The sequence below is a fragment of the Arachis hypogaea genome, chromosome 13, assembly GCF_003086295.3.
Source record: "Arachis hypogaea cultivar Tifrunner chromosome 13, arahy.Tifrunner.gnm2.J5K5, whole genome shotgun sequence".
Lineage (NCBI taxonomy): Eukaryota > Viridiplantae > Streptophyta > Magnoliopsida > Fabales > Fabaceae > Arachis > Arachis hypogaea.
In genome coordinates this window covers 120,366,267-120,438,355 of record NC_092048.1, presented here as the reverse complement: position 1 = coordinate 120,438,355, position 72,089 = coordinate 120,366,267, and the positions used below count along the sequence as shown (strand labels likewise).

At 37.1% G+C, this 72,089-nt stretch overlaps 2 protein-coding genes and 1 long non-coding RNA gene across 4 annotated transcripts; all 3 read right to left on the bottom strand.

Annotated features, from left to right (window-relative positions):
- Positions 1-21,938: 21,938 nt before the first annotated feature.
- LOC112732984 (uncharacterized) lies at positions 21,939-23,608 on the bottom strand. Its single transcript, XR_011869930.1, has 5 exons — positions 23,471-23,608; positions 23,320-23,397; positions 22,880-23,116; positions 22,687-22,787; positions 21,939-22,600 (listed from the first exon to the last, which is right to left on the bottom strand). It is a non-coding gene; the product is annotated as an uncharacterized lncRNA (long non-coding RNA).
- A 58-nt stretch (positions 23,609-23,666) lies between these two features.
- LOC140177994 (uncharacterized) lies at positions 23,667-33,384 on the bottom strand. 2 transcript variants are annotated; one of them, XM_072212398.1, is made up of 4 exons: positions 32,691-33,348; positions 32,517-32,606; positions 32,292-32,405; positions 23,667-23,792 (listed from the first exon to the last, which is right to left on the bottom strand). In XM_072212398.1, exon 1 carries the CDS (start codon positions 33,158-33,160, stop codon positions 32,738-32,740), a length of 423 nt encoding a protein of 140 aa, XP_072068499.1. In that variant the 5' UTR covers positions 33,161-33,348; the 3' UTR covers positions 23,667-23,792; positions 32,292-32,405; positions 32,517-32,606; positions 32,691-32,737. The 2 variants fall into 2 exon arrangements, with proteins under 2 accessions (XP_072068499.1, XP_072068498.1); XM_072212397.1 differs by lacking the exon at positions 23,667-23,792 and adding an exon at positions 29,519-29,710 and having other exon boundaries at positions 32,691-33,384.
- A 3,671-nt stretch (positions 33,385-37,055) lies between these two features.
- On the bottom strand, positions 37,056-40,846 carry LOC112732983 (uncharacterized). Its single transcript, XM_072212396.1, has 4 exons — positions 40,150-40,846; positions 39,976-40,065; positions 39,751-39,864; positions 37,056-37,257 (listed from the first exon to the last, which is right to left on the bottom strand). Exon 1 carries the CDS (start codon positions 40,617-40,619, stop codon positions 40,197-40,199), a length of 423 nt encoding a protein of 140 aa, XP_072068497.1. The 5' UTR covers positions 40,620-40,846; the 3' UTR covers positions 37,056-37,257; positions 39,751-39,864; positions 39,976-40,065; positions 40,150-40,196.
- Positions 40,847-72,089: the final 31,243 nt, after the last annotated feature.

Below are 72,089 nucleotides of genomic sequence, written 5' to 3'. Positions count from 1 at the left end.
TTCTCACTTATAACCATCTCTTTGAATCCTTACTTTAACAACCTAAATCTTTTGAGCATCACAATAGTAGAAGCAAATCGAGTACGAGTAACATTAAACAATTTCAATGTATTGAATTCATTGAAAATAGATAACCTCATATGATAATTAAACATGAAGTTTTTTATAAAAAAAGAATCTTCAGTAATTTGAGTAATCTACGAGCATTCTTGATAAACAAAATTATTCTTCTCTGTATTCTTAGTTGCACAAATATCCTTTAAAGTAAGGTTGGGAGTATGAACAGCACAAGGAGTCTAATAAACAGATGAAAATTCAGCTTCAATCAATAAACTAGCAGCTTTACAAACCAGCACATTATCAGTCACAATTTACACTAAATTTGAGAGACTGACTTCTCTTATCATATTTCTTATTTGCTTTGCAACATAATGCTTGTCCTTGATCTCATTTGAATAATCTATAGATTTCAAAAATATAGACCCACTTTCAGTCACAGCTATAAAATTAAGAAGAGGCATTCTTTGGTAACTACTCCATCTATTACTTATAATACTCACTCTCTTTCCATTCCATGAATTCTTGGTAGGCTCTAACATTTTTTTCACAAGTTGCTTTTTTTTCTCAAGTAAAGTTATCCTCAATTTATTATATCCAGGAGAAATATAACCATCAATATAATTATTAGCAGCATAAAAAAAGTTTCGACAAAATACGAATTTTTTGTTAGATGAAAAGATAATTCAGATGAAAAAAACATTCTTACAATATGTAAATCTAAAGATTTCCTTGCATTCACATTAAAAGGCTTTTTTAAAGGCCAGTAGCTCTTTTTTTTTTTCTTGAATCAAGTACACTTGCATTAGATAAGGGTGAAAGAAAAATTGACTTAGACTTTTTACTTTCATGCAACAATGGATTTTCACTATCTAAGTTTCTTAAGTTCTTCAAATTTTGTTGATATAACTTTTGCACAAAATTTAATTTCTTTTCTTAAAATCTTCAATAAATATATTCTTACTCTATTATAAGAACCACTAATAAAATCTTGCAAATTTTACATTAAAATTCAAGATTTTCACCATTTTTAATTTTATTTTTTTTTTGTTACAAATTTTCACAAAGGCTTATCAATACTTTCTTCAAAATTGTTTTGAACATTCTCTGAACTTATCTCTCACAATCCTACAATAATTTAAAAACTAAAATTATTTTTTTATAATTTAATTTTTTTGAGCAAAACAGAACAAAAAAAAAAGCATAAAGATAAAACAGGACCAAAGAAAATTATTATATAATACTAGTATACTACCAAATATAAACATGCCTCTGTTACCATATATGAACGAAAAATTCAGTGAAATAAATAGTTTCTTATTATATATGTTAAAAAACAAATTCAATCAATCTAGTTTTCTTTTCTCTTGTCTTTCTTCTATGCCTTTTTAATCTTATCATAGTAGTAAGAGATTTTGAAAGAAATATCTAACAATACCTAATTCCAGAAGTACAAAATAAAACAAAATCAAGGAGGTGCACAAAATAAAAAAAAAATCTAAAACCAAATAGAAGCACAAAAGTGACCAAACAAATTAGAACCAAAGAGAAGCACAGATGCTAGAGCAAAATAGAAATACAAAACCAGAAATTGATTGATGGAAAAATAAAGATTCTCCCTTACATAAAATGGATGACACAGAAGAGCCCGATGGAAAAGTACAGGAGCAGTGACGACGAGCACAACAAAAGTGGTGACCAGAGAGGCGGCGAACACGGCAGTGAGAACTAGAGGAACGACGATAAGAACGACGGAAATGGTGACTGGAGAAGCCATGAACACAGCAGCGAGCACAGGAGCAATGACGACGAGCACGGCAAAAGTAGCGAGCGACCAGAGAGGCAACAAATGGTAGTGAGCAGTGATGATGATGAGCACCATAGAAGTGGCGACAGTAAAAAGGAGATGCTGAGATTGATAGTGAGTGGGTGTGGAGAGGACGACGAATACCCACTGCAGTGACAATCGGAGGTGGCGGCAACGACTGGAGGTGGCGGCAGACCGATAGTGAAGAGAGGGTGAGCGGATGTGGAGCCCGAAAAAGGTCTGGGATGGAGGTGAAAAGTTAAGGGTTGATTGGTTAAACGTTTTTATTTTCATTTTCGATGAAAATGAAAATAAGACATGAAAATATGATTGATTAAACATTTTAAAAATATTTTTAACGAAAATATTTTCAAAAAAACAGAACAAAGTTAAAAATGCTAATTTCATGTTTTCAGTGTTTTCAGTTATAACTTTTGAAAACATTTTCAAACCAAAACACGGTATTTTTAGTTTTGGGACAAAAGTTTAAATCTCTCCTACTCATTTTTATATCTTTTTTTTTCATGCTACATTCTTCCATTGTACTTTGCTCGGTGTTTTTGTCTTCTCCTCCTTTTTCTATATGTTTGTTGTTAGGATATCCATTATTTACTTACAATTTATACATACATATTTTGAAAAGGTGAATTTTTTTTATTTTTTTTATTTCATTTGATCATTTTGATTTTTTATTTTAAGCTTAATTTTGTATTTTTGAATATATAGACAAGGTAATTAAAAAAAAAAATAGAGCTTTAATTAAAATTAAAATATGTATTTATTGAATTTTTTATTTAGTATTAAGTATGTACTCTCTCAATTAACATGTATTTGTTAAAGTTCTTCATTTTTTACCTTATTTTTTCGTTTAAAAAAATAATTTTGTTATGAAAATAATTTTTTAAATCGACAATCAATTATAAAAGTATTGATAACAAAAATTAAAAGAATACATAAAAACTTAAAAATATTGACAAGAAAAAGTTGGCTTTTACTTTTAAATTTTTTAATTTTAATATTTATTTATTATTTTATTAATAAATTATTTGTTAAAAAATTATTTACATCAATAAATTTTGATATTAATTAATTGATTCGTTTGTGTAAAATTAATTTTAGTTTCGATTTTTTGTTTCAATTGATTTTTTTATTGTTATATAGTGCCATAAAAAATATAAAACCAACTATATATAAAAGATACCAAATTGTTTTAAAATAGTATAATAAGATAGTAATTTATTTCATATTGATATCATATAAAAATTAATTGTTAATTTAATAAAAAATTAACTAATTAAAATAGTACATTTAATAAAAATATAATTTTGTGATTTTAAACTATTGAAAATACATTTTAAAAATAAACCAACCAAACATATTTTTATTATTTTTGATATTTAGAAATAAATCTTCTTTTCACAAATCAATCGCGTTTTTTAAGATGCGAAAAGTTGAAAATAAAAATCATTGTCAAAAAATAAAAACAAAAAACAAAAACAGAAAATATTTTCACAAACCAATCAACCCCTTAGGTTTCATCTTTTGTAAAAGTAAAACTGAAGTGAAAGTTTTAAATCAGAATCACTATTGGGCCGTGTCTGGACCATGTCCGGATGATTTTTTTAGTCTTTTGAACAGGACACGTTTGGACATAGGAGACACATGTGTCGAACGAGTATCTTTGTGCGTCGTGTCCGACACGCCGACATGGCAACTAAACAAAGTGTCCGTGCTTCATAGCCGGCGAATAAGTTCTTGGTCCAAGTTGAAGAGTCTGATATTGAGTGGCAACACATCTATGCTTTAACATAAACATAAAACGAAAAACAACACCAACTTCAAAGTCGGCTGCGCCATCAATGTGTCATATCGTGTTCAGTCGGTTGATGTATGCATTGTAATTATCGGCGCACACCATAATCTTGAAGTAAAATAAATTAACCAAGTTCAACTAAATTGTTATAACCGTTCTTCACATCACGTGCTTCTTCTTCTTCTCCTTCTTTTTCGCGTTCTTCCTTCTTTTTCACATTCCTCGTCCTTCTTCTTCGCGTTCCTCCTCCTATTTCCACTGATGTTGCTACTTCTCCTCCTCCTCCTTCTCATCTTTTTTCTCATATTTAATTTCTCTTTCGTTATTGTCGTCGTCACCACCACTACACTACCACCTCCATCTCCTCCTCATCTTTCTTTTCTCATTTGAATGTTCTTGATCTCCTTTTTCTTTATCCTCCTCCTCCTTCTCCATCATCATCATTATTGTCGTCTTCTTCTTATATGTATAACAATTTAAATTCAGAATGCATCGAAATTCCTTAATGGTGAAGATCACAAACAAACTCAATTCAAAATAAGTTCAGACCAGAATGCACCAAAATTAAATTCAGAATGTACCTTATTTAAATCCACAATGCATTGAAATTACTTAATGATAACTCAAAACAACTCCTCCTCTTCTTCCTCCTCCTCCTCCTTGTTTTACTTTCTCATAATTCTTCTTGTTTTACTCTCTTAACAAAAATATAAAAAAAAAAAACAAAGAAGAAAAGATACATAATACTACAAAATTAGTAGGAAGAGAAAGAACCAACATTCATTTAACTAAATAAGATTACAATTCAGTATATACATGTTCATTCAAGTCTAATATGCGAAACAATGCTCCTAAAAGAAGAAATAAGAGCAATAGAAGAAAAGAAAAAAAAGAATAAAAAATGTAACATTAAAGAATACATTTTTATGTTTTGTAGCAAAATTTCGGTGTCAAAACTAATAAATTTATGTGTTATTATTAAAAAATTTCGGTGTTATTTTTCTAATAAATTTTACATAATTTAAAACTCTTCCTCTTTATCTTCTGTTTTCTTCTTCTTCTTTTTCATCATTTTCTTCTTTATCTTCTTTTTCTTATTTCATTTTTTCATAATTCTTCTTATTTTACTCTCTTAAGAGAAATAAAATAAAAAAAAAGAAGAAAAATCAAACAAAGAAGTAATATCATATGAGAAAAAAAGAGAATAAGAAACAAAAATAAAATACAACAACAGCACGATAGAAGAAGAAGAAGGAGAGGCACGAAAAAACTAGAAACACGAAAAAAACACGAAGAAGAAGAACGACGTAATTTATACGCATATTGTGTGAGTGGAATTTACGTGCATATTGTGTGAATGAATTTTGTTAAATTTAAACCAACTTAATTAAATTTAGTTACAAAATAATTTAAATATGTAGCAAAACTAATATTTTTATACATAAATATATAATAATCAATTTTTGTATATACATAATATTTTTAAATTTGATGAACTCATTAATTTGAATCGGTTAATTTATTGTGAAAGATATGCTGGTATGCTACACAACAACAACAAAAAATAATTTAAAATAAATTTTATAATGTTTTCAGAAAAATATTTTGTTTATAAAAAGTAATATTGATCATTAATTTTTTAAGTTTTTAATAACCAAAAAAAGCTTCTAAGAGTTCGTGGCGAAGATTATAATTTCCATATATTTTTTTCTTGTCAAAAGAACAATATAGTCAAATGAAAAAGTTGTTATTATAATTACATAATTAAGTTAAATTATGCCCCGTTTAAAAAAAAAATGCTAAATTATGTTGGACTAAATTTTTTTCTAAGAAAAAAGTTGTATAGATAACAAAGTCTCTATTTAATTTTAGTGTTGTGTTTCTAATGGTATTTTTTAATAGAACAATGTTATATGATTAAAAATTATTAGTTTTTGTCAGTATTTAGTTAATAATAATTTGTATTTATGTTTTTATATATAATAAGTACATAATTTATACTCATATTTATGAGAATTTTGTTTATAAATCAATACAATTTACACTTAAATTTTTTATAATTTACATATAAATTAATAAAATTTATTTGTTAAAGATAATTTAGTATTTGTACTAATTAAATAATGTTAAAAAATACTAAAAACTGCTAATTTCTAAGAATTTCTCTTTTTAATAATGTAAAAATTTAATATATTTTTTTGTATTGATACCATAAATCTGAGAATAAAATTTGTGGGTTTCAATTTTGTTTAAAGATGCAAATTCGAGGATTGGATTTATTTTTTTATTTTAAAATTTTTTAATATACAAATTTAACTCTTAAATTAGTGTTTTAGTAGTTAAAGTTGTAAGATATTTAATATGATGAATGATTTAATTAATCTTACAACAATATATTTTTTTTTTGTGGCTACTAATACAAAAATATATATTCAAATACTCTAAAATTAAGATTTTAAACTCACTTCTTAGAAGGCACTTTTTCATTTAATGTGTTTTTTTTTTTTTTGGTTTTATAAAGTAAATTTTAGACTTGATTTGGTAAAATTTTTTGAAGAGGTGCTTGCACAAGCACCTCATTTTGCGTTTGGTAAATTAAAAAGCCAAAGTGTTTGTGTTTGCGACTTTTAAAAGTTATGGGTACTTTTAAAAACACCTAAAAAAAACTTTTTAAAATTGACTTGTGTTTATCAAAATTAAAAAAAATTACTATTATCTTATATAATAATAAATATTTAAAATTATCTTTATTAATTATTAAAAACTATTTTATCAAATATAATTATGGTGCTTAAACTTATTAAAAATTATTTTTAATTTAATTTTATACGCAAGTGCCGCATTTTTTTAAAAATTATCTTTTAAAAAATAACTTTCACAAACTATATTCAAAAAATAAAAATTTTATCAAACCAAAGTCTTAATACGCCAAAGTGCATCGTTCTTACGTAACCCTATGTACTACTATACAGTATATAAAAAGGAATCTCCAAAAATATACTTTTTTTTGTGACTTAAAAGAAAATAAACAAAAACTAAGAAAGAAAAAAAAAAACAAGAAACTGCTTAAGAAAGGCAGTCCCGCTGAATACTACTCTTAAACTCCTTCCAAGGCAATGAAAGCTCCACTTGGGGAGAAATAGTCCTCATTGCAGTCTTTGCCATGATGTCTGCTACTGTATTTGCATCTCTCAAGATCAACCGAAGATCAGCACGCCATTTCCAAGACATGATATCTCGAATTTTTAACACCAAAGGATTAATAAACGCAGAGCAATATTGTAAATTATTGACAATAGTAAATGCCTCCACACAGCCTGTCTCACATATAATGTCTCTTTGTCCCGAGTCCCATGCTAAAAGAAAGCCTCTCCAAATAGCAAACAACTCTCCTTGCAAAATGCTACGACTCTCAATTGTTCCCAGACAGCCTCGTTGCCACCTTCCCTTCCAATCTCTGCTAACACAAGCAAAACTAACTCGAGCACCACTGCCAGGATAGCTAGCATCACAATTAATCTTAAAGGTACCCACTGAGGGGGAATCCAAGAGCCACTAATGGTTGAGGGGATAGATAGCCGTTGCAACTCAAAAATATTTCGGAGCTCCTTTTCTAAGGACAAAGCCATACCAATCACCTTGTCTGTGGTCCAATGCTCGTGAGGATGAAAGATCTCGTTATTTCTCGAACACCAAATCCACCAGAGACCAGAAAAGAATCTAAAAGGGCGCTGTTTGCTATTATATAAGAACCAACTCATCAAATCCACTGGTTGATCGGAGATTCCTAAAGCTTGCCAAACAAGTTGGGCTTTTGGACAATCCCGAATACAATGTAAAACCGATTCCTGACTTGAGAAACATCGTGGACAGCTATCCGTGTGCGAAATGCCCCTCCTAAAACGAAATGCAGCAGTAGGAAGAGCCTCCCGAAGACATAGCCAGGCCAAAATTTTGTGCTTTTCTGGAACATGTTGACGCCAAAGCCAAAGCCAATTACCCCTATCCTCCGAACTAAACATCTTCTTACTGAGCCACAAATAACCACTATGAGCATCATAAACCTTTGAGGCTGCACCAGTCCAACACCAACCGACCTCTGAACCAGCTTGAACATCTGGGTTGTAAGAGTTAATGTTGCTCTGCAGAGACTGATTCAAATGAGAATAGATATTCTCAAGGTTCCACTGTCCAGATGACCAAAGGTCCAAGATCCTGAGATCCGAATCAGAAATGTGAACATAATCCATCTCCTGACATAGTCGCCCCTCTCTTCTCCATTTAGAAAACCAAAAGTTCTGTTCCAAATCCCCAATGCACCAACTAAAACCTTCCTTCAGGATATCCCAAGCTCGACATATACTCTTCCAAACATAAGATCCCCTTCCTCGAGACCGACTAAAACAATCAGCCTTAGAAGAATGGTATTTCTCCGTCAACAGTTGAACCCATAGCTTGTCGGGATGGTGAAAAAGTTGCCAAACTAGTTTTCCAAGAAGAGCAATATTGGCACAAAAAGGATCTCTAATTCCCAGACCTCCAAACTTCTTAGGAGTGACCAACACTTTCCAGTTAACTAGATTCAGGCCTCTACCATCAGCTTGACCCTTCCATAGAAAGTTTCGCATCATGGATTCTATCTTATTAGTTACCCCTTTAGGGAAGAGAGATACTTGCATGCGATAAGTAGGAATCGCAGTCACTACCGAGTTGAGCAAACAGAGTCTGTCTGCCTTATTAAGCAATCTCCCTTTCCAGCTGGCTAGCCTTCCCCGAATCTTGTCCAAAACATCGTTGAAAGTTGCGCGTGTCACCCGAGAGTGATTAAGGTTCACCCCTAAATACTTGCCCAAGTTCTGGACGAATCTGATGGAGGAGACTCCAGTGAAAATCTCTTTTCTTGTCGCTGAAACATTCCTGGAGCATAGCGCTTTAGATTTTTCCACATTAACCTTCATCCCAGAGGCTCTGCAGAAATTTTCCAAAGCTACCATTACAGTTTGAACTTGTTGCTTTTCAGCTTTACAGAAAAGAAGAAAATCATCGGCAAACATCAAATGAGAAATTCTTGGACCCCCTCTAGAAACCGCAACTGGCTTCCATAAGCCCTTATCAACTTGCTGATTAATAGAACAGGACAATCTCTCCATACACAACACAAACAGATACGGTGATATAGGATCTCCTTGCCTAAGACCCCTGCTCGGAGTAAAGCTATTTAATCTATCCCCATTCCAGAGGATAGACAGTGAGGAAGCAGTGACACAACGCATAATCAGATTGACTGTCGGAGGAGGAAAGCCAAAACTCACCAGGGTTTGTTTCAGAAATCCCCAATCCACTCTATCGTACGCTTTCTCCAAATCAATCTTAAAGGCCAGGGTGCCTTTCTTTGACTTTGTCTTCTTCATAAAATGGAGAACCTCTTGTGCTACAATGATGTTGTCAGGAGTTCCTCTCCCCGGGATAAACCCTCCTTGAAGGGGCCCAATAATCTCTTTGAGATGGGGACGAAGTCTATTGACCAGGACCTTCGTTATAACTTTGTAAACCACATTACATAGACTAATTGGTCGGAAATCCTTCATGGAAACCGGGTTTTCTACCTTCGGAATAAGAACCACAAGAGTTTCCATCATCCTTGGATCCATATCCAAACCAGAGAACGCATGACGAACCATAGTCCAAACATCAAAACCAACAATCTTCCAGTATTCTTTAAAGAAGAAAGCCTGAAACCCATCAGGGCCCGGCGCCTTAAAAGAATGCATACTGAAAACAGCCGACTTAACTTCTTCCAGAGTAACTGGCGCTGTGAGGCTACAACAGGCTTCATCATTCAGGGAAGGCAGCGGCACATCACCAAGACAACCTAAGTCTACATCCTCCGACTGGCAGAATAGGCATTTATAGAAGGATTCAGCTTCCTTTCTAAGGACATCCGGGTCCGTTTCCCACACCCCATCTTGAAGAAAGAGACCATGAATCTTATTATGCTTTCTCCGCACAAGAGTCTGGACATGAAAGAACTTGGTATTTCTATTCCCAAATTTTACCCACTGCTCTCTGGATTTTTGAAACCATAGAAGTTCCTCCTGCACAAGTGTGTTATTAAATTCCTCAATCAGCTGTTTTTCTTTTTGCCGCATAGACAAATCTTCCATTACTTCAAGTCGCTTCTGAAGGAAATTAATCTGTCTCTCCAATTTGCATTTCCTAACGAAAATGTTGCCGAACACTTTAGAATTAAACTCCAAAGAGTTCTTCTGCACTTCTGAAAGCTTGCCATGCATCTCTCTGTAGCCAGCCTGCCATGACTGGTTCACAATATTTATGTACCCCGGATGAGTTGCCCAAGCTGCAATAAACCGAAAAAGTTATTCTTTTTCGGTTGGGGACGACCTGTACAGCATACTAGGATAGGACAATGATCAGACTGAAGCCTATTTAAAATTTTTGCGTAAGTCTCTGGAAAGAGAGATAGCCAGCCACTATTGATACAAACCCGGTCAAGTTTTTTCGCCACCTCAACACCATTTTTAACCCTTCTGTACCAAGAAAACTGTCTTCCAATAGTCTTCAAGTCAAACAGATTACTATCCCCTAGAGAGGCAGCAAGTCGATCTGCATGACGACTCGAGAAGAGGCAACCCTTAGATTCATGAGAGAATAGTACTTCATTAAAATCACCAAGAACAATCCATGGCCCGCAGAAAGACGAAGACTGAGTAACAAGATAATCCCATAGCAGAACTCTGGTATTAAATTGAGGACTACCATAGATACCACTGCACCTCTAAATCACATTATTTACCTGAACCTCAACTGTAACACACTGATCGAAAGCATCAACCCATTTGCAGTGAACACCCTGTATTGCAGAAAGGAACCAAATACCCCCCTTGTGTCCTGACGCCTCCACTATACCAATAGGGTGATAACCAAGTCTTTTCCAGAACAGTTTCAAGTGTTGAAAAGGACAGTGAGTTTCAACCACAATAAAAATTACAGGTTTAAATTTCCTAACCAGCTCTTTACAATTCACCCGGGCTAACTTATTAGAAGCACCCCTAATATTCCAAGCTATTATATTTAAACTATCCATAATATAAAATATAAATGGTCTGCGTTGGAGAAAGAAAAAAAAAAGCTTGCATAATAACAAATAAATACGTATGAAAGACTAATTTAAATTGATCAAATAATTAATTTAATAATTTACGTAAATAAATATCACAAATTTAAATTTTATCTTATATTTATAATAATTTATTGACCAATTTATAGCGAATTAATTTTTAATTTATTAAATTAAAAGATAAACGAAAAAAAATACAAGTTAGAAGAGAAAACGCGTTGACTATTATCGAGATGTCAAATCAGCTGTAATACACTCACTCCCCCGTTTGGCGTAGCCGACATGGGACTGAGGAACCCACAGCACACCACCGTCGCCACTTGGCGCACTCTCATTGGCTCGTTCATTGTTTGACCCTCATTCAATTCATTACCTCAAACAGCATGGTTATCAGGTGGTACCCATTACACATTGCTATTCCAACTTTGTTAAACAAATCCACTAATAATTGAGTGTTTCATCAAATATTATATATTATCTGAAAATTTTAACCCAGATATTTAAATAGTATTTTTTTTTTTGGATTTTATTAATATCTATTCTAAAGATAAATTTTAAAAATATTATAAAAAAATATTTTATAAAAATATTAAAAAATAATTTTGTGAATTTCTAATATATTAACTAAATCAAAAATTTAAAATTCTATTATTATACTCTCAAAAGATATATTTAAAACAAAAAATAGCTAAATCTTATTTTATATTTATAAAATATATTTTTTAAAAATTTAAATATTTTTATGAAAACAATTTTTTTAATAATTACTATAATTATATAAGTAAATCAATGATAATTATTTATTCAATTCAAATATAACAATATAAAATATATATTTATTATTAACAGATAACTTTTATTTATTTTTAATATTTTATCAATAATTATGAAATACATTAAAAATTTTATTTTATCAATATTTTTTATAATAAATTAGAATATTTTATATGATAAAATATTAAGAATAATCAAGTTCATTAAAAATATTTGTTAAATTACATACAATATAAGTTTTATTTTTTTCAAGTAAATAATGTATTGGTCAAATCATTATTTTTAAATAAAAAGAAATAAAATTAATATCACTGTATAAAATTAAATTATATTTTTACAAATTTTATATATTTAGTTTGTAAACGAAATAGAATCAAATAAAATTATATTTTATCTTGTTTATGCAATAAACAAAATATGTATATAATTATTTTTTTATATTGTAAATAAAATAAAATAAATAACACAAATTAATAAATAAGTTACAATGACGAATATTCATAAATAAAAAAATTAATTTATTTATTTAAAAAAAATCCTGAAAAGAATCAATAAAAGAACGAATACAATAAAGCATCAGTCTCTGACATTTACATTGCACGTGATTGTGAGTCATGTGCCCTCCCCAGGTCTTTATTTGCATGCTATTCATTGCTCAATCATCATTCGGTTGCATTTATTGCCTTCATTAGTACTATTTTCCGGTTTTCTTTTCAATTTATGTTAGAAATTTTAATAGGTTTAGATAGCCATAATTTTTTTTAAACAAAGAAGTTTTAAAAGAAAATATTATTTGTACATCAAAATCAGCCACTAAAATCAATTACCAATATATTTATGTATAAATACATACGTAATTTAATTTATTTTCAATATGTATTTATAGTTTAGCATGTATTTTATACTGGTGATTGACTTTAGTGGCCAATTTTAATGTACAAATAACATAACCAAATTCAATATAATAAAGTAGAACATAAAAAAAAAAGAAATATAACTTTAATTTTTTTATCATTTTAGATATTATCATCAATACTTAAAAGAATCATTAGTTTTATTTTCTATAGCATTTAGAAGAGTCATTAACAACTTCGCAATATCTATAACTTTGTTTTGAAAAATTTGTTAATTTTTCTTTAGCCAAATATACTAAATAGCAAAAAAATAAAAAAAATCAATTACCCATTTCTTTCGGTGATATTTTTTAATGACGTACCAAACCAATTTTTAAAGTGTTTTTTTTATTGTTTCTGATATTGTCCAAAGATACCTAGCATCAGTTATCAAAGCACACCATATCTACCAGAAAAGCTCACAAGCAACAAACAGGTGGTACATATTTTTAACATATTTATTACACAATACTCATACAATATCAGTTTGCTCGACTATATCCAATCTACTCAATCTATCCTTACTATTAACTCTATTGACTAAGACAAACTAAGTAAATAATTTAACTAGTGGTGGAACCAATCCTCTCTATATATTTTTAGTGAAACTAAAGCTTGATATGTCTTGTGGTACTGCCTTTTCCTACAACACATGTACAAAGGAGTTAATAGTAAAAATACAATTTTTATCAAATTTTCACACCATAGTGTCCTCTCTTTTTTACCGACTGCAAGACAATATGTAGTTGATTTAATAGTTCCAACTCTCACTGGTATAGTTCTCTTCTCCAACAGAAGTTTCAAACTCACTCTATGTCATCCCAAAATTCACATTCTCTTATGACAGATCCTTTTTTGTTTGAAATTGAGAAAAACCTTGAAAAATGTGACTTTTAAACTACCACCATGTAACCATGCATCCTCCCAGAACTTAATCCGCCTGCCATCTTCAAGTTCCATTGATAACCCACTGATCATTTTCTCTCTCACCCGCTGCTTCTTAATCTGAAGCTGATAAATATTTTTTCATGAACCACCTCTAATAGGAAGGATCTGAGTCGATAACATATCATTAGGGTTCAGATTATTATATGAGCAAATAATCTTTTTCCATAGCATACACTCTTTCTTAAAATATCTCCACCACTACTTAAACAATAGTGCAGAATTTCGAACCATAGCATTTTTCACCCCCAAACCTCCAAGATTTTTAGGAGTCTGGACTATGTCCCATCTAATCTGAGCAATCCCAGGTTTTTCATTCTCCTTGTCCTAAAAAAATTTTCAGCAATCAACTTCTCTGTAACTGCTTTTGCCATCTTGTACAGACTCAAATAATAAATTGGCAAGCTATTGAGAATAAACTTGATAAGAACCAACTTTTCATCCCTACTCAATGTCTTCACTTTCCATAGACTTAATTTCTCTTCTACTTTGTCGACCACTAGTTTCCAAGTTTTCACCAGACGGGGGTTCGCTCCTAAGTATATTCCAAGATATTTCACCAGTACCACTGCCTCTTTACACCCTAGTACAACACACATCCGATGCACCCATTCTGTATCACAATTTATCGGAATCTGGCTCGAATATCAAAGTTGATACTCAAACTAGACATCAGCACAAAATACTAAATAAGTCTTTTGTAGTTATGAATAGTTTCCTCCTCGGTGTGAGGGGAGGGAGGGGGAGGGAAAGGGCAAATAAAATAGTGTCATCTACAAATTGGAGATGAAATAACTCTAGATTTTTTCTCCCAACCAGTAAAAGGGCTATCCACCCATTTCTCACTGCTTCTCCTATCATTCTATGTGGCACATCAACCACTAGGACAAAAATAAATGGCGACAAAGGGTCTCTTTGTCGCAAACCCCACTCCATCTTAAAAGGTTTTGTTGTTGACCTATTCAACAACACTGCCATAGATGCTGAGCACACACACTCTTTTATCTACTCCCTCCACTTTTGACCAAAACCCATCTTCAACAGACAACATCAATAAAGCTCCATTTAACTCTGTTATAGGCTTTCTAAAAATTTAGCTTGATAATCCAGAAGCTTTAGTTCGCATTTTCAACCAATGATCAGTCTCATATGCAATTAGCGTATCATCATGTATTTTCCTTTCCTTCACAAAGACACTCTGTGTGTTACTAACCAACCCTGGCATCACCCTCCACATTCTCCTTACCAACACTTTGAATATCACCTTGTACACACAACCTTAAATCTTTAATCTCTTTTGCACGAACAAATTTTGAAGCTAGAGTCAGCTATGTAATATTTGAATCTTTCGGTAACTTAGACATTTGAAAGAAGCTCATTACGGTTGTCGTGAACTCCTCCAATCTCTTCTCAACATCTTTTGATGAAATTCATATTGTAACAATCATTTCCTGGTGCTTTTGACAACTCACAATCTCAGACTGCCTCTTTTACTTCTTCAACTGATGACACACCTCCAAAGCTATAGAATCATCTTCATTAATCTAATTAACCAAACATTCGCTGAATCCAATTGTCGCGGAAGCTTTCTGATGATACAACTTCTTATAAAAATCCTTTATTGAAATCTTGATTCTTTCATGATTCTTCACTAGTCTTCCATTAATCACCAATGCATCAATCCAGTTATTTCTACTTGCTGAAGCAATGCCATGGAAGTACTTTGTGTTCTTATCCATGTCCTTTACATGTTGAGACCGTGACATCTATTTTCAATGAATCTCTTTTCTAACATACCATCTCTCATAACCATTGACTAGTGCTTTCCTCCTTGGACGTTTGAAAGAAGCTCATTACAGTTTTCATGAACTCCTCCAATCTCTTTCCAATATTTTTTGATGAAATTCATATTGTAACTATCATTTCCTGGTGCTTTTGACAACCCACAATCCCATATTTCATCTTTTACTTCTTTAACTGATGACATCACCTCCAAAGTTATAGAATCATCTTCATTAATTCGATTAACCAAATCTTTGCTGAACCCAATTTCAGAGAAGCTTCCTGATGATACAACTTCTTATAAAAATCATTTATTGAAATCTTGATTCTTGCATGATTTCTCAGTAGTCTTTTATTAATCAACAATGCATCAATCTGATTATTTCTGCTTGCTGAAGTAATGCCATGAAAGTACTTTGTGTTCTTATCCATGTCCTTTGTATATCGAGACCGTGACATCTGTTTTCAATGAATCTCTTTTCTAACATACCATCTCTCACAACCACTGACTAGTGCTTCCTTCTTGCCTCCACTGTCTCATCATACTCCCCGCTACTTACCTTATCATTTAACTTATTTATTTCTTCTTCAAATTGCTTTATCCTCTTGTTAATGTTACCAATCTTCTTCCTATGTCACCTATTCAACGGTACCGTCAGTGCCTTCAGCTTGTTTGTAAATTGGACAACACCTATACGGCTATACCCCTCTATATCTACAAGAATCCTTCATGAGTAAATCAGGAATCAAAACTTTTGAAAGGTCTTGGACCTCCACCCATCCTTGTAACTTCCAAAACTATGGGACAATGGTAAGATAAATCCCTCAGTTCTCAATTCAACCCTGTGTTAGGAAACTCTTCTAGCCATTTTATAGTCACCATAATTTTATCAATATGACTACAAAATTGGCCTTTGAACCATGTGAATTTATGATCATTTAGTGGTAGGTCCACTAATTTCATATCTTGTACATGTGGTATCAAAGTCAAATTGCCTCTACTTTTCCATTTCAAAATCCAATTACTGTGCGATTAATTTGATCCACTATTTTCAAAATAAAAAAAAACATAGTATGAATTTTGGAATAATAATTTTTATATATTTATAGAATAAAGAAAACCATTGAAATTGAAATTGACGTACCATGAGGAGAAGGAATAATAGATAATACTCTTTGAAGGAATTTTCCAAATTTGTGATGTAGTTGTTGTTCATAATGGCATAATTTTCCATTCTTGAATTAAATAAAAAAAGGAAAAAGGAAGATGAATTTTATTTTTAGTGAGATTTGAACTTGAATCCTCCAAGTGTTATAAAAATGTTTATCCACTAGACCATTTTCAATTATATTATTTTATATGTCACTTGATTTATTTATTTGATCATGATGGTTATATTTTGCATGTAATATTAATTCTTCCAATGCATATCGTATTGTGATTAATATATGATTTATTGAGGAGTAGCCACAACATCTTTGATAATAATTATATTTAAAGAAATCACATAAATATTAATATGATTTATTTGTAATTGTTGTGAATTATATAATGAATTTACCCACAAGAATTTATTATGTTATTCACATATAATTAGACTAAAATAGAAAATATTTTACTTCTTAATTAGTCCACAAACATTAAGAAGTAGTATTTTATTTTCTAGTTTTAACACTTTAGTTAATATAGTGAATATTATGTGTGTTAAAGTCTTTGTCTATAGGTAGATTTCAAAGACACTATGATTCATATTTATTTTAATATGACTTACATTGGCATGTATTATCATATGTTATGGATTTTGATGTGCCTATTTAAAGTTGAGTAATGTTAGCATGATTTATTATTTCCAGCAGTATGATATCTGAAACTATATCTGAAGTTCATTTGTTAAGTAGTCACAACTATAAGGAGTGAAAAGATAAGGTTATCTTTCACTTAGGGTGTGCAGACCTTGACTATGCTCTTCGTAGGGAAGAGTCTTCGGCACCTACTAATGCTAGTACTCGAGCCGAGATAGCATTATACGAATGGTGGGAGAAATTCAACCGTTTAAGTATGATGTTCATTAAGTCTCATATCTCAGCTAATATCTGGGGTTCAATTCTTGATTGCGAGAATGTCAAGGATTACATGAAGGCTATTGATGAACAGTTTGAGTATTATAGTAAGGAACTTTCAAGTAGGGGTGGCAAACGGGACAAAACCCGTTGGGCCGGCACGCGTAATCCGCCAAAAAAAGGTGGACTGGACTAAAAATTTGAAATCACCAAATTTAAAAAGCCCGCTTAACTCGAACTGCATAACCCGCACCGTATAACCCGCCAGGTCAAGCATTTTTTTCTTTAAGGCCATTTTTTTACAAATTTCTATAATGTTATTGATCTACAAGAGGATGAAGATGATAATTGAAGATATTCTAAGTTATATTTTGGATTATATTATATGTTTGATTGATTATAAAGTTGAAGATGTTTAATTATATATTTTGGATAATGTTTATTTTGCTTTGGACAATATTGATTTTATTATTTTGTTTCAAAAAACTTAGTTTATGATTATGTTTATTATATATTTATAATTATAAAGACTTTAATGTTTGTGAATTTAGAAATTATAATTTTTTTATGCCTTTAGAAATTATAAATTTATTGAAATTATTGTGAAATTATATATATTGTTTAATATTTAATGGTTTATTAAATATTATTACATAAGTAGCTTTTGGCGGGGCAGGGGAAGAATTTAGGACCGCCTCACTAGGTGGGCGAGGCAGGCCAGCCCGTTGATGGCGGGATTTCGGCAGGACAGGGCGGGCTTTCCCGTTTGCTACCCGTACTTGCAAGCACCCTAATGGCACAATTGTCATCCATGAGGCTTATTGGCATAAGGGGTGTGCGTGAGCACATTATGAGGTTGAGAGACATAGCAGCACAACTAAAGACTTTAGAGGTTGAGATCTTTGACTCATTTCTACTGCATCTTATTCTGAATTCTCTTTCTTTCCAATATGAACCATTTAAGATTTTTTATAACACACAAAAGAAAAAGTGGTCCATTAATGAATTACTGGTGATGTGTCTTCAAGAGGAAGGAAGGCTAATTCAGAAACTTGGTGAAAGTACACTGTTGGTAACAAATAAGGATGGTAAGAAGCGAGCTATTATAACACCCTCACTATTAGAATGTCATGCTTTCGGCCGCACCACTCTGATAGCAAGAAGTATTACGACAACTTCATATACTTAATAATAAAATAGGAGCCTATGACTCAAAACCGTATCGCTGTTTTCTTTGAAAAAACGAAAAAATACTTTATCGTGAAAACAAACAAGCATATTCATATCTACAAAACTTATTACATAAGTAGTTTACAAATATAATATACATATAAAACATACAACTCCTATCCCTCTTATAATATTATAATAATAAAGGCGAGAAAATAATAATTATCTAACTAAAACAACAATATCGTATAAGCAAAACGCATTAAAACTCTTCATAAGCTTCTTCGACAAAGCTATAAGGGGGTGAGAACCTAACCACATGGTCTCACCACAAATTTTCAGAATTGCCATAAGGAGATATTTAAAAAGAAAACTGTTTTCAAGCACAGTGATCATCGTTGTCTTATGAATCTTCTGAAAATCAATGATTTAACATCCAAAAATCCAAAATCTTTCTAAAAGAAATTAGTTAATTATCCAGAATCCAAAACCTTTTTTTTCTTATAAGAAAATCTTAAAAGTTTCCTAGACTGTATGAATGACCAATCTGTTCCAAGCATAGGTTCATTAAGTCTACGCTAAACCAGCTTGATTTTTCATACTTAACTAAACCTCAATCAGAAACCAGTCACGGCCCTCAGCCTATTACATAATCAATCAACACTATCATTAACTCATCACCAATCACACCAGAAATAACCCTCAGCGCCTCCTTCACCCGCCAGAGGGATCTCTCAGAAGCAAACACAGCCAAAACAGACAAGGAAAGTACAGGTATAGATAGCAGTTACAGCAAATAGCTTAGATAGTAGTTAATAACAGTTAAGCAATTAGGCAAACCAAAATAAATTCTAACTCAAACAAAGCATACAAATACATATGATGCTTGTCCTATGGCTGATGATATCATCTGTCGGTTATATAGCCAAATTCGACATGTCTGGGTAGCTAACCTTGGACAGAAACACCCCATCACGGAGCAAGTGAGACTGAGCCACAACCTATTGCTATTACCTGCTTAACTTAGAGCAAGTAGAATAAACCACTACTGCTGCTACTACCCAAGCGGGTGTTTACGAATCAACCCAGAGCAAGTGGAGTAAACCACTACTGCTGCTACTACCCAGGCGTCTCAATCATTGACTCGGAGTAAGTGGGACGAACCACAACCCTTGCTACTGTATAGGCATATCATCAAATTCAATTTTATTTTAAAATTTAAAAACTATAAAATTCTCATTATTTTTAAATCACTAAAGCTTTAAATCAATAATAAGAAAGTACTCAATAAACATAAAAATCTCTAAAAATATATTTTTGAATAAATAAAATAAATCATAAATAATTTATTATTTAATTTCCAAAAAATCTGGGGTCTTACAGCTCATAAGAAGAAAAGAAAGAGTATTGCATCCCATCCTGTGAAGAAAGAAGGTCCACGGTGTTTCTTTTGCAAAAAGAAAGGACGCATGATGAGCGGATATTTTATACGCTTTTTGGGGATAATTTCATATAGTTTTGAGTATGTTTTAGTTAGTTTTTAGTTTATTTCCAGTAGTTTTTAGGAAAAACTCATGTTTCTGGACTTTACTATGAGTTGTGTGTTTTTCTGTAATTTCAGGTATTTTTTTGGCTGAAATTGAAGGAGCTGAGCAAAAATCTGATTCAGGCTGAAAAAGGACTGCTGATGCTGTTGGATTCTGACCTCCCTGCACTCAAAGTAGATTTTCTGGAGCTACAAAACTCGAAATGGCGTGCTTTCAATTGCGTTGGAAAGTAGACATCCAGGGCTTTCCAGCAATATATAATAGTTTATACTTTGCACAAGAATTGACGACGTAAACTGGCGTTCAACGCCAGCCTTCTGCCCAAATCTGGCGTCCAGCGCCAGAAAAGGATAAAAAACTGGAGTTGAACGCCCAAACTGGCACAAAAACTGGCGTTCAACTCCACAAATGGCCTCTGCACGTGAATTGCTTAAAGTCTCAGCCCCAGCACACACCAAGTGGGCCCCAGCACACCAAGTGGGCCCCAGAAGTGGATCTCTGCATCATCCATCATAGTCCACTCATATTTTGTAACCCTAGGCTACTGGTTTAGTATTTAAACAACTTTTAGAGACTTATTTTGTATCTCATGACATTTCATATCAAAACTTTGTATTCTCTGATGGCATGAGTCTCTAAACCCCATTGTTGGGGGTGAGGAGCTCTGCTGTGTCTCAATGAATTAATGCAAGTATTCCTGTTTTCCATTCAAACACGCTTGTTCCTATCTAAGATGTTCATTCGCGCTTAACTGTGATGAAGGTGATGATCTGTGACATTCATCACCTTCCTCAAACCATGAACGTGTGCCTGACAACCACCTCCGTTCTATATCCGATTGAATGAGTATCTCTTAGATTCTTTAATCAGAATCTCCGTGGTATAAGCTAGAACTGATGGCAGCATTCATGAGAATCCGGAAAGTCTAAACCTTGTCTGTGGTATTCCGAGTAGGATTCAAGGATTGAATGACTGTGACGAGCTTCAAACTCCTGAAGGCTGGGCGTTAGTGACAGATGCAAAAGGATAGTAAATCCTATTCCAACCGGATCGAGAACCAACCAGTGATTAGCCGTGCTATGACAGAGCGCGTGAGCGTAGTTTTCACTGGAAGGATGGAAGGTAGCCATTGACAACGGTGATCCACCAACACACAGCTTGCCATAGGAGGACGTGCGTGCGTGAATCAGAAGACAGAGGAAAGCAGAGATTCAGAAGACAAAGCATCTCCAAAACTCCAACATATTCTCCATTACTACACAACAAGTAACTTTTCATTTATGCTCTACTGGTTATTCATAATCCAACTGATAAACATAATTGACTTCCTGATTAAGATTTACAAGATAACCATAGATTGCTTCAAACCAACAATCTCTGTGGGATTCGACCCTTACTCACGTAAGGTATTACTTGGACGACCCAGTGCACTTGCTGGTTAGTGGTACGAGTTGTGAAAAGTGTGATTCGCAATTTGTGCTACCAACGCATAAAGAAGGAGTGCTAAAAGCTTAAGGCTTGGCTTGACATTATAAGAAAAATGCTAGGTACTGTCGGATTTACCGTCAGATTAAGCAAATAAATCTACTGGTAATCAGTTTATGGTTGGATTTACCGTTGTGCTGAAGCTGACGGTATAAATGGCACCGGAAACTGTTTACCCACAGATTATTTTCGTCCGACGCTAATTACTAGCGAATTTTACGTCAGTTTTTTCAATGGATTTGTCAAAACTGAGTTGATGATTACCGTTGGATTAATATGACGATAACTTTAGTGCCATTTCACGTGTTTAGGCACTAAGTTACAGTCGGATTTTTCCACCAATAAATCTTAAGGTAGTTTTTTTTTCTTTCTGGCACAGTTAAGCCACAATTAGTAGTCAAATTAAAGCTCTTGTTAACAAAATTGTTAGGAAAAAAATCTAAAATTTTCAGAAATGAACAAACTATTTTAGTAAAAATAAATGGTCTGAATATAATAAAATATCACAGAAGTAGAATACAATGAAGTAGACAAACAAAAAAAAAAATCCCTAAACCCTACAGATCCCGGTAACCATCACCGTCGTCGAGGTCCCCCTGTGGAGGCGGCGGAGTAGGTGCTGACGTCGGTGCCCATCAGTAGCATTGCCGCAGAAACCAGTAGCTCCGCTGCCTCCAGTGTGCCGCTGCTGGTTGTACATTTCCAACTGCTCTCGCAAACAATTTAGCTGCTCCAGCTTCTCCGTTAGTTTCGAGCTGATGGAAACGACTCCTCCCACGCGTACAAGATGGTCATTGTACTTCTGCTCAGACTGCTCCGCTTGTTAATAAAGCTTATGTGATAGCTTCTGCACCTCCTCCCTCAAGTCGATAACTTCCTGGGGAATGACAGGGCTGGTGGCAGAGGCAGAGACAGATGCAGAGGCAGAAAAAATCACCAATACGGAGGAGCAGAGACCACTTGCGAAGAACAACTCCAACCTGAAGCAGCGATTCTTGTGGGATTCAGAGGTGGTCTCGCGCCAAACCTTATCAAAATCTACCACTGAGGTCTCGGAGCCAGCTTCGTCATTTGCATAGGCGGCTGAGACTGCTGGGTTGCAGCCTCCAACCTCTGCCTGTAATCCTCCTGTGTCACACACAATGTGATTAGGATAAGAGTCAATTGACTTTGAACCAAATAAAATTTAAAACATAGGATTAATTGAAACTCACATAATAGGCGTAGACTGCGCATCAATATCCTTGTTGGCCTTCAAAGTATGTGTATACTTGAAGGTCTCCGCCAGTGTCGCCTCACAATCCAACGACTTAGACTACGAATTATATCAACCGATAAAATAAATCAATAAATTAAACAACTAATTCAAGTAACTACTAAAAAATTAAACATTATCAAACTAGTTACCAGTCTGCTCTTCATCTTTATGAAGGTCATCGATCCATCCGTATACTTCGACGACCTGGGAGAAGCCCTGTTAGCGACGTTTGTTAGACGGCGATGCTTGAAACCCTCATCATCTCTAAAATAGGCCTCCAATTCCTTCTTGATGGCTGGATGGATTTAGGTCATTAGGTGGTTACGCCTCTGACGAACGACGCTCATCATCTACTGAATCTGTTTAACTGCTTGGTGGTCATAGATCTTTCTGATCATGAGATTATGTTTCGCATCCCATATGAATTTCAACGGCACAAATTGATTTAGCGGCACAAATTGATTCAACAACATTAGTTAGTCAGGATAAAATACAGTTCAAATATAGTTAATTAATTCAACATTATTGGGTTTTTACCACCCACTTCTGAAACCATCGCTCTCTGGTCTTATCCAGGATCTGTGTATACCTGGGCCACAGGTGGTCGTACATTGACTTAATAACTTCAGAGATCTCCTATGTGCAAGCATTGTTGTTTAGTGTAAACCTATCAGAGAAGAAACCTAACATTGACAAATACATATAAACATATAAACTTAAGATTAAAAAATTGTACTCACGCCTGCATGCCATCGGGCCAAATCCTCAGCCGAATGACAGGCGGTGGTGGTGGGGCATCTTGCTTGGGGGCACTGGAGGAATCACCCACTGCGGTATCTATCACTGGATCGGCAGAGGGGTGTTGTAGAAGGAGGCACATAGTTCGAGTTTAGGACCATGATGAACTGCTGGTCCGCTGGACCCACCTGTGACGTCACAAGGGTCGATGGGGTAGTCGGGGGTAGAGGGCGATGACTGAACAGTCCTTGAGATTCGGTGGAAACCTTCGCTCTACCACGACCATGAGACCCACTCGATCTACCTCTGCTACGCTCATCATACCTATAAAGAGAATATATTATTAATACTAATCAGCATATATACTACACGAATCGGTCAACAAAACTCCCCGAAAAAATTGGACATAACCTTCCCTTAAATTGGACATATATTTACCTTTATGATTTTCACAAATCCAACCAATCTCAATCCACAGTATCAATCAACAGTCAACTAATTTCATAAGAATTAAATCAACAAAACATCTTTATTCACAACACGCTAAAGTAAAATCGTCACCTTATTAGAGTATCATATGAATCTAAATATTGTATGAAATCTAAATGCTACGTAAATTTTATATCTATCAATAAGTAAAATATGAGTCTACAGTAGTTCACACTCTAAGTATCTATATAACACAACTCAAAAAAAGAAAATCAAGAAATAATTCACTATATAATGAAATAATATGTAATGTCACAAATTCATAGCCAATCTAGAATGTCACAAATTTTTATTAGAACAAGTCATGGTAGGTTGTAGGACGAAACTTAACATTAACATCACTAAGTTACTGCAAGTGAGATAAAAAAACTACATAAAAAATATGAAATTTACATGTTAACTGAAGAGAAGCTTGCAAAGATTTCTAATGAGAAGTAATATGTATCCGTGTTAATATATGTAGTAAAAAACAAATCTTCAACCACATGGTAAATAAACTAAATCCATCTATCTAACCTTTAGTATAAACTATTACAGCAAGTGTTGGCAAATTCATAAAATTCTCTTAAGAAACCTACAATATATGAATAAATATATACTACCATATGAACCAATGTCAAAAGGGAATAAAAATAATAAAAAATATTATAAAAAATACCAAATCAGATTCTTACCTGGACCTAGTAGAGGACGACAAACCTGGCGTTGGACGAAGTGTGTTGGATGAGAGGAAGAAGCTGTCGATGCGAAGAACAGTACTCGTTGGTGGTGAGAAGAGCGGCGCTGTAACGGAGACTAGGGTTTGTAACGTCAGCTGCAATCGAGACGTCGTGGTAAACGGGAGGTGCAAGGAGAGAAGGGAGGTGTTATCGTTGTCAGCGGCACTGAGGCTGACAGCATGGCGGGGTTCAGAGGTGGCTAGAGAGAGAAAGGGAGAAGATAGGTTAGAGAGAGAGAGTGGTTTCGAATTGAAGGGAGAGAGGGGTTCACACTTTGAATTTTAGGTCTCGTTATCGTCAGATTTATAGGCGGATAAATCCGCTGGTAACTCATTGTGGGCGACCAAAATGCAGCGTTTCACTAAAATGGGTTTACCGGCGGATTGTTCCGATGGTAAATCCCACGCTACATTTCATACTTATTTCCCCTGATTTCCCTCCAAGTATTACCAACGACTTTACCATCGGAATCTGGAATCCGCCAGTAACGATTTGAGCAAACGAGTTCTACATCAAAACTGTCGGTAAACCCATTGATAAACCCCAATTTTGTGGTTTATCTTGTGTTGATTTTAGGGGATTTTATCAACTTTTCTCACATTTATTCAATAAAATAGTATGGTTTTGTGAATTTCTCCTAATTTGTACTTAAGAGTAAAAACATATTTTTTAGGCCTTTAAATCGCTAATTTTATTTCACTTTAATTCCATTCAATGCCTTGATATGTTTGTTAAGTGATTTCAGGATTAGAAGGCAAAGATTGGGTTGAAGGAATGAAGAAAAAGCATGCAAAAATGGAGAACTCATGAAGAAATGAAGGAATTGCTAAGCTGTCAATCCTGACCTCTTTGTACTAAATCGATCATAACTTGAGCTACAGAGGTCCAAATGAGGCGGTTCTAGTTGTGTTGGAAAGCTAACATCCGGGGCTTCAAAATAATACGCAATTTGCCATAGTTTTCTTGCAGTTAGACGATGCGCACGCGTCGCCCATTTGTGCGCGTCGCAGGATCAGCATGACTCACTTAAAGGCAACACGTGACCAGCGATTTCTGAAGCATTTGGGCCCAATCCAACCCATTTCTAATGCTATTGAACCAGGAATTGAAGGGGGAATGAACCAAGTAGTCATAGTGGAGTTTTCATTATGTTTTAGGGTAGAATTCTAGAGAGAGAGACTCTCTCCTCTCTCTAGATTTAGGGTTCTTATTTCCATTTCCTTTTTTATCTAGATTTTAATGTTGTTTGACTTGTTTCATTTTAGTTTTTCTTTAATTTTATTTGTTCTAGCATTTTAGTTTAGTCACTTCTCTTGTTAATTTTTTATTTTACTCTCTTTTATGTTGATGAACCATTGTTGGATCTTGATTTCTTCTAATACAATTTTATGTTTCCATGTCTTCTTTTATGTTTATCTTTATTGCTATTGTTGATTTCTTGCTTATGATAGTTATGGGTTTTTTTAATTCTTGCATTTTGTGATGTTTACTTTAATTGCACTCTAGGTAACTCCACTATTGATGGGTATATATTCACTCAATTCTTTTATGTTTACTTTTATTGCATTTTGTGATGTTTATCTTTTATGTTTCCACGTGGCTATGAATTCCACCAAATCTTTATTTCTTTATGAATTCTCCACTTTGCATGCTTCCTTTCCATCCTCTAAGTCATTCTTGCCCTATAGATCCTGAAATCACTTAACAAACGCATCACGGCATCGAATGGTAATAGGAGAGGATTAAAAATGAGCATTTTTAAGGTCTTGAAAGCATGTTTTCAACTATAAAGCATAATTAGGAAGAAATCATAAAAGCATACAATTTATATGAATAAGTGTGAAAAGAATTGATGAAACCCACCAAATTCAACATAAGATAAACCCTAAAATTAAGGTTTATCAACCTCCCCACACTTAAACAATAGCATATCCTCATGCTAAAGATTAGAATACCAAAGAACATAAGGATTGGGAAGACTTATGGCTAGAGTAAATCAAATGCTTCTACTTACTTGGTTAGAGTAAATCAATCTCCAAGAGAATATATGAACACATAGGGCTAAAATATTATGATGATCAACAAATTCCACTAATTCAAATTTCAAAATGAAGTGTGAATAAACTTTCAAGATGAAAGCTCGTGAAAGCGGGGAACATAGGATTGAGCATTGAACCCTCACTGGAAGTGTTTGCACTCTAATCTCTCTAGTGTTTGAGGGTCAATTCTCATCTAATCTTGCTTTCTAAGGCTTGTTCTTCTTCTACAAATTAACATATGTTCAATGCATGGATACACATATCAAGAGGTCTTCCAAGGGTTGTAATGGGGTTAGGGTCAAGGTAGGATTATATTTGGTCAAGTGGACTAGAATTTGAATCTTTGATTAACCTAAACTTCCCACCTAACTTAAGATAATCCATGTAACTATAATGTAAAGCCTAACTACCCATTATCTATCCTTTTCTACATACTCATGCATCCCATTTTAAGTACTACACATATGCATTGTCATCACTACTTTACTTTGGGACAATTTGTCCCTTTTTTATTGCTTCCTTTTTCTCTTTTTCTTTCCTTTTTCTTTTTATATTTATTTTTTTAAAGCAATATATACACAAGATATTAATGCATATAGTTTAAGTAGTGAATGCATGAATATGTACCTAAATTTTCCAAAAGTTTTCAAGAATCATGAAATACCCAATTCACCTAACCAATGTTCCCAATTCCAATTTTCCTATACTTAAATCATGCACACTCTCACTAATCTAAGTTAACTAAAGATTCAAATTAAGTACATTTATTATTTTTTACTTAGAGTTAGTGATATGCTATTATAAAGAACAAAAGGGGTTAAATAGGCTCAACATTGGTTTACAAGGGTTGATAAAAGGGTAAGGCCAATTTGGGTATGTGAGCTTTAATGAACAAGGACCTCAATGACATAAATGTATTCATATATTAAACAATGGATATATAGAATCAAACAAGTCAAAGATCACAATCTTAGAGAGATCAACACACACCGACAAAATGTTGGTTGAAAAGATGCAACCAATCAACTAGGCTCAAAATCTTACTAGGTTTATGTATTTTAGCTCTAAAACCATGTTCCAAAATTAATTTCTTCAAAAAAGTTCAACAAAAATTTAGCTCCAATTAGTGGAATGCCCTAAAACAATTTTCTTGAAAAAGAAATCATCACTTTAACTAAGTAGTCATAGTAAGAAGTGGTTGGATGAAAAACAATTCATTTAATTCATATGCATCCAATCACTTAACAAGGATAGGTAAAATATATACAAAGCTCTAGATATATCTACAAACAACTACCATGCAAAAAGTACTTAAATGGAAACAAATAACTACAAAATGCAAATTATCCTAACTAACAAAAAAAATTAAGATCTAGGTGTTGGAGAGAGGGGTTATTACCTATGGAAGTCGGTCACCAACTTTTCCACACTTAAAAATTTGAACGGTCTTTCGTGCCATCTGTGATGAGCAAAAGTGGTTCGGACTCGCCACTTCCAATAGCCATAGGATGGTGGGACAAGGGCGCCTCCATGTCCACCTCTTGATTGCTTTCTTCGCCATGATCCGAAGTGGACTCCGGAGTGTCGGGCCCCTCCATAGGTGGGTGGGTACAACTAATGAGCTTCTTCAAGTAGTCATAACAGCGCTTGATGTGTCGCTCAATCTGCTCAATCTTTTGACCTTGCCAGTCTATCTTCTTAATGAGCTCAATCAATTATTGGTGGATAGATGGTTAAGGTGCAGTTAATGATGTTGAAGGTAGAGTCGATGGTTCGGCAATATCTACATGTGGGTTCTTATCCTTGCACTTGGTTGCAACGTGAGGCTTAATCCATTTTTCATGCGGGAATCTCTTTCTCTGTAAGAACCTGGTTTTTCGGTAAACAGACTTTTCTGGCTATTTTAAAATTTATTTTGTAAAATTTTGAACCACATCCCAATAATAAATAGTGAGATTGGTCCAATGGTAAAAAAAAAAAAACAAAAATTAAAGAAAAAAAAGAGAAAACTAAGAAAAAAAGAAAAAAAAATAAAAATTAAAAAAGGGCCATTAATATGGTCAAAATTGACTTTACGAGGGTAATTAATCCCCCTAAGTCAAATTTGACTAGTAAATAATAAATATTAGCTTACCATTAGTTTATTTTCCTCACTAGAGACTTTTTGAGCCGGAAATTCACTTTTAGTGACGGTTTTGCGTGCGTCGAGAAAAACTCTAATAACCAAAAATCTCGGAATCAGTGGTCAAAATAATTTCTACTCAACTATATGTGCCTCAAGATTTATATTAGCCATCCATTCATGATTTACTCTTTTAAAAATACATATTAGCCATTAATTATTTCACCACACGGTAAAGTTTACTACGAACCGAATTTTTGACTAAATTCAGCAAACGACTCTTAGAGACCCAAAATCTTTTTACTTGCCACCCAAGTAACTTGTCTCTCCTTCTCAGCCTCTGGGCCGAGACTATCTCAGCCTTTCACGCCTCTCTACTGTGTTTTTAACCTCGAGTAACTAACTGTGGTTAATCGTGGATAAGCTCGACACGCAAGCGCTGACCATGCTTCTTCGTTTTCACGCCCCTTATTCGTTGAGACCGAACCCTTGTGTAACACCCTAACTACCAAAGTTCACACTTCCGGCTGCGCGATTCTGATAGCTCGGATATTACAACGACTCTTATACCATTTAATACTAAAATATGAGCCTGTTTAAAACTTTAAATCGCAACACCGCTCCCAACAACACTTTCATCCGATAACATACATCCATAAATACCATACAACTAACAAAACTCATAAAGAGTACATCCGTATATATATACAAATATATATATAAATAATATTACAGACATAATCCAATACAATCCCTATCCCTCTTACAGATTATATCAAGATAAAGGCGAGGGTACAATAAACCATAATCAACACAATACAAAGCATCTCAACAACAACTAAATGAACTCTTCGTAACTTCTGCGCCCATATCCTGAAAGTGGAAAAATGTAAGGGGGGGGGGGTGAGAACATCATCCTCGAAAGAGTTCTCCGTAGAGGGTTTTTGGGAATTACTGTAATAGGATACGTGAAGATAACCGCACCAGTGATTAATAACCGTCTTATGCCTCTTTTCAAAAACAGCGGTTTACAATAAAAGTAAAGTCGGAAATCTTTTATGAAAGAGGAACTGTTCAATTCTCAAAAACTCAAAAGCCTTTCAAAGAGGTTTATCTATGCTGAACCAAAATAGCCTTTCTTAATTTATTCCAAATCAGAAACACAAAACCGAAATCAACCATCAGTTCATCTCATTCCAACCACGGCCCTAGGCCCAAACAATCCAACCATGGCACTAGGCCCAAACAATCCAACCATGGCACTAGGCCCAAACAATCCAACCAACAACCAATCACCACAATCCGACAGAGTCCCAGATGCAAACACAGATAGGAAGTTCAAGCACAAACAAACAGTTATTACAAGTAGAACAGTTAGCAATTAATCACATAGGCAAACCAGGTATAATATGCACACCCAACCAATGTCACACAAATGCATATGATGCATGCCTGTCCCTAGTGGCTGATGATATCATCTGTTGGTTATAGAGCCAACCCGACAAGTCCTGGTAGCTAACCATTGGACTGTCCCTCTATCGTGCATCCCCAACTCGTGTTATACTCATCATAAACTTGATCATAATCATGATCCATATGCATCACCCTCACTGGTGAATATTTATCCATCACCATCACTGGTGAATATTTATGGGGGCGAGCTCATCCGGGCCTTTCACAGTGCCCGGCCACACTTACGACATAGGGTCAACAGAGTATCAAGTCTCAACCTGGAGCACGTGGTGGCTAGCCACTGCTACTACCCAGGGAAACTCGTATCTCAGATAGTGGAAGTGCAAAATCACAATTATCAATATCTCAGCATATATGCATTCATTCTCAGCCATGGATCAACATCCACCTTAGCCATCCGGCTCACGGTTCAATCCAGAACCAGCCAATATTGATAAATCATATACAGCCATTCCGGCTCACGGTTCAATCCAGAACCAATCAATATGTATAAACATACACAGCCATTCTGGCTCTCAACAAAACAGCACTTCCACATTCAAAATCATCAAATTCATGAAATCAGCATTTAAGCCATAAATCATTTTCTCAATTCATTTCACTTTGAAATCAAGTTTCAACTCTTTTCAGCCTTGGCTTTAATGATCTCATTTCTCAAATCATCTCTGGCTCATAAGCCACTTTTACTCAAGGTAAATTCCCCTTTTAAATAATGCCACTCTCGGCATCCTCTTTCCAAAACTTCCATCATCATGGCAAGTTAAAAGCCTCTTTGAGATATTCAAAAATCACCCATCCAACAATGGGACTTTATAACAAAAGTTTCTCGGCAGAGTCCCAAGTCTTTAGGAGAGAATAACATAACTCATTTCGCCAAATTCATTTAAAATCATTAAAACATTGGCTTTCCGATTTGAGTAATAAAATAGGATCTAAGCCAAACCGAGTCACGTAATCGTTTACTTCTTTCAAAGCCGTTTCCTTTTCCTAGGTAAAACCAGCTTCAACCCCCATGATAAATTCTAAAGCATTTCGACTGTTCAAAATTGTTTTAGTCTTGCAAGAATTCAGAATTCAAAGAGTACTTAAAACCTTTCTCAAAACATTTCAAATGAAACTTGTCAATAGACATTCAGGTTCTTTCAAAGTCATTGAAACTTCTTTAATTGAAACCCCCAAGTCAAATTCAAAGGAATAAACCCTTTTCACATCCAAATAGCTTTAAAACACAAGTTTCATCTAAATAACCTTCTCCTGAAAGAGATACAATGCCTTTCTTAAGAAGCAAGACTAAATCACAATTTCCTCTTTATTAATTCATTTCGAAAGCATGAATCATCCTTTTCTCGATAATTCAAATAAAATAGTAGAAGTCTTTAACTCATCATTTTCCAGACAACATTTCAATAAAGACTCGGATTTTATAGAAATTTCGGCAGCACCTCCCCTAAAACTTGGACTTTTGCCACCCGGTTCGGGTCCCAACTAAACCGTTTCTCATTCCTTTTCAACAGCTCGAATCCAGAAATCAATTCAAAAGCAAGCTAAATCCAACAGTCGCCTCAGTGGCATATCTCAAGGAAACCATTTCAAAAATTAACTCAATACCAACCGATTTAACTCATCATTTCTAAAGCTTTAAAGAATCGGTTCAACAATAAATCATTTATCCAAACCAAATCAATTAAAGCAACCCAGGCTGAATTTCAAAAGTATTCTATCTTTCGCATCATCAAAATAATTGACTCCATTCAAACCAATCCTCAACGGATTAAACTCATTTCAAATCTTTAAAGAATCAACTTTAAACATTACATTTCACAAGCCACACAACAATTCAGCCAAACCAACATCTATAGTCATTCGAATCAATCAAATAATACATAAGGCAGATACAATCACAAAATACACAATATCTCACATCAGTACCCATATGTAATAATTCCAATAATAAACTATAGTTTTCAGAAAGCGCCCCTACCTCAAAACATAATTCCATAGTCCAAAAGTCTCACAGAGTCCTCTTCGCCTCAACCCAAAACCAACTGCAGCCAGCAACTCGTCTCCACTTGCGTTCTCAACAATCTCACCAACTCTAATCGCAACACATAACAATTAGGACTCGACCCCACGTTACCAAAACTCATATTCATTAACCAAGCACAACAAGGTACTAACGCAAGGCTTTCGAAATAGAGATACTCACTAGATCAGCGAAACGAAACAGCCGCAACTCTAAAACGACTCGGCAGCGGCCCCGTTAATAAATTCTGAATAACGGCGGCAGCCCGAATTTCTGATAATAGCAGTTGTACAACCACGCAGTGTCAATACTCTTTCCGAAATCCAAAAGAACAGTAACCAAACTTAAAATTCTTACCATCGGCGGGACCCGGTGGCAGCAGAGACGTTCTTGGCGGCAGAGGCTCAGCCCGGAGCTTCGGCGGTGGTCCCTGAAGTCATAGAACCACTCCCAGTTGCCAGAACACAGAGGCGCAGCTCTTCTTTCCAACAGCGACACCTGCCGCGGTGGCTGATGCAGCAGCTCAAGACGCAAGCAGCAGCGGCGGAGGATTTCAACGGCAGAGAGAGGCAATTTCCTCCACTCTCATCCATAGTCAACCACGATGGAGGTGGAAGCTGGCAGTGGCGGCGGTGGTTCCGACGAAGGCGACTCTTCTTTGTTCGTGCTTCCAGTGGCGGCGGGAAGGATGGATTCGGTGGCAGAGACCTAACAAAGCTGGTGGCGACGGGTTCCAACGACGACGGCGAACTCAGTTTCGATGGCGGCAGCTCCCTCGCGAGCTCCCACTCTCCCTCCTCGCGTTCACCCACTTCTCGCTCTTCCATTGTCGGGGATGACAGCAGCCACGGGCGGCGAGGCCCACTAACCGCGACGCATCTCCCACTCCTCCGTGTCACTCACCTCGCCGGCGTCGCACCGTCCCTCTTCTCCGATTCCCCTTCCCCGGTTCCCTCTGATTCCTCAACTTCTCTCTCTGTTCTATCGCATGAATGCCGCTGATTTTGGAAGAGGCAATAGGATTAGGGTTTCGGCGGCTGAGGGATAGGGCATTAGGGTTTATTATTATTATTATTTTTTTAAACTTAGGGTTAAGGGTATTTTGGTAATTTTACTTAAAATTGGGAATAATATAGTAATTGAAACCCAAGTTAAATCCAACACTAATTATATATAGAAAATACCATTTGCTCACCAATCTCACAAATTATTTTCAATAAAATGTCCAAATCAAATAATTAGAAATAATATACTTAATTTCTTCATTTTTCTAAAATAGCAATATTAATATTTAAAATATTACTTATCTAATCCAAATCATATAAAATCCTTATTATTTCATAACTATCAACTTTATAATTCAAATATAGAAAATAATCCAATAATTGTGAAATTGGATGATAATCATAACTTATCTCAAATCCAATAAATCAAAACTTGCCTTAATCATCTTTAATAAACGGATTTTCGAAATTAAGGCTATAAATAACTATATGATTTGAGACTTGATCATGATAAGACTTTTTAAAAGTTCTGGGTCTTACATCCCACCCACCTTATAAAAATTTTCGTCCTCGAAAATTGATACAAAACGAAAGAAATTTCATAACAGTTCATCCTTGAACACATTTAAGGGAGAAGCAAACGTATCTCAAAATATAAACATATATATGGTTTTCAAATACTTGGATGGTCGTATGCATAAGGATACAAAGGTAGGGGTGTGATTGCAAAGCAAACGTTACAAGATAGGCTCAACGCACAAGGTCATATGATCTCAAAGCTTTACAAAAACTTGAGGTACCAAATAGGATGCAAACCAAGATAGGCGTTCACAAAACAAGGCGGTATCAATGTGACATAAAGGCTACCAAAACAGGTTGGTAATAAAACAACGGCCACAACGTTCGCCGACAAATCTCGTTCTTACTTCAGAACCTCAACCTCCCAACTCCACCAATCATTTTACAACCTCATGGCCAATCATAAGCCTAACAACCGCAAACCCGTTAGCAAGGAACAAAACATCCACAACTCATAACATGGTACACCTACCGTTTCACCTTCCATATACACATATCACGTCTTAAAGAACTAACGCATCGTGTTACTATGTCTACAAATCGCACGTGATATCAAAATAATTCTCGAGTCTACTCAGAAGGATACAAGATTTAAAAAGGAGAGTCAAATGTCAAGGATAATACTCATAGATTCGAGAGAATGTATCCAATCCCCGGATAGACAAAGATGTCCAAGCAAAGGAGTTTGCTAGAAATAAATCGATTGACAACTCCAAAGAAAACACTTGGATCCAAGAAATCCAATAGGACCAATCAGAAGAGAACCAGCGCCTTAGTTCGAAACAAATTCAAGTTGAGTCGAAGAAGTAGGAGGTTTACAAAAAGGAATATCAAACCCAAGACAAAGCTCACAAAACTCAAGAGCAAGATTAAAAGTACTTCCAAATACATTGTTCATAAAGGAACCGAAACTTGCGGAAAAACCACTTCGCAATCTAAAAGAAAGGTTAATTAACAACATCCTTCAAGAGAGTAACAAAAGCATAATCGTGGCTTTGCTTTAATGCAAGTTCATGTTGAAATAGATTTTGTCGAGTTCTAAAAACAAGGTGCACACGGGTTTGGCTAAAGGCTAAAATATTTCTTCAAATATTTTAGAAAGATAATTAGATGCACAACTTAACCAAAAGCAGTTCATAAAACTCGGGAGAGAAATCAAAGGCTTGTTCAAAAATTCTCAAAATTTCGTATTCAAACAAGCGTGTATAATATTCATAACAAGTACGAAAGAGGAAGTTAAACTCTTTTTAAAAAAGAAACTCCGAAGTAAAAATTTGCTTACAATTTGGTAAAGGAAATAAGTGGCGCATTACAAACGAACCAATTTCCACTAAACAAGGGAGCTTTCCAAAACTTCATTTAAAAGGGCGCATGCCAAATTTAAATTAATTTCGTCAAAATTGGACAATGGTTTTAATCTCAATCAAACAACAGAAAATAAATTCCGTTTAATATTTCATCAAAGAGAATTCGAAACTTCTTTAAAAGGTTCAAAACAAGACTCCAAAAGCGTTCTTGAAATCACCATCTCGGAAGAACATTCAAGAAGTTTAAGATGTACTAAAAAGGATTCAAGCCTTGCAAGAAAGGATCTTAATTTAAAGTAGTTCAAACAAGATCCACTAGACATGAAACATCAAACAAGTTTTAAATTGATCCAAAAGAATACAAAAGTCATAGAAAAAGACAACTCAATCATTTGTAATTTTTCAATGATAAATCTTTAACTAAAAACTCTTGTAGAGATAATGGGAGAATAAACAATGCACTATCTTGAAATGAATCAAACTGACCCACATAAGGATGAGATTCACAAGAGGGGACAAACCAAGATCAATGGTAATGTTCACAAGATGTAAAAGATTAGTTAAAAACAGAATCACGTATGACATTCATAGAGGTGAAAAGCTTAAGAAGGAACCAGTCTGTTCATAAGAAGAAAGCTATGAATCCAACATTTTCAAAAGAACAACAATGGCATAAACCATGTAGTATGCTAAACCAAACTCAATTCAAAATAGTTAAGTAAAGCTTATCAAACGAAACTCAACCGGAATATAAGCGAAAAATCCTTTCTTTCCAGTATTTCGGAAAATATCCAAATACACAATCAAATAAAGATGTCCATTGGAACTATAGTAAAATTACTAGAAAGTCAATTTGTATTTTAAGTAGGTGCAGTTCTATAAACCAGTAAAGGTACAGGCGAGGCATTAGAAATAAATAGTTGTTAAACTGTATAAGAAATCTTCAAAGTTCCACATATAGATAAGTGTATATCTAATCAACAACAATTTTTATAAAAATCCCAAAATTAGCTGTAATCACTGTCAAATAAGAGGAAAACTGAATCAACAAGTTCTCTAAGAATGAACTCGGAACCCAGAGTTAAAAGTCACAGCACTTTAAGACAAGTTCAAGACTATATCAAAGAATACTTGAATCAAGAAGAACTCAAACAGAGGAAGACAGATGCATCAAGGATTCTAAACAAGCATATGCACTTAAGATCATTCAAGAATGCATATGAATAGAGGAATAGAGTGGAAACATCAAATTACTTTTCAAGAGGAGTACCAAACAAGAACTTCAAGTTAGGATATAAAAGAACAGGTCGACTCGAACAGAATTCAAGACACACAACTGAATAGCCTCGAGAAAAAGTTTCTAACGTTCCCCCAAAGCCCGCGATTCGCTTTACTCGAAACTCGTATATCATCTATGATAACCCATCAGTGCTTTCATATACATAATTCACTAGTATTAAGCCGGCCGAACTTAATATCAGGAATTATGCAATGCAAGACTAACATCGTTAATCAATAGACCGTCATGTGCATAAAGCTCTAATTCTCGTCATTCGACAAGACCTAATACATGACAAACGCTCACAGTATGCAACCGAAGCATAGTCAGTCCATTCCTCAGGCTCTACAGGAAGAACTGCTCTGATACCATAATGTAACACCCTAACTACCAAAGTTCACACTTCCGGCTGCGCGACTCTGATAGCTCGGATATTACGACGACTCTTATACTATTTAATACTAAAATATGAGCCTGTTTAAAACTTTAAACCGCAACATCGCTCCCAACAACACTTTCATCCGATAACATACATCCATAAATACCATACAACTAACAAAACTCATAAAGAGTACATGCGTATATATATACAAATATATATATAAATAATATTACAGACATAATCCAATACAATCCGTATCCCTCTTACAGATTATATCAAGATAAAGGTGAGGGTACAATAAACCATAATCAACACAATACAAAGCATATCAACAACAACTAAATGAACTCTTCGTAACTTCTGCGCCCATATCCTGAAAGGGGAAAAATGTAAGGGGGTGAGAACATCATCCTCGAAAGGGTTCTCAGTAGAGGGTTTTTGGGAATTACTATAATAGGATACGTGAAGATAACCGCACCAGTGATTAATAACCGTCTTATGCCTCTTTTCAAAAACAGCGGTTTACAATAAAAGTAAAGTCGGAAATCTTTTATGAAAGAGGAACTATTCAATTCTCAAAAACTCAAAAGCCTTTCAAAAAGGTTTATCTATGCTGAACCAAAATATCCTTTCTTAATTTATTCCAAATCAGAAACACAAAACCGAAATCAACCATCAGTTCATCTCATTCCAACCACGGCCTTAGGCCCAAACAATCCAACCACGGCACTAGGCCCAAACAATCCAACCAACAACCAATCACCACAATCCGACAGAGTCCTAGATGCAAACACAGATAGGAAGTTCAAGCACAAACAAACAGTTATTACAAGTAGAACAGTTAGCAATTAATCACATAGGAAAACCAGGTATAATATGCACACCCAACCAATGTCACACAAATGCATATGATGCATGCCTGTCCCTAGTGGCTGATGATATCATCTGTCGGTTATAGAGCCAACCCGACAAGTCCTGGTAGCTAACCATTGGACTGTCCCTCTGTCGTGCATCCCCAACTCGAGTTATACTCATCATAAACTTGATCATAATCATGATCCATATCCATCAACGTCACTGGTGAATATTTATCCATCACCATCACTGGTGAATATTTATGGGGGCGAGCTCATCCGGGCCTTTCACAGTGCCCGGCCACACTTACGACATAGGGTCAACAGAGTATCAAGTCTCAACCTGGAGCACGTGGTGGCTAGCCACTGCTACTACCCAGGGAAACTCGTATCTCAGATAGTGGAAGTGCAAAATCACAATTATCAATATCTCAGCATATATGCATTCATTCTCAGCCATGGATCAACATCCACCTTAGCCATCCGGCTCACGGTTCAATCCAGAACCAATCAATATGTATAAACATACACAGCCATTTCGGCTCTCAACAAAACAGCACTTCCACATTCAAAATCATCAAATTCATGAAATCGGCATTTAAGCCATAAATCATTTTCTCAATTCATTTCACTTTGAAATCAAGTTTCAACTCTTTTCAGCCTTAGCTTTAATGATCTCATTTCTCAAATCATCTCAGGCTCATAAGCCACTTTTACTCAAGGTAAATCCCCCTTTTAAATAATGCCACTCTCGGCATCCTCTTTCCAAAACTTCCATCATCATGGCAAGTTAAAAGCCTCTTTGAGATATTCAAAAATCACCCATCCAACAATGGGACTTTATAACAAAAGTTTCTCGGCAGAGTCCCAAGTCTTTAGGGGAGAATAACATAACTCATTTCGCCAAATTCATTTAAAATCATTAAAACATTGGCTTTCTGATTTGAGTAATAAAATAGGATCTAAGCCAAACCGAGTCACGTAATCATTTACTTCTTTCAAAGCTGTTTTCTTTTCCTAGGTAAAACCAGCTTCAAACCCCATGATAAATTCTAAAGCATTTCGACTGTTCAAAATTGTTTTAGTCTTGCAAGAATTCAGAATTCAAAGAGTACTTAAAACCTTTCTCAAAACATTTCAAAATGAAACTTGTCAATAGACATTCAGGTTCTTTCAAAGTCATTGAAACTTCTTTAATTGAAACCCCCAAGTCAAATTCAAAGGCATAAACCTTTTTCACATCCAAACAGCTTTAAAACACAAGTTTCATCTAAATAACCTTCTCCTGAAAGAGATACAATGCCTTTCTTAAGAAGCAAGACCAAATCACAATTTCCTCTTTATTAATTCATTTCGAAAGCATGAATCATCCTTTTCTCGATAATTCAAATAAAATAGTAGAAGTCTTTAACTCATCATTTTCCAGACAACATTTCAATAAAGACTCGGATTTTATAGAAATTTCGGCAGCACCTCCCCTAAAACTTGGACTTTTGCCACCCGGTTCGGGTCCCAACTAAACCGTTTCTCATTTCTTTTCAACAGCTCGAATTCAGAAATCAATTCAAAAGCAAGCTAAATCCAACAGTCGCCTCAGTGGCATATCTCAAGGAAACCATTTCAAAAATTAACTCAATACCAACCGATTTAACTCATCATTTCTAAAGCTTTAAAGAATCTGTTCAACAATAAATCATTTATCCAAACCAAATCAATTAAAGCAACCTAGGCTGAATTTCAAAAGTATTCTATCTTTCGCATCATCAAAATAATTGACTCCATTCAAACCAATCCTCAACGGATTAAACTCATTTCAAATCTTTAAAGAATCAACTTCAAACATTACATTTCACAAGCCACACAACAATTCAGCCAAACCAACATCCATAGTCATTCGAATCAATCAAATAATACATAAGGCAGATACAATCACAAAATACACAATATCTCACATCAGTACCCATATGTAATAATTCCAATAATAAACTATAGTTTTCGGAAAGCGTCCCTACCTCAAAACGCAATTCCATAGTCCAAAAGTCTCACAGAGTCCTCTTCGCCTCAACCCAAAACCAACTGCAGCCAGCAACTCGTCTCCACTTGCGTTCTCAACAATCTCACCAACTCTAATCGCAACACATAACAATTAGGACTCAATCCCACGTTACCAAAACTCATATTCATTAACCAAGCACAACAAGGTACTAACGCAAGGCTTTCGAAATAGAGATACTCACTAGATCAGCGAAACGAAACAGCCGCAACTCCAAAACGACTCGGCAACGGCTCCGTTAATAAATTCTGAATAACGGCGGCAGCCCGAATTTCTGATAATAGCAGTTGTACAACCACGCAGTGTCAATACTCTTTCCGAAATCCAAAAGAACAGTAACCAAACTTAAAATTCTTACCATCGGCGGGACCCGGTGGCAGCAGAGACGTTCTTGGCGGCAGAGGCTCAGCCCGGAGCTTCGGCGGTGGTCCCGGAAGTCATAGAACCACTCCCAGTTGCCAGAACACAGAGGCGCAGCTCTTCTTTCCAACAGCGACACCTGCCGCGGTGGCTGATGCAGCAGCTCAAGACGCAAGCAGCAGCGGCGGAGGATTTCAACGGCAGAGAGAGGTAATTTCCTCCACTCTCATCCATAGTCAACCACGATGGAGGTGGAAGCTGGCAGTGGCGGCGGTGGTTCCGACGAAGGCGACTCTTCTTTGTTCGTGCTTCCAGTGGCGGCAGGAAGGATGGATTCGGAGGCAGAGACCTAACAAAGCTGGTGGCGACGGGTTCCAACGACGACGGCGAACTCAGTTTCGATGGCGGCAGCTCCCTCGCGAGCTCCCACTCTCCCTCCTCGCGTTCACCCACTTCTCGCTCTTCCATTGTCGGGGATGACAGCAGCCACGGGCGGCGAGGCCCACTAACCGCGACGCATCTCCCACTCCTCTGTGTCACTCACCTCGCCGGCGTCGCACCGTCCCTCTTCTCCGATTCCCCTTCCCCGGTTCCCTCTGATTCCTCAACTTCTCTCTCTGTTCTATCGCATGAATGCCGCTGATTTTGGAAGAGGCAATAGGATTAGGGTTTCGGCGGCTGAGGGATAGGGCATTAGGGTTTATTATTATTATTATTTTTTTTAAACTTAGGGTTAAGGGTATTTTGGTAATTTTACTTAAAATTGGGAATAATATAGTAATTGAAACCCAAGTTAAATCCAACACTAATTATATATAGAAAATACCATTTGCTCACCAATCTCACAAATTATTTTCAATAAAATGTCTAAATCAAATAATTAGAAATAATATACTTAATTTCTTCATTTTTCTAAAATAGCAATATTAATATTTAAAATATTACTTATCTAATCCAAATCATATAAAATCCTTATTATTTCATAACTATCAACTTTATAATTCAAATATAGAAAATAATCCAATAATTGTGAAATTGGATGATAATCATAACTTATCTCAAATCCAATAAATCAAAACTTGCCTTAATCATCTTTAATAAACTGATTTTCGAAATTAAGGCCATAAATAACTATATGATTTGAGACTTGATCATGATAAGACTTTTTAAAAGTTCTGGGTCTTACACCTTGACCACGAAAATTCCAGCCCCTTTTACCATCATAAATTTAGCAAGACTTTGATTTTTTATTTAAGGAAGCATTGGCCACAAAATTCACAAAACACTTTACACATTTTTACACTCTTTTGACCGAATTCTTGAGAGAGAAAGGGAGAAAATTCTTGCACTTGTTCTCTATGCTCCAGCCCCTATTTCAACTCTTCTTCCATTGTTCTACATGTATTCTTCAAGTACTCAAACCATACAAGCACAAACTCTCCTCAAGCTAATCCTTGCGTTTATACCGAAATTTCGACTAGGTAAACTCTTGTTCTTTCTTCTTTCCTTTTCTATTTTTAAAATAGTAGCCATGATGAATTTTTACTCTCCTCCATGTATAAAGAACTCTTCTTGAAGCACCCATGAAGTACGCCTAAGGAGTTAAGGAGTTTCAAACTCACAGTGGTTGAATTTCGACGTTTGGTGACACTTTAGGCCCAAAAATGAAACTCACCACCACTAGCTGTGTTTCTTCCCTTGTATGCACGTTTTCTAGTGTGAGAAAGGTTTTTTAACTGTATTACATAAGAGGTAAGGTTTAGGATTAGTTAGAGTATGGTTGTGCTTGTTTTTGGTGCTTATATGAGCCACTTTGTGGTGAATTATGCTTGTTTTGAATTTCTGGAAATTTTATGAGTTACCACTATTTTGGATTTTTAAATATGTATAATTTATTATTGTATTACCTCTGGATTTTGTGTCAAAACAGCCGGAAGCATAGAAGCGCTTGGGGTTTAAGTTTCAAGTTTTAAGCGTCACAAAAAGTGAAGAAAAGTATAAAAACTGCACCTCTGAAATTTTCAGTCACTAAGAGCACGAAAATTATGATAGAAAAGAGATAAAAAGTAGTTAAAAAAATATTTTTAATCCTATGGAACAAAGGTGAAAAGGTAAAAGGGGTGTTATGGTCATTTTTGGGTAAAAAGAGAGTAAAAAATATAATTTAAATGAAAAATAAGTAAAATTATGAATTTAGTGTCATTAGGGGTAAAATAATAATTATATAAATTATTTGGGTTAAGATTATAATTTTAAAAAAGGTTTCGGGCCTAAATAAAAGTTTTAGTAAAAGTTAGAAGTAAAATAGTAAAAAGCAGTAACTAGAATAAGTAAATAAAATTAATAAAGGGTAAATTTGGTTTTAGGTCCCTTAGGGTGAAAATTTGCATTAAATAAAATGATTAGGAATAATTTTAATCATAGGCAACTAATAGGATTAATCCGGTAAAATTTGATACTAAATAAGGTTAAACGGTAAAACTAGAGTACTTAGGGGGATATTAGTAATTTCAGGCATAAAGTCAAATTACAAATGAATAATTAACTTAATCAAGGAGAAAAGGTATATTAGGAAAAATATGAAGATACAATGGTAAAATAATAACATTAGGGGTGAAAGCGTCATTAAAAACCTAATGAAAACGGTAAAAAGAAAAGTTAAATAAAAAGGATAAAATGGTAAAATTTGACAAGGCTGAGACATTTTAAGAAAGAGCCGGGTACAAGTTTCTATAAAAGAAGGGAGGAGAAGTCCCTTAGAAATAAATTTTGTTGAGATGTGCCGCGGAAGAAGAAACTGTAAATCCCAAGGTGTTAAGAAGTACCTGGCAGAGCGGACTTCCATCCCGCCTGGCCAGAGACTATATGAACGTGGGAACGCCCACCATATGGACTGCTACTCACTGGGAGCACCTTGTATTTTTGGGCCATTCTTACAATTGCGGGCACCAGTGCGCAACCGACCCAGTGGAGTAGCCATATCCATACTGACGCATGAGCTCATGGCCTGCATAGGACCAGGCATGCATCATACTTAGTTGCTACATTCTCTATGTTTGCGATTGCTTACTTGTACCTGTGATTGTATTTTGTCTCTGCTTCTTGTATTCCGTGCTTGGTTACTATTCTGCTATATACTTTTGCTTGTACTTGTTTGTGTGACTTACCGACCTAACTGCGCGAAGTCTTAGACTTAGGCTGCGGAACCCCTTAGGTTTTCTTGTGTAGTACCCTGCTGGTAACCTTAGGTTCTCACCCTTTTACTTCCCCATTCCGCAGATGCAAACCGACGAGATCTTTTTTAAGTTTTTAGCCTTGGGACTAGCGAGCAGCAGTAGCATTACCAGAGGGTCAAAGCGACTTCTTTTACTTCCATACAGCATTTTCGTATTTCTTCAGCTCCCAAGGATTGATGACCAGCAGTAGTAGTAGTAGTAGTAGTAGTAATTTTTGCTCTCGCTCAGTATAGACATTTAGAGGGTTAGGTGCTTCTGTAAATACCTATAAAAATAAATTAGAATGGGTCCCAGACTAGAGTGACTCTTGTGAGTTGAGGCTTATTAGTATAAATATGGAGTCTGTAAATATTTTTATGAATAAGCAACGACATAATACGATGTGAATTATGATGTACTAAATGAGCCTTCGGGTATATATGTATGATATTACTATGTTTTCTGTATTTTTCTATGCTTCATGTATATATTATCTATTTAACTATTACCTATTTCGTTATATCTATATATATGACACGCGATCTCGATTAGCACTACAGGCTTATTTAATATAAGGTCTAGAGTCTCTAGGAAAAGCCGTGTAGTAGCGCCTGGCGGCTAGCATTGGTCATAACATGCTAGAAGTTAGGTCGTTACATTCTCTGCCTCATCAATGTGGTTAGCCATCAAAGAAAGTGCAAGCGAAAAGTAATGCCAACAAAGAATAGGGGGTCTCAAGTACACGGTAGCTACCACATGTAAGTGAGAAATCAACAAAAGCATTGAGGCATATCACTAGCACTTGATGCAAGAGTGAAGGAAGTACATAAGTTTAAAGCATGAAAAGAGCAATCTCAAGCATCAATATCAATAATGATGAACACATGCAAGATTAGTTAGGACATGAGAAAAGTGCTATCTCAAACTAACTCCAAGACAATGAAGGACAAAAATTGAAGAATATGGAGTTAGAGAGGATGAAATTACTAATTCTTGCATGACGTTATAAGGATAGCAAGCCATAAATAAAAATTTTTATCATGAAAAAGATTAGAAATGGGATCAATGCACAAGGAATGCAAGTGTTATGAAAAAGAAGGATTGAGTTGAAAGAATAAGACCAAAATTGAAGCAAAATCTCATTGGTTCTTTTCACAAACACTTGGTGTGCATGTTATGAACAACAAGCAACTTGACGAAATCAAGTGTGTAGTGCACCCAAATTGAAATGCCAAATACCATAGCAACACCAAATAATACAAAACAAGTCAAGAAGCACCAAAACAATCCACTAAACCCACAATAATTTAACTTGAAAATCCAACACCAATGCAAGAATAACAAGCATAGGAAAAAGAAATAAGAACAAGCTACAAATAACAAAACTAAAATACAACTAAGAACAATTAAAGTAATCAAATGCAATAATCAAAAGAAATTGAGAAATGAGACCTTGAAAAGACGGAGGAGAAGATGAGGATGAATATAAGTAAGAATAGGATAAGAAGAATGAGAAGGGGAGAGAGAAGAGATGAGGTGGGACCGCCGGTGGTGGTGGTCACCGGTGGTGGTGTCTGCCAGACTAGAGGAAGGAGAAGCAATGGGATGAGAGGAAGGAAGAAGAAGAAAGAAAGGGTATAGGTGAGAAAGAAACAGGGCATCGCATCCTGTAACTGAAATCACTAAAGCAACGCGTACGTGTGGTTCACATGTACGCGAAATTATGGAAAAAGGGAAGGTGACGCATACGCGTCAGTCACGCATACGCGTGAGGTGTAGTTGTGCCCTTCGCACAGTACCCGCATGGTCCTGGCACAACTCTCTATCCAGGTCATGCGGTAGCATAGTTTTAGCATGGTTTTCGCATCATCAGAGTGCAGACGGCGACACATACGCGTGACTAGTGCCTGTGCCCATGGCACCCTTCCCGCATGGTCCTGGCACAACTCACTGTCCAGGCCATGTGGTGGCACAGTCCACGCACCATTTACACATGGTCAATTTTCAGGGGTCACGCATACACGTGGGTCACGCGTACGCGGGACAAGTTTTTGTTTTGTTTTTTTTTTTAAAACAAGTAAAAGTAATTATAACATAATTTTGACATCTATAAAAGTAAAATAGCACAAAAAACACCTAAAATTCAATGATACTAATCAAAATAGCCAAACTGACCAAGCTAACAACAATGAAAACCTCATTAAACAATCAAAATTCAAATATATATAGACAAACTTAAGCAATTCAACCAAAGCAATAAAAATTAAGGAAAACAAGATATGAACAAGGAAGGTCATACCATGGTAGGGTGTCTCCCACCGAACACTTTTCTTTAACGTCCTTAAGTTGGATGGTCATGAGCTCATGTTCATCTCTTTGGGACATCTTCAAGGACATCCATCTCATCCGTCTTGTTACCCTTAGTACGAGTGTCCTTCAAGGGAAGATGCTTTCACTTGTCAATTGAACCATGATTGGGTGCCTTGTTTTCTTGATAACATGGAAGTTGTGGATCATTTCCCTCTTCTTTGCCAACTCCTCTTATACCTAAGCCTTTACTGACACTTATCTCATCATCACTTCCAAAGTAGACTTCAACTACATCATCTTCAACGATGTCACAACCAAAAATGGAATATACCTCTAGTGGTTGCCTCATGGTTTCCTCCAATTTAAACTTCACCACTTTCTCTTTGGCTTCAAACGAATAGTCCCCAGAAAATGCGTCTAGTTTAAACTGGGATGTCTTCAAGAATGGCCTCCCAAGTAAGATGGAGGATGGTCTGTCCGAGTCAACGGGAAGTATCTTTAGGATATGAAAATCCACCAAAAAAATTAAGTCCTGAATTCTCACCAACACATTCTCAGCAATACCCACAACCGAAATTATACTCTTGTCCGCTAACACAAACCTAGCCCTGGATCGCTTCAACGGTGCAAGGTTCAACTTCTCATAAATCGAGAGTGGCATGATACTCACACATGACCCTAAGTTGTTGATGAATCCACATTTTATGGTATTTATTTACTCTAATTGGGTGGATTTCATCAACTTTTCTTGCATTTAATCAATGAAATATCATGGTTTTGTAAATTCTTCCTAAATTGAACTTAAAAGTGAAAACATACTTTTTAGGCCCTTAATTGCTAAATTTTATTTACTTTAATTCTATTTGATGCCTTGATGTATTTGTTGAGTGATTCCAGGCTTGTAAGGCAAAGATTGAATTGAAGGAATGAAGAAAAAGCATGTAAAAGTGGAGAATTCATGAAGAAATGGAGTTTGGAGCTTTTCAGCAAGTGTGCGTATGCACAACCTCTGTGCGTACGCACAAGTGGAAAAATCAGCAAGTGTGCGTACACACAAGTCACAGCACGTGACCTCATTTAATGCAAAATGCTGGCAGCGATTTTTGGGCTTCCAGAACCCAATCCAACTCGTTTTCTGAGCTATTTCAACCCTAATTCAAGAGGAAACAAAGAGAGAGCAATTAGGTTTAGTTTTAGACATGTTCTAGGTCATTTCTAGAGAGAGAAGCTCTCCCTTCTCTCTAGAATTAGGTTAGATTTAGTTGAATTTCTCTTAGATTGATGCTTTACTTCTTATTTTGATTTAGTTTCTTTACTATTTCTTGTTCTAGCATCTTGCTTCTTTTAGTCTCATTTGTTATTTTCTTTTATTTAGTTATTTTATTGTTAATGAACTCTTGTTAATTTGAATTTCTATTAATGTAATTTAATGTTTCCTTGTTTATTTTTATTTAATTGAGTTGTTATTATTATTTTCTTACATTTGGTAGCTTTAGATTTTATTATTGTTGCAATTTAATGTGATTTTATCTTCATGCACACCAAGTGTTTGATAAAATGCTTGGCTTAGTTTTAGTGTAGTTTTTCCCCACTCTTGGCTTGGAATTGAGGACTTTGGTGACCTTGAGTCATTGATGTCCATTCTTGATTGATATATTAGGGTAGTTAATTGATTTGGTTTCCACTAACTCTAGTCTTTCAGTAAGCTAATTAGTGAGTATACTAGGACTTGTGAATTGAGATCAATTATGCCTATTTGACTTATTCTCGATGTTAGGATTGACTAGGTAGGATTAACTCTTTATAATCATCATATGCTTGTGGTCAATGGCTAGGATAGGTAACCTTGACTCTCAATCCTTGCCAAGAGGTTCCTCAGCATTTGAATTTCCATTCCTTTTGATTAATTGCTTAAGTTTAGTTACTTTTGATATTTAGTTATTGTTTGCTTATTTAATTTCTTGTCATTTACATTTCTAGCCTCTTGCCATCAACCCCCATTCCTTCATAGCCAATAATTGTGCATTTCATTGCAATTCCTAGGGAGAACAACCTGGGACTTAAAACTCCCGGTTATTTGATTTGAATTGTGACAATTACTTATTTTAAACTTTGATGTTGGGATTCCATTGCCGGTTTGGACTATGCTATCAACGAAGAAGTTCTCTTTTCTAGAGTGAAATTCTAAACTGGCAAAAATCCCAATTTATCAGTCGCACATGCAATTCTTAAGTTGAATCCCACCAATAATACAAGATACCAAGCAAGAACTGGGATCAGTATATTTTTTAGGAAAGTCACCCATCACAGATGAAACAAAATTACCTAATAGATTCATTCCTAGTCCACCAATCTTCTCTTTGTGAGTACACACATCCTTAAGAAATTTAGCATACTTCGGAACTTGATGTATGGTGTCAAAGAGTAGAATAGTTAGCTCGACATTCTTGAAGATTTGCACCATATTAGGATCAAGCTCCTTATGCTTTTTGGCCATCTTGGTTACTGTTCTGAGGGTTACCTGAAATAGGGAGGTCGATCTTGGGTGAGACCTTCAAGTCTGATTGTAGCTGCCGTGTCCGACTTGTTGTAACGGAGGAGCTGCTCAGTCCTTTATCACTGCGGGATGGTGGTACCTACAAGAGACTCCGATACTTAAGTTAGTACGGGCTTTAGGTAGATTTTTTGTAGAATTGGAATATATCTTATACCTGGGTGCTCCAGTGTATTTATAGTAGTGCTGGGCGATCTTCCTTGAGATAAGTTTGTTATCTTATCTTATCTTTTGCGGGTAAGGTCATATCTTTTTAACCGCGTCTTAGTAGGCGGTGGTTCTTCGTTTTGGGCCTTCTTGGGCCTCTGTGGTGATCATCTGAACTCTTTGGGAAGAGGTCGGAAATGGGCCAACCTTTCAGGAGGTCGGTCCCGTTGTCTTCGGCCAACCTGGACCTTGTAGCTCGGACCAGTGTATGAATAGTGCCCCTGCTTGAGCTTCGACCTTTCCATGAGGTTGTGCTTGTCTCTGAGCTTCGACCTCTTTGGGAAAGTCATGTTCAAGCATCTTCCTGGTCGTGCCTGGTCTGCTCCTTCTTCGGGTAAATTTCACATTTTTTAATGCTTTCGAGACGCGAAGCGTTTTTGCTTTTAAATGCGACGTCATTCTTGAGTGCATCAGTTTTCTTGGTTTTAAGCGAGCGCTTTTAAAGCCTTTTAATTGGGCTTTGATTCCTTTTTGCCGTTTCGTTCCCTCCTTTACTTTGAAAGCAAAGAGATTTTTTCAGCTTCTTGCTTCCATCTGCTTTACTTTTACGTTTCTGAAGGAAAGCTTCTTTCCTTGGTCTTGTTCCTTCGATTTGCCCTAAGCTTTCTTCTTTCTCTGGAGCTTCGAGGTGCTTGTTGGCGTGGATCGTCCGTGTTTTGATGTGCATCTGTCGTTGCTTCTGCTTTTCCTTTTTCTAGGTTGGTTTCTTTTTACGCTTTTCGCCATTTTCTTGTTTGTTGATAGTTGCGCTTACTTCTGGTGGTGCTGCATGTTTTTCTTTCTTGAAAAATTTTGATTTTGTTGCTAAAAAAGTTAGCGCTTTAGGGCTTTCGATTTTCTTCGATTCTCTTTTCTTTCTGTGTTCGTATTGCCTTCAAAGGGTGCCTCGGGGTTGTTGGTGATGATAATTTGTTTTTGTGAACCCTGGGGTGCCCTTTTGCTGCCATACCTGCTGTTTGCTGGTTGTTTCTTCATTTTCTATTTCTGCCCGAGTTGTTCGATGGTGACATTCTTTTTATTTTCTTGCTGTAGGTGTAGTTTCTTTATGTCTTCTCGTAAGAATATCGTTGAGATGTCTTCAAAGGTTTCCCCTGGTATGGCTGACTGGCTAGATTCCATAGTGTTGATGTGTGTTACTGTGGCCAACCCAGAAATTTGTGAGAAACTTAGAAGATTTCATAGGATCTGTGGTAGTAGGGATGATGAAAAGAACTATGAGCTGGTGTCGCCCGACCCTGAGGAGAGAGTTAGTTTCCCTCTTTTAGGTCTGCCAGAGCGTCCTTTTTTCTACGCCTATGACTATTTCTTTACCCAACTAGGTATTACCCTTCCTTTTACCGCTTTTGAGAATGAAGTTTTGTGGAACTGCAATGTGGCCCCATCGCAGCTTCACCCGAACTCTTGGGCTTTTATGAAGATTTTCCAGTTATTATGCCAAGAGCTCGGTGTCCGACCTACCTTGTCCCTTTTTCCTTTTTTTGTTTGTGTTGACCAAACCGGGGGCGACCAAGAAGAAGGCTTCTTGGATCTCCTTTAGGGCTACTCAGGAGAGAAAAGTTTTTTCCATGTTTGATGACTCTTTTCGGGGCTTTAAAAATTTTTATTTTAAAGTCCGAGCTGTTGAGGATGTTCGCCCTTTCTTTCTGGACGAAAATGATGAGCCGACTTTTCCCTTATGGTGACAGAAAGATTTTGTAGTTCTTAAGTATCCCTGGGAGAGTTTAGATGAAGTAGAGAGGGCCTTTGTGGGTGTTTTAGAGGAGCACTGGGGGAAGCCTCCTCACCTGGACACTAAGAAATTTTTAGGGGATCCCGCATCGGATTCGATGAAGATGTTCCGCAAGGCAAAAAAGGTGGTGGCTGCCCAAAATTTGTCGAGGAAGACGTCGAAGGAGAGCTCTTCATAGTTACCCCCGAAGAAGCCAGAATCTGATCCTCAGGGGCCGAGGAAAATCATCCCGAACCCTCGAGTTCGGACGGTTTCTACTGATCCACCCTTGGTGACCTCTGGTGCTTCCTCCTCCCCTACTTCAGCTGGTCCTCCTCCCAAGGAATTTGATGGCATGGCTTTTACCACAGATCTGATTGCCTCTTATCGTAAGGTTCCTCTTGATGACGTGTCGGTCCTCCACCATCTCGATTTTATATCAAGCAATAGTGTCCGGATGGCCAATCTTAGTGCCGCCTTGTCCCAGGTTGTCAGAGAGTCTCCGATCCATGCTACTAAGGCCTTTTTCGAGGATGCCAAGGCTAATTATGATAGGATAAAGGCTTTGAAGGACGAGTATAAGGCCAAGGCTGTTGGACTGGAGCTTTCGGTGAAGAAAGAGAAGGCCCGAGCTACCGCGGCTGAGGCAGCTGCAAATCTGGCAGAGGATATGGCCAAGAAGGCCAAGGAGAGCTATACTCGGACCTATGGCGAGCTATTAGAAACTAGGAAGAGGCTTCAGTCAGCTCAGGATGATTATGCCGAACTTCAGGGTCATGTGGTGAGTGGTATGACTGTGCTATATGAAAATTTGAAGGCCCAGGTCCGAGTTCTTGCTCCCGATGCCGACCTCTCCTTGTTTAGTATGGATAATATTGTGGAGGATGGCAAGATTGTGTCTGCCCTTGATGATGATGATGAGGCCCCTCCTACTGCGTCGACAGTTAAGGTTTCTACAGCTCCTGTTGCCGAGTCGTCCGCAGCTCCTTCCGCCGAGGTTATCCCTCTTGAGCCTGAGCCCGATGTGGAGATCCTGAATGGCCCGGACGGAGTTGTTGGAGCCACCCCGATCTCGGTTATCCCTCCTTCTCCCAAAGACGCAGCTTCCGGGGCAAATTTGCACCCCTTGTGATGTTCTTTTTTATATCTCTTTTTGTTGTGTACTCTGTGGTCCGATCTGTGGACCTTTTGAACTTTGATTTTGTAATGCTCCTGGTAACTTTTCCTGACATTTAGTTGCTTCTTAGCAACTTTCATTTTTAATAAAAACACTTTAATCTCTTGGGTTGCCATTAGGCAACTTTTGAGCCTTTAATGTTTTAATTTTTCGCATTTTAGTCTGTCTGAGTGATGCATCAATTTAGCTTGTGACGAGGTGCTTGTGTTCGAAGGATGTTCTTTCAAACCTTATATGGTTTTTGTGTTTTTTGGCGACGTGGTCCCTTCGTGGGTTCTGGATACCCTAGGATGTAGGTGCTCGGGATTCCTTGGTTCGACACCCTTCGAGGTGGTGTTTGCCTTATGGATTTCTCTCTTTGCCTTTTGGACCACGCCTTTTCTTTGGCTGTGTTGACAACCTTCTTTATTCAGCTATGTCGTCTTTGCGATTTGCCGTCTGGGCTTTTTAGTCGAGTTCCAAATAATTTTTTAGGTAGTGTTCTCATGTGGAACCTTTTCTTTTTAGTTTATTTGGATGAATTTTTAGCCTTCTTCCGACTTGTGCTTTCGCTTTTTAAGTAATGTCACTTTTCAAGACTTGTACCTTTTAGCTAAGCACTTTGGGCCTAGGTTTTTCAACCTTTTTGGCCTTTGTGTGGTGTTCTTCCTTTTTTAGTGATCCTTTCATTGGTCTGACTTCTCTGTCGGGCCTTCTTTAAGTTATTTTTAGCAATTCCATTTTTAGTCCGACCTTGTCAGGTCGCTTTATATGGGTTACTTATTATAACTTCTTGCATTAATTTGAGCTTTATTGCTTCACCTTACCGACCTCTCTTGGTCGGGCGATGAATTTTTCATTTATGAGCATAAATTAATGTGTCTTGGTAGGAAACTTTCTTAGGGAACCTTAAAATTTTATTCAAGTAATAAGATAAAAAATATAAATAAGAATGTGTACATGCGAGTGCTTACCCTTCTAGTTCGGGCAACTTTCAGATCTTGGCCTGGCGCCTCATTAAAAAAATTTTTAGGAAAAAGAGTGCGCCTCGACCTGAGATCTTTTTCTAGCTATAGTACCTGCTTAGGTTACAAGCATCCCATGACCTCGGTAGCTCTTGCCCTTAGAGGTCGGCCTCCCTATAGTAACCCTTTCTTAGCACTTCTGCGACTCGGTATGACCCTTTCCAGTTGGCTGCTAGCTTCCCTTCTCCTGACCGACCTGCTCCGATATCATTCCGGATTAAGATGAGGTCATTGGTGGCGAAGCTTCGTTGGATTACCTTCCGATTGTACCTTGAATCCATTCAACGTTTTAGCGATTCCTCTCTAATCCGAACTCTTTCCAGACTTTCAGAAGTAAGTTGAGTTCTTCCCTTTGTGCTTGGGAGTTGGTGTCCTCGTTGTAGAAGATCACCCTATCTAGGGGACCTTTTCTCTACCTCTACAGGAATCATTACCTCTATTCCATAAGCAATTCGGAAGGGTGACTCCCCAGTGGTGGAGTGTGGGGTTGTTTGATATGCCCACAGGATTTACGGGAGCTCTTCAGCCCAGGTTCCTTTTGCGTTCTGCAGTCTTCGTTTTAACCCTGCCAATATGACTTTGTTGGCGGCTTCCGCCTGTCTGTTGGCTTGTGGGTGTTCTACAGAGGTAAACTAGTGCTTAATTTTTAGATCAGCTACCAAGTTCCTGAAGCCCGTGTCGGTGAATTGAGTACCATTGTCTGTGGTGATGGAGCATAGGACCTAAAACCTTATGATAATGTTTCGGTATAGGAACTTCTGACTTCTTTGGGTGGTGGCGGAGGCTAATGGCTCTGCCTCGATCCATTTTGTGAAGTAGTCTATTCCTACAATGAGGAACTTGACTTGCCCCGATCCTTGGGAGAATGGTCCGAGGAGGTCGAGCCCACACTTTGCGAATGTCTAAAGTGAAGTGACGCAGATGAGCTCTTCGGGTGGTGCGATATGGAAGTTTGCATGTTTCTGGCATGGTGGGCATGTTTTGATGAACTCTGTTGCTTCTTTTTGCAAGGTCAGCCAGTAAAAACCAACTCAGAGTACCTTTTTGGAAAGAGCTCGTGCCCCAAGGTGGTACATGCCACTATAAACTTCCTCTAAGACTTCCCTTGTAGCGGAGGTCGGGACGCATTTTAGGAGCGCTGTAGAGATTCCTCTCCTATATAGGATGTCGTGCACTATGGTGTAGTACTGTGCTTCTCGTACTAGCCTTTTTGCCTCATTTTTATCCGCGGGGAGTGTTTCGGACCTGAGGTAGCTGATTATGGGTGTCATCCACCCTTGGTCCTGGCCTAATATACTTAGGATCTTCTCTTCTTTTGAGGTTGACAGATTTTGTAGTGTTTCTTGGATGAGGCTTCTATTGTTGTCCCCTGGTTTGGTGCTGGCTAGTTTCAAAAGTGCATCAGCACGGGCGTTTTGTTCACGAGGTATATGTTGGATCTTGTATCCCGTGAGTTTTCCGAGCTGTTCTTTGGTCTTGTCTAGGTATTTTTTTCATAGTGGGATCCTTGGCCTGGTAGCTCCCTTCTATTTGTGAGGTGACTACTTGTGTGTCGCTGAAGATAGTAAGCTTTTGGGCTCCAACTTCCCTAGCCAGCTTCAAACCAGCCAGTATGGCCTTATACTCGGCTTGGTTATTTGAGGCAAGAAACTCGAATCTTAAGGAGAGTTCGAGTTGAGTTCCCTGGTCACTTTCTAGGATGACACCCGCTCCTCTCCTGCTTTGTTCGATGAGCCGTCAACATATAGGTTCTAGTTAATGGGGGTGCCTGGGGTGTCGGTGTATTCTGCGACGAAGTCGGCCAGGTATTGAGACTTGATAGCTGTCCGAGCTTCATACTTAAGGTCAAATTCGGACAACTCCACTTCCCATTGTAAGATTCTCCCAGCTAAGTCTGTTTTCTGTAGGATACCTTTTGGGTTGGTTAGTCCGTATTCTGATGGTGTGGGCCTGAAAGTATGGTCGAAATCGTCGGGAAGTGAGTATAAGGGCGTAGACGAACTTCTCTATCTTTTGATAGTTTAATTCAGCCCCTTGTAGAGCCTTACTGATAAAGTAGATTGGCTGTTGTCCGTTCTTCATCTTCTCTAACTAGGGCTGAGGCTATAGCCCGGCTTCCCACGGCGAGGTATAGGATCAGTTCCTCTCCTTGCCGGGGTCGGGTTAGGATGGGTGGTTGCCCCAGGAATGTCTTGAAGTCTTGGAAGGCTTGTTCGCATTCTGGGTCCATTCGAACCTCTTTCCTTTTCTTAGTGAGCATGAACCCCAAAAATTTGCCAGCTTCTACTGCGAAAGTACACCTGGCGGGATTTAGTCTCATCCCATGTTTTCTTATGGTGTCGAACACTTCGGTGAGATTAGATAATAGTGCTTCTTCTCTTTGTGTTTTCACCAGCATGTCGTCTACGTAGACCTCCATCAACTTTCTGACGTGGTTGGCGAAAACTTTGTTCATCAACCTCTGGTATGTAGCCTCTGCGTTTTTGAGTCCGAATGGCATGACTATGTAACAGTAATTCGCTATTGGGGTTAGGAACGAGGTTTTCTCTTAGTCAGGTTGATACATTGGGAGTTGGTTGTACCTCGAGTAGGAATCCATGAAGGAAAGGTACCGGTATCCTGATGAGGTGTCGACTAGAGTGTCTATATTCGGGAGTGGATAGGGATTTTTTGGGCATGTTTTGTTGAGGTCAGTGTAATCAGTGCACATCCACCACTTTCCATTTGACTTTTTGACCAGTACGACATTGGCCAGCCATAGTGGGTACTTAACCTCCCTTATGAACCCTGTCTAGTAAGGCCTGTACCTGTTCTTCCACAGCTTGTGATCTTTCTGGGCCGAGCTTTTGGCGCCTCTGTTGCACTGGTCGAGATCCGGGGTACACTGCCAGTTTGTGGCATATTAAGGCGGGATCTATGCCGGGCATATCCGCGACCTTCCACGCGAACAGGTCGGAATTCTCCTTTAGGAACTTTATCAGTGGCTCCTTTAAATCTTGTTTAAGGTTTGCACCTATGTTCATTGTTTTATCTTGGGTATCTTCGACTTGAACCTCTTCAATCTCGCCTTCAGGTTGAGAACGAAGTTCTTCGCGAGCTTGGGTTCTCCTGAGTTCAATACTGTTGGTTTCTTTTCCTCTAGGGTCGCCTTTAAGGTTCAGACTTTCATTGTAACACCGTCGCGCGAGTTTTTGGTCTCCCTTTATGGTGGCGATCCCTTCTGGAGTTGGGAACTTCATGCATAGATGTGGAGTGGAGACCATTGCGGCGAGCTGATTTAGCATTGTCTGACCTATGAAGGTGTTGTACGCGGAGCTCACGTCGATGACGATGTAGTCTATGCTTAGCGTTCTAGATCGCGTTCCTTTTTCGAAGGTTGTGTGCAGTGGAATGTACCCGAGAGGCTAGATTGGGGTGTCTCCGAGCCCAAATAGGCTATTTGGATATGCTTTGAGCTCTTTTTCTTATAGGCTGAGCTTGTCGAAGGCGGATTTGAACAGGATATCCGCAGAGCTTCCTTGGTCGACCAATGTTTGGTGGAGGTTGGCATTGGCTAATATGATGGTAACGACCATGGGATCATCATGTCCAAGGATGATGCCTACGGCATCTTCTTGAGTGAAGGTGATAGTGGGGAGGTCGGGTGACCTGTCCCCTTCCCCAACATGGTACACCTCTTTAAGGTGTCTTTTGCGGGATGACTTAGAGATCCCTCCTCATGCGAATCCTCCGTTGATCATGTGGATATGTCTCTCAGGGGTGTGAGGGGGACGTTCAGCTCGTCCGCCCTCTTCGTCCCTTCTTCTCTTTCTTGGTTTGTCTACTCTGTTGGCTAGGAACCGATCTAGTCTCCCTTCTCACGCCAGTTTTTCTATGACATTCTTGAGGTCGTAGCACTCGTTGCTAGGGTGTCCGTAGATGCGGTGGTATTCACAATACTCTGTCCGACTTCTTCCTTTCTTGTGTTTAATCGGGCGAGGGGGTAGAATCTTCTCAGTGTTGCATATTTCTCGGTAGACATCTACAAGGGATACCCGAAGAGGGGTATAATTATGGTATTTTCTGGGTTTCTCTACAGATTGGTCTTCTTTTTTCTTGGACTCTTTATCCTTATCCCAAGGTGGATAGGATAATCCGGTTTTGAAGTTTCTCCTAATCGGGAGTTCTCTTCCATGTTGATGTACTTTTCTGCCCGTTCTTGTACCTCGTTCAAAGATGTTGGATGTTTCTTGGATATGGAGTGGCTAAAGGGTCCTTCTCATAGGCTGTTGATGAGTCCCATGATGGTTGCCTCTGTAGAGAGATTTTGTATGTCAAGTCATGCTCTATTGAATCTTTCCATGTAGCTGTAGAGGCTTTTTCAATCTCCTTGTTTAATCCCTAACAGGCTTGGCACGTGTTTGGCTTTATCCCTCTAAATGGAGAACCTGGCGAGGAACTTTTTGGCAAGATCGTCAAAGCTTGAGATCGATCTTGGAGGCAGGCTGTCAAACCATTTTATTGCCGTCTTGGTCAAGGTGGTCGGAAAAGCTTTGCAACGGATTGCGTCCAAGGCATCCGTGAGGTACATTCGGCTCCTAAAGTTGCTGAGATGCTTGGGTCGGACGTACCATCATATGGTGTCATGTCAGGAGCTTTGAAGTCTTTTGGGACTTTAGCCTTTATGATTTCCTTTGTGAATGGGTCTTGGTCCTGTTGGGGGCTATCTTCGCGGTTGGACCGAGTTGTTTTAGCTTTGAGGTCGACTTCGAGCTTTAAGAGCTTGTCTTCCAGCTCTTGACGTCGTCTTATTTCTCTCCGGAGATCTTGCTCGGCCTCTCGCTGCCGTTCGGCTTCTTGTTCGCGCTGTTTGAGGCGATCCTGCTGTTCACGGAGGGCATCTAATACTTCCGTGTTCTGAGGTTGCTTGTCCCCCTTGAATTGGTGTGTGTCTTTTGATGTGGCATCCGTGTTCTTAAGCGGCATTCCTTCCTCAAATCCGGAGTTATGGTCGTTGGCAGGGTTGTTTGCCATGTCGTTAGGATGACTTCCAGGTTCCCCCTACAACGGCGCCAATGTTCCGAGGGTTACCTGAAACAGGGAGGTTAATCTCGGGTGAGACCTTCTAGTCTGATTGTAGTTGTCGTGTCCAACTTGTTGTAATGGAGGAGCTGCTCAGTCCTTTATCACCGTGGGATGGTGATACCTGCAAGAGACTCTGATGCTTAAGTTAGTACGTGATTTAGGTAGATTTTTTGAATTGGAGTATATCTTATACCTGGGTGCTCCATTGTATTTATAGTAGTACTGGGCGACCTTCCTTGAGATAAGTTTGTTATCTTATCTTATCTTTTGCGGGTAAGGTCATATCTTTTTAACTGTGTCTTAGTAGGTGGTGGTTCTTCATTCTGGGCCTTCTTGGGCCTCTGTGGTGATCGTCTGAACTCTTTGGAAAGAGGTCAGAAATGGGCCAACCTTGTAACTCGGACTAGTGTATGAATAGTTACCATCGGGAAAGGTATAGGAATTTGTTCCTCTAAGTTGTTCTTCCTCTTTGGTTTTTTAGCCTTCAATTGTTTTTCTTATTCCTTTGCAAATTCCTCTTTTTCATCTTCATTTAATTCTAATGTTTCGTCAACTTCTACATTAGGAACATCCTCCGCCAAATTGATAGGCTTGGGCTCAACTTCCTCAAGTGTTGTACCGCTCCTCAAGGTAATTACATTGATTTTACCCCTTGGGTTTGGGAGAGGTTGAGAAGGAAGGCTAGAAGAGCTAGAAGAGCTAGAATCTTGGGAGGTATGAGTAGAAGGAGGCAACGGCATTCTAGAGAGCACCTCGACTATTTGGTTAGTCAGATTCCCAACTTGGGCACTGAGGGTCCTATTGTTATATTCATTTTTCTCCACAATAGACCGAAGCCTCTCTTGCTTTTGAAAGAATGGGCGGAAAGCATCCTCATTAGGTGGTTGGTTCATGGAAGAAGAAGAAGAAGAAGAAGAAGGTTGGTTAGTAAGGGCTTGTTGTCTTTGATGGGGTGGTTGGTATATTTGATTGTTGGGTTGGCTTTGATGATTTTAGTTGCCTTGGTATGAGTTGTTGTTGAATGGTGGTTGAGAAGAAGATTGGTAATTATTTTGGTATTGAGAAGGAGGATTGGGAAGCCCTTGATTCCACCTTTGATTGTAGTTGTTCCCTTGAGAGTTGTCCCACCATCCTTGATTGTAGTTATTACCATGAGAGTAATTCCCTTGATTTTGAGGATGGTAGGAAGAATGGTTATTATAAGGGTTAGCTGTCGCAAGAGTGTAGTCTCCTTGGATTTGAGGGCATTGATCGGTGTAGTGTGAAGTGTAAGAGCACACACCTTTGGAGGTCCCTCAATTTGTAGAATTTGAGGTGGGACTTGAATGGCTTGGATCGATGAAGATGATTTTGTCCTTGATGAATCTCCTTGAGAAGAGTGGTCATCTCCCCAAGTACCTTGGTCAAAGCCGAATCGAAAGAAGACACTTCCGCCATACTATTCGGAGGGTTATTTCTCACTCTAGCATGTTGAGTGGCTTCGACAATGTCATTAATCAACCTCTATGCCTCATCCACCATCTTGTATTTAACAAGAGAACTACCACTAGACGCATCAAGAAGCCTCTTGTCTTGAGCACAAAGGCCTTCACAAAAGTATCTAATGAGTAAAGGGTCATCCATCCTATGATAGGGACAAGACTCCAACAATCTCTTGAATCTAGTCCAATACTCATGGAGTGACTCTTGGTCCCTTTGCATAATGCCAAAAATCTTCTTCCGGATGTAGTCAGTTCTTTTCGGAGGGAAGAACTTGTCCAAAAATTCTCTTCTCAATAAATCCCAATCAGTTACCACTTCGTTAGGTTGAGAGTAAAAACACTCATTTGCTTGCCCCTCAAGAGAGAAGGGAAAAGCAAAGACCATAACAGCAATTTCATTGGAGCCATGCCTTCTAGCAGTAGAACAAGCCACTTGAAAATCCCTCAAGTGTCTAATGGGATTGATAAACCCCAATTTTGTGGTTTATCTTGTGTTAAATTCAGGGGAATTTTATCAACTTATCTCACATTTATTCAATGAAATAGCATGGTTTTGTGAATTTCACCTATTGTGCTTAAGAGTGAAAACATACTTTTTAGGCCTTTAATTGGTTAAATTTAATTCACTTTAATTCCATTCGATGCCTTGATATGTTTGTTAAGTGATTTCAGGTTTAGAAGGCAAAGATTAGGTTGAAAAAATGAAGAAAAAACATGCAAAAATGGAGAATTCATGAAGAAATGGGATTTTGGCAATCTGCCAGCGACGCGTGTACGTGGCCCACGCGTGCGCGTGGGAAGGAAATCTAGCCGGCGACGCGTACGCGTGACCGATGCATACGCGTGACAAGCAGCACGTGACCTCATTAAAGGCAACACGCTGGGGGCGATTTCTGAGCTCAAGGAAGCCCAAATCCAACTCATTTCGGATGCTTTTGAACCCAAGAATTGTAAGGGAATAGGGGGAAGTAGTCATAGTTTAGTTTTTCATCATGTTTTAGGTTAGAATTCTAGAGAGAGAAGTTCTCCCTTCTCTCTAGAATTTAGGGTAGTTTAGGTCAGTTTTTCTTAGATCCAACTTTTAATTCGTATTTTTAGTTCAACTCTCTTTATATTTTATTGTTCTATTATCTCAATCTTCTTAGCTTTCCTTGTTAATTTCCTTATTTTGCCATTTTTACTTTCATGAACCCTTGTTGGATTTTTATTTTCTTTTAATGTAATTTTATGTTTACATGTCTTTTTATGTTTATCTTAATTGCTATTGTTGATTTCTTGTTTGTGTTAGTTATGGGTTTCATTAATTCTTGCAATTTGTGATGTTTACATTTATTGCACACTAGGTGTTTGATAAAATATTTTCACTAGTTATAGAGTATTTTTCTACACTCTTGGCCTAGGATAAGGGAATTGGGTGACCTTGAGTCATTGGATCTAATTGGATTGATGATTTGGGTCCCCTGTTGATCAATTTGATGTCCATTGACACTAACCTACTACTAAATCAATTAGTAGCTAGTTGGGACTTATGGTTGATGTTGATCAAGCCTATTTGACATACTTCAAGCATAGAAGTAGAGTTGATGGGTTTGGTCCCTCATAATTGTCAATATATGGTTGTTAGACAAGGATGGTGATCTCAATTTCCATGCCTTAGCCAAGAGTCCTTTTCCTTCCCTTTATTAGTTAATTATCATTTACTTTCTTGTTATTTACTTTATTTGTCATTCAACAAATTAAACCCCCTTGTTCCTTCATAGCCAATAATTGAGCACTTCATTGCAATTTCTTATGAGACAACCCGATGTTTGAATACTTCGGTTTATTTTTATTGGGGTTTGTACTTGTGACAAACAAATTAAAACTTTGATTGAGTGGTTATTTGTCGGTTTGGACTATACTTGCAACGGAATTATTTTGTAAAAATTTCTAACCGACGAAAATCTCTCTTTCAGGGATCTTAGCCCAGCAATCTATGATACTTAGGCAACAAATTAATCAAGCTATTCTTCAATTCAAAATTAGCATCTAAATTCGGATACCGTGCTTGTAGTGGTTGAAGAACGAGATCCAATGCTCCTTGCTCATGTAAGGTGATCCTTCGAGGTTCCGCCATATGATTGTCACCGGCAGTACTCAAAGGTATGTCAACAGTCCCAACAGAGGAATAAGAAGTTTCTTCGTTGAATGAGGATTCTAAATCGCTCTTGGATTGAACTAGTGTCTCGGAAAGTTCCTCAAAAGAGGCCAATGCACTGGCCGTATAATTCAACCGACGTCTAGCTTGCCGAATGTGAAGTAAAGTTCTTTCAAGTTTAGGATCAAATTTGGCTAAACTAGGATCTGTTTGTGACCGAGTCATTCAACTTGGAAACCATAAGCTCATGCATTAAAAAGACCTAAAATAAAAACAAACTAAAGCAAGTAAACTATGTACACTATCTACATATTCACATAACCAACATTAAGACACACATTGCAACCATTCTCCAGCAACGGCGCCAAAAACATGATGAAGGGCGATCGTCGGTCTAGAATTTATCAATGACAATTGTGTTGCAAGTATAGTTCCAAACCGACAACTAGCTCTCAATCAAAGTTTATCAAGTGTGTGTATCAAGATTGGCTAGAAATCCAGGGTTGAAATACCTAAGAATGAATTTAAACTAGCAAAGCTTAACATGAAAGAAACTTAAATTACAAGAAATTAAATGAAGACAATTAAAGCAATATCTAAGTGAATGGCAATCTAACAAGACAATATATGAATCTAATTCTATTCTAAAGCTAATTAAGCAACTAAAATTAACTAAAGCAAGAATTGAGTAATTAGAATTTGGGTTTTCAAATATGAATTACAAAAGAACTCTTGGCTAAGGCATAGGAATTGAGATCACTATCCTTGTCTAATAACCATATATTGACAATTGTGAGGTACCAATCCCATAAAGTCTACTTCTATGCTTGAAGTATGTCAAATAGGCTTGATCAACATCAACCCATAAGTCTCAACCTAGCTACTAATTAACTTTGTAGTAGACTAGTGTTAATGGGTATCAAATTGACTAATAAGGGTTTCCAAATCATCAATCCAATTAGACCCAATGACTCAAGATCACTCAATTCTCTTAGCCTAGGCCAAGAGTATGAGAAACTACTCCATAACTAGTGAAAACAATTCATCAAACACTTGATTTGTAATAGTCAAAGACATAACTAAATTTCAAAATTAAATAGAAATTAAAGCAACCTACTAACAATTATCAACAATATCAACTCACCTAAAATCATAACACGTAAAAACATCAATGTATTAATAAGGATCCAAAATTAACAAGGTTCACAAATTGGGAAACAAGAGAAAGCTAGGAGAAGAACACAATACTAACACAAGATCTAAGCAAAATTATAACTAGAGAAACTAAAATTAAGACAATAAAACTAGAATTAACAAGCTCCAATCTAGAAATTAAAACAAATATGATAAAAAAAACTAAGATCTAGAGAGAAGTGAGAGTCTCTCTCCCTAGACAACAAAGAACAAAAACTAGCTAAAATAAGTCTAATTGTGTGTATGCTTGGTTCTTCCCTTTTCCTTTCAATTATTGGCCTTTTTCCATTCAGAATTGAGTTGGATTTGGGCTTGGATCAGCTCAGAAATTGCCAGCCACATTTTCTTCTAGTGAGTCACGTGCTGAGCATCCAAAAACTTGGTGCGGAATTTATAATCTACAAACTAACCGGCAAGTGCACCGGGTCGTACCAAGTAATACCTCAGGTGAGTGAGGGTCGATCCCATGAGGATTGATGGATTAAACAACAATGGTTGAGTGATTTACTTAGTTAGACAAGCAGAAAAGAATGTTTGGATTTCAATTGCATTAAACAGTAAATTCAGAGAATTAATAAAGTAAGCAGTAAATTGGTGTGAAGAATATATGAGTAAAACAGTTAAGGTTTCGGAGTTGTTTATCTTCTGAATTAACTTTTCTTACTAACTATTTTAATCATGCAAGATTCAATTCATAGAAAACTATATGTGACTAAATCCTAATTCCTTAGACCTTTTTAGTCTCCTCTAACCTTCATCAACCACCAATTCCTTGGTCACTTGATTCCGATTAGAGGGTTAAGTTCAATTCTAGTTTATATGCCACAAAAATCCTAATTATCCAAATATAAGAGGATTATATGTCACGTATCCCGTTAAGTCCAGATAATTAGAAATTTAGGAGAAATTGTTTTCAAGATATTGTTCAAGCAAAGAGCTTTTCCAAGTTTTACAAGAATTCAATTAGAACAAGGGTCATACTTCTGTTCAACCCAGATTCATAAAATAAAGAGCGAAAACAATTCTTGAAATTAAAATCAATACATGAATTAAAATAGAACAGTAATAATATTAATCCATAGAATAAACAGAGCTCCTAACCTTAACAGTGGAGGTTTAGTTGCTCATGGTTCAGAGAGAAAACAAGGATTCTATAAAACTCTAAAGTGTGGAATGAGGTAAGAGAAGAGTTGAGCCCGAAGGGCTGATTCTTTTCCCTTTTATATCTAATCCTAATCAATGTAAAATATATTTTCTAAAACTAAATAATATCTTTTCCTATTTATAAATAAAATAAAGTTTTAATCAAAATAAAATAAAATTTTCGTTGCTTGCTTGATTGAGCGTGGGGACCATTGCTTCTCATTAGTGTGGCGCCTAACTTCACTAAAGTGAAGTTAGACTTGAGATTGGCAGTGATCAATTGGGCGTGTTGATGATCACTGGTGCCTAACTTCAGAATTCTGAAGTTAGGCGCCACCCTGGCAGGAAGCACTTGGAGGCTTTCCTTTTGTCTTGGCGCTTAACTTGGAGAATCCCAAGTTAGGCGCCAGTATGGCCAAGGTTTTGGAGAAGAAGTGTATACTATTATACATATTTGGAAAGCTCTGGAACTTAGCTTTCCAATGCCACTAGAATCACGTCAATTGGACCTCTGTAGCTCAAGTTATTCTCGTTGGAGTGCAAGGAGGTCAGAGTTGACAGCATCATTCATTTTCTTCTCTTTTTCTACAGAAACTCCATCATATCTGTCCGAATACTACCTGAAATAAAAAAATTGCACAAAACTCAAAGTAGCATCCATGGTGGCTAGAAGATATTTAAATATTGATTAAACTTAACAAGTCAAATGCAAATTCACTAGGAAAAAATAGAAAAGGTGCTCACGCATCACAACACCAAATTTGAATTGTTGCTTGTAACTCAAGCAACCAAAACTAATATAGGCTTAGGATGTGAATTTGCATGAGAAGTGAGTGTTCAATTAATGCTCCTGTCTCTTCTTAAAGTGGGGTTTATACACTACAATTGTGAATAGTTTTGGCATCTCACTATCCTTTGAATTAGAGGAATGTTACTATCATTTGGAATGAGAATTCGGATAATATTATGAATTCTCTGACCTTTATACTTTGGTTTAATCTTTGAACATAGCAAATTTTCTTTCATTCTCTTTTCTTTGGTGGTTTGCACCTTGAGCCTAGCCGTGACTTTAAATGCTTTGTCTCAAGCTTTACTTGACATCAAAATAGCACAAGCACTTAACTGGAGAACTCTCTTTTGGTTCTGATTTTTCTTTCAATTACTCCCAGACAGTGGTGCTCAAAGTCTTTGGTATACTCTGTTAAATGCACTTGATCTTGACTCCTAGTGCTCTGTCTCAAGAGTTACTTGACACATTTACACCACAAGCATATGACTAGGGAAACAACTCTTTGAGCTTTTAATCATGTCTGACCTCCCTAGTCATTGATGCTCAGAGCCTTGGACCTTGCTTTTATTTTTCTTTTGCTGTTTCTTTTGCTTCAAGGATTAAGATTTTGTTTACTTCAGAGAATTCATAATAGTTCTCAAAATTCTTGTTCCTCATACATCAACATTCTTTTATTCAAATTCAAATATGCATTGTTCATATCATGCATTCAGAGTCACAGATAATACCATCACATTTAAGTAATTAAGAATATTCTTTAATATAAACTCAATTTCTCATGCAATACATCACTTCTTTTTCTTTTTATCTTTGGGTTCAAGCTCAGTGAGCGGTACATGAGACAAATTTTTTTTTACTAAAAGCAAATAACAGAATGAAACTAAATCTAAGAACTAAAAGTACTAAAGATCATGCAGATAATCAAAGCAACAGAAAATAGAAGACAACAAAATAAGAACGAAAGGGGAAATAGAATGAAAGGAACTCAACCACCTCAGTTATGCTGGTGGCCATCTCATTCCTCCGGTTGTGCTCCTCCATGAAGAACATTCATCTCCCAATGGTGCCACTGATGATAAAGTAAACAGAGAGCGCACTCTACAGCACCAAACTTAAAAGTTTGCATGTCCCCAAGCAAAGAAAAACTCCAAGGTGTCAAAAATTCCTTTTAATTGCTCTTGTTCCTGTTCTAATCACTCTACATGAACAAAACACATTGACGTGGCAGAAATTGGCGAGTTAAGAAATTGTTATAAGAGATACGTTGCAAGTACAGTTCTTAACCAACCAAAAATCCACTTATCAATTTAGAAGGGTTGTCACAAAATTAAAATTAAAATACTGAGAGTATGAATCCCAGGTCGTCTCCCAACGAATTGCATAAAGGTGTGCTATTTTATCAATCAGATGTTTTCAGAAAATGGTTTGAGTTGATAAACAGGAAATTAAATTAGAGAATTTATGTAATTTTAAATAAAAACCTTGACCGGGAGTAGATTAGTTGGAAGCCCTATCCTTGATGGAGTACTCTCAAGATTAATTGATAATTGAAGGTTGTTCTGCTTAGTAATCCCTTACTAGGTAGAGGAAAGTCAAGCAAGTTGGAAAGCTATTTCTATTCACAAGTTCCAATCCTCTCCCTTGGAAAGGATTAGTGTCAGTGACTAGAGGACAACCTAACAATAAACCCAATTACAATTTTTCTCTTGAGCATTCCAACTCAGGGTCCTTCTTTCAATCAACTCCCAATCAAGTTATGGAACTACTCGCTCATTATGAATGTAAACTTCACAACATAAGAAAGAGAAATAAAGAAAGACATGATAAATAATAATCAAAAAGATCAATTAAAAATAAAAGTAGTTCTTGTATTAATAAATTCTAAAAATAATCCAATAATAATTCTGAATAAATTGAAGACATGGAAGAGTAAGAGGTAAGTAAGGAAACAAACTAGAATGATGAAGTCTTGACGGAGGTAATAACTCTTCTCAATATCCCAATCCAAAAAGCAATAAAATCAAAATCCTAAGAACTATGAATGTGTATAGAGAAAACCTAGAGGAGGAGTAAAATCAGATCTAAAACTAAAATTATGCAGAATGAATGTTGTTCTCTGGTCTCTGCATGTTTCCCGGCTCTAATTTGCTTTTCTGGGCTGAAAACTGGGTCAAAATAGGGCCCAAAATTGCCTCCAGCAAATTCTACAGATTCTGCAGATCGCGCATGTCACACGATCGCGTTATCCAAGCGTTCACGTCATTCGGCGTTTTGCCTTGCCACACGTGCGCGTCATCCACGCCTTCGCATCACTTGTGCAGTTTCCAATCTGCGCGGTCGCATCAGCCATGCGTCCGCGTCACTGCAATTTCCTCTATGTCGCGCGGTCGTGTGAGCCATGCGTCCGCGTCACTTCTCGCTGGTCATCTCCTCAATTTCTTGTGCTCCTTCCATTTTTGCAAGCTTCCTTTCCAATCTCCGAGTCATTCATGCCCTATAAAGCCTGAAACACTTAACACACAGATCACGGCATCGAATGGAATAAAGGAGAATTAAAATACATAATAAAAAGTCTCTAAGAAGCAAATTTTTCTACCATGGAGTAATTTTGGGAAGGAATTGTAAATACATGCTAATTTTAATGAATAAGTGGATAAAGATATGATAAAACCACACAATTAAACACAATATAAACCATAAAACAATGGTTTATCAACCTCCCCACACTTAGATATTAGCATGTCGTCATGCTTAGTTGAAGGAGACAAAATAAATGAGTAGGAACATGTAGAACTCATGCAATGCAATGCAACCTATATATATGAATATAACTATATGATTCTTGTCTACTTGGTTAAAAGTAAATAAGCTCTTCAAGACAATCACAAATCAAATTCCACTAATTCAATTCTTATACAGTAAGAACAGATAAAAATGCAAGAAGGTAGCTCGTGAAAGCAGAGAACAGAGAGTTTAAGCATTGAACCCTCACTGATGATGTATGTATGCTCTAGTCTCTCTAGTGTATAGGGTAATCACTCTGTCCTTCCCTAATCATGCTTTCTAATTTTTGTTCTTCACCTAACCAATCAACAACATTTAATATACCAATGCAAACATCATGAGGTATTTTCAAGGTTGTAATGGGGCCAAGGTAAGGGTAAGGATACATATCTGGCTAAGTAAGCTTATAAATTGAATCTTTAATTAACCTAAGCTTTAACCCACACATATGTACATTTTATGTAACTTAAATTTCATACCTAGCTGCCCAAAATTTTCCTTTCACATTCCTTACTCATGTATCAACTTTTATTTTAATTTTATCATACATGCATTGATCTTTGAATTCTTAACTTAACATTGGGTAATTTTGTCCCCTTATTTAATTATTGAATATTTTTGGGTTTTTTTTTAACATAAATATAAAAATAAACATAGCTTATCAATGCACATAGATTTTTAATTCTTATAGTTTCACATGAGTAGGTACCCAAATTCCCATTATATCATCATGACACATTCCCTTATTATCTTTTGTTCCCATAATTTTCCCATACTTAATTAACACACAATTCTATCTTAAGCTAACCAAAGATTCAATTGGGATATAAAATTGTTTTTCTGCTTAAGGCTAGTAATGTGGTAAAATAAAGAACAAATGGGATTTAAAAGCTCAAAGTGGCTAACAAAGGTAACTTGAGGGGTAGGCTTAATTTGGATAAGTGAGCTAAACAAATAATGGCCTCAATCATATGCAAGCATATAGATATATTAAACATTGGACATATAGGATGAAACAAAGTATAGATTACAATCATAGAGAAGTAAACACACAAGAACAAAATAATTATGGTTAAATAATGTAACCATGTATAAAGGCTCAAATCTCACAGGTTGTGTGTTCTTTAGCTCAAAAACCATGTTCTAAATATAACTTCAAGAAAATTTAACACAAAAGTTTTAATTAAAATTAGTGAAATTTTGTTCTAAAAATAGGGTCTTAGAAGAAACTTATTGTCTTTTCAATCAAGTAGAACATGCATGCAACTAATCTATTACTATACAATTTATCCTATTCTACAAAAGAAAAACTAACTAAATATCCTATTTTATTGGTGTTAGGGAAGAGAAATTACCTCCGGAAGTCATGTACTGACTGACCTCCCCACACTTAAGGCTTTGCACCGTCCTCGGTGCCATCTGTCAGGAACAAAGGTGGGCTGGTAGCGGTATCTCCACAGTTGGGACCATCATGGCTCCCTGTGCTGGTAAAGAAAGTGGAGTCCGGGGTGTCTGAGTCTCTGTATTTTCCCTTAAGTAGCTCCTTGAGGTATGTGAATCGGTGCTTGTTACGGTGCTCTCTTAGCTTTGCTTTGTGTTCCTGCCGATCCAACCTTTCAAGTATCTGATGGAGCAGTTGGTTTGTTGTAGGTTCTTGTGGTGTTGAAGGAGGAATATCTTCAGCCGGTTCAGTAGGCTGGCTCGTAGTGGCTGCTGGAGGTCTGATATATTTCCCATTAGGGACGTACTGATCATCCCGTGGAAGCATGGCTTTGGTGTCCCCAGCTCTGTAGGAGACTCCGGTTGCTGAGACAAGATCTGAGACCAAGGCGGGAAAAGGTAAGTTGCCCGCAATTTGTACGTGTCACATAGTAGAACGGCCATGTTTGCAGTGAAGGAGGACTCGTGGGTGCTCGGAAAGACATAATAGGACATAATCTGCGCCCATACTCGAGCCTCCAAGGTAAGTTGAGAAGCCGATATTCCCTTAGGACGGAACGATGGTATCCGTAGATCCATCTGCTGCCAGGTAGGGCGATAACTCTGAGAACAGCGTCCCAATCAAATTGGTACATCTGGCGCTTGAGTGCAGCTTGAAATGCATCCAGTCCTTCTGGAGTAGGGGGAAGATCTAAAGCTCGTTGAATGGCCTCTTCTGTAATGGAGACTTGCTTCTGACGGACATAGACAGACTATAGGGTTGGCAGGTGGAAATTAGAGTAGAACTCAACTACCCAGGAAAGATTAACCTGCCTTTGCTGTCTCTGTAGGAAACCGCATTGTCTTCGTGCAATTTGCGGTTCAACAAATTCAGCAATATGGTTTGGGAGGATAAGAAGGTATTCGTTGTTGTAACTCCTTTCTGCCAGGATGGAAAACATCTGCTCACAGTAGCGATTGGTAAATCGCGCAGTGTCCTTTGCTGGGAAGGCTTTCTCTTTATCATCAACCTTTATAATCCTCTTAATTCTTTTTGTTGAGGGTTTAACTGCAGTTGAAGATGGCTCTGCCACTAATGCTCTTTTTGTTCCTCTCCTTGCTGGTGGTTTGGGAGTAGCTTTCTCTTTTTCTTTCTTGGTGGCCATCCTGAAAAGGGAAAAAAAGAAAGTAACTTTGAAATCAAAGGGATAGAGTAAGGCAGAGGATGGTATAGGTGATAATCAATCCACAGGAAAGAAGGATGTCGTTAACATATGGTCATGACTACATGTGAAAAGTTTATCAAAGGAAATAAAGTAAGTGCATTTTGTTGGTAATTAAATGCAAGATGTTTATTGGCATGCTGGCAAAGGCATGAGTAGCATAGATCAAGCATTAATTACTTAAAAATGTTATCACTCGTAACAAACTGGCCATCATGTTTGTATTAACAATTATCTTCAATGAATAAAATATGAAAGGGGTTTTGTGAAAAACAGACATTAGAATAGTAGAATAGAATAATCTAGAAAAATGCATAATGCCATATGGGCTTTTTCACAAACACATAGCATGCATGAAGAATAAGCTATTGAAATTATTAAATTGAACATGCAAGTAACCCTTAAAAATTAATATATAATTGCCAAACAATTTTGCAACAATCCACAAGCATATAATAAGAAACAATAACTCAAATAAATTTTTAACACCAATTAAAAGAAAAAGAAAGAAAAAGAAAACATGGATAATGATAGTAAAAAGAAAAGAAAAGAAGAAAACATAAAAATAAGAAGGATAATAGAAAAGTAAGGAGGGAAGAAGAAAAGAAAAACCTTGATAATAGTGGTGAGAGAGAGAGAGTAGAAAGTGAGAAAGAATGAAGGAGAAAAAAAGGGGAAGAAAATAATGAGGAGGGAAAAGAAAAAGTAGGATTTGGGGAAGAGAAAGATAAGATATTTGGCAAATTAGAATAAGTTGTGCGGCACAAGCGATGCGGACACGTGGGGTATGCGTTCGCGCGGATGGCACTTAAATGAATCGACGCGGACGCGTGACGTGTTTTGTGCTACTGGCGCGAGGGCGGCCTCGCGCTCACACAACTCTCTGTTCAAAACTCATTATTGCCAAATTCCAGGGTGACGCGGTCGCGTCGTCGACGCGATCGCGTGAGTGGCCATTATAGGGATATGACGCAGACGCGTGAGCCATGCGTCCGCGTGGTAAGGCTTGTGCGTTCAGCACCAGTCCAGCACCACTCTAGCACAACTTTCGGTCGTGCACCCTTTCTTACGTCGATTTCCAAGTCACGCGTCCGCGTGGGTGACGCAGACGCGTGGGAGGCATTATTCCCAAATGACGCGGACGCGTCATGGATGTGGTCGCGTGGGTCGAATCGTGCCATAGGCACGCCTCCAGCCACGCTCTCGCGTGACTCTCTGTTCGATTTATTTGCTTTCTTACTCTCCTGTGACGCGGACGCGTCGACGACGCTGTCACGTCGCATGCCCCTTTTTTTTTTAAATAAAAATATGCAAATGCAGATGCAAACTAAATGTGCTAATAAAGAGAAGAGTTATTGAAAAAGAAAACTAAGAATAAAGAAAGGAACGATCATACCATGGTGGGTTGTCTCCCACCTAGCACTTTGCTTTAACGTCCGTAAGTTGGACGCTCCACTAGCTCAGTCTTCTGCTGTGGGTGGATCCTCCAAGAGGAAGATCTCTAGCTCCTTGTTTTTATTTATCTTCTCGCCATGATATAGCTTCAAACGATGTCCATTAACTTTGATGAGTTCAGAGCTTGAAGGATGACTTAGGTAAAAAACTCCGTACGGCTCAGCCTTCTCTACTCTATACTGACCTTCCCATCTTGATCTCAACTTGCCTGGCATGAACCTCAGTCTAGATTTGTAAAGGAGGACTAAGTCCCCAGGTTGGAACTCTTTCCTCTTGATGTGCTGATCATGTACAGCCTTCATCTTTTCTTTGTACAGCCTTGAGTTCTCATAAGCTTCTAGGCGAAGGCTTTCCAATTCTTGCAATTGCAACTTCCTTTCAGCTCCAGCCTTCTCAAATCCCATGTTGCACTCTTTTACTGCCCAAAAGGCTTTGTGCTCTACCTCAACTGGGAGATGACAGGCTTTTCCATAAACTAAACAGAAGGGACTCATCCCAATGGGTGTCTTGTATGCTGTTCTGTATGCCCAAAGTGCATCTTGTAGCCTGGTGCTCCAGTTTCTTCTATGAGGTTTGACTATCTTCTGCAATATGCGCTTTATCTCTCTGTTAGACACTTTCACTTGCCCATTAGTCTGAGGATGGTAGGCTGTTGCTACTTTATGAATTATCCCATGCTTCTGCAGTAATCCTGTTAGTCTCCTGTTATAAAAATGGGTGCCTTGATCGCTCACGATTGCTCGCGGTGATCCAGAGCGACAAATAATGTGGTTTCTAACAAAGGAAACAACAGTGTTAGCATCATCAGTGCGGGTAGGAATTGCTTCCACCCATTTAGAAACGTAATCTACAGCTAACAATATACAAAAATAACCATTAGAATTTGGAAATGGACCCATGAAGTCAATGCCCCAAACATCAAAAATTTCACAGAAAAGCATAATTTTTTGAGGTATCTCATCCCTCTTGGATATATTACCAAATTTTTGGCATGGAAAACAGGATTTACAAAATTCAGCAGCGTCTTTAAAAAGAGTAGGCCACCAGAATCCACAGTCTAAGATTTTTCTAGC

Excerpts from the sequence above, each read along its gene's own strand:
- LOC112732983 (XM_072212396.1), bottom strand. The coding sequence starts at position 40,619 with ATGGAAGAGCGAGAAGTGGGTGAACGCGAGGAGGGAGAGTGGGAGCTC.
- LOC140177994 (XM_072212397.1), bottom strand. The coding sequence starts at position 33,160 with ATGGAAGAGCGAGAAGTGGGTGAACGCGAGGAGGGAGAGTGGGAGCTC.